Source organism: Plecotus auritus (assembly GCF_963455305.1).
Source record: "Plecotus auritus genome assembly, chromosome: 3".
Taxonomy (NCBI): domain Eukaryota; kingdom Metazoa; phylum Chordata; class Mammalia; order Chiroptera; family Vespertilionidae; genus Plecotus; species Plecotus auritus.
This window is the reverse complement of record NC_137772.1, coordinates 178,508,595-178,565,804: the sequence shown is the minus strand read 5'-3', so window position 1 is coordinate 178,565,804 and position 57,210 is coordinate 178,508,595. Positions and strand designations below refer to the sequence as shown.

Sequence of the window (57,210 nt, the reverse complement as noted above, 5' to 3'; positions counted from 1 at the left end):
TCCCTCACTCCTGCACCATGTCCCAGCTTCTGGTCTGCACTAGCCTTCCCCCAGCTACACCACTCCCCAGCCACCACCCACACTACCTCCTCCCCCTCCTGTCTTTCCAACATTCCCAGCCTTTCCAAACCCGGTCTCAAACCTCCCATCGTCCAGCCTATCCTGGCAGCCTTTGTTCAGGACTCAGACTCTGTGCTCACTGCACCGCGTGTTTCAGAGACCAGGCAGTCAGCTACAGGGGCCTGAGAGAGCCCCAGCCCCAGCCCCAGCTCTGCTCGCAGATGCCCGGTTCTGTCTGGATCCAGAGCACTGGCTGAAGAGGGGGCAAGAACGTGGGTAATGAGGCCGGCAAGCCAGGGAATGAGGCCGGCAAGCCAGGGAGAGAGGCCCCTTCCTAGCATCAGAGCAGCCCTGAATCCTGCCCCAAACCCCACTCAGGAAGTGCTGGGGCCACGGAGGAAGCTGAACATTCAAACACTTCCAGGCACCAGAGCTACTGCCCATTTCCTCCCTCCAGGGAGAACACTCTGAAAGCCCAGAAAAGGCTTCAAAGATGGGGTCCAGAACAGGAAGCGGAGAGAGATGGGGTCCAGAGCAGGAAGTGGAAGGGAAGAAAGTCTGCAGCTATGAATGAGAGAGCCGCAGGCCACTTCCTCTCCTCCACTGTCAGTCTTTCCCTCCCTACAGAGAGGCAGCTCCTACTGCTCAGAGGTCCCAGCCCAGGTCTCTGGCAGTCCCTTCCTGCTCTTGGCTGCCCCTCCTAGCGAGGCCTTGAAAGGCCTGAATCCCAGTTTAATCTTCCCTGAGGCTTCAGTTCTCCCTGGGCCTCAGGCTCCTCGGACCTTAGCCAGGGTGCTTGCAGGGGCCCTGGGAGCCAGGCAAAGCAGCCCTGACCTTAGCCTGGTTCCTCTCCCCTGACAGAGCCCCAGCTTGTGCCAGGATTCCCCCTATTTCCCTGCTAAATGCCTGGCACTCACCACAACTGAATTGAAATCTGCCTAATTATTATCAGTGATCCCTCCTCTAGGAGAATGTAAGCTCCCAGAGCGCAGGGACTGGCTCTGCTTTGCCCGAGGCTGCAGGACCTGAGTCAGGGGCCTGCACGCAGAGGCCCTCCAGAGAAGTTTCCTGAGTTAAATAGGTGAATTAATTTCCCCTCTCCTGCCCTGGGTCCTTTCACCTCCCTCATACCCCTCCCCCCATCTGTCCTTCTTCCTGGTACCTTTCTATCCTCTTCCTCCTCCTGGAAGTGCCTCAGATGTGGCCTCTAGGGTATTATTTTGGGGTCCCATGATCTGGACTGAGCATAGGTGACAGACAGCCTTATTTCTAGTCCCTTCGCTTCACCCAGTGCCTTGCAGCTGGACTACAGGAGGATCTGTATGTATTGATTAAGCCTCCACAGTTAACTTTCTCATTCAAACATCAAATCCCCAAATTCAAATCTAAAGGACAAATATATACTCATCCCTGTGCCAGGCTTTGTCCTTTAGGAAGAGTTAATGCCCTCCCCTCCTTTTCTCAGCCTTAGTATTCTCTCCCTCCCACCTCCCCGCTGTACCAGGTACAAGGCCATGTAGAGGTTAATTGCAGGCTTTGCTGCTCTCCTTCTCTCTCTTCTCCTCCTCCCCTCAGCCAATAACAACCTCAAAGTGAAAGGAAAAAGAGAGTTGGAGTAGGTACCTTGATTGGGACGTTCAGGTCAGGAGATGGAAGTCGCCAGAGAATGTTAGGAGAGGTGAGCAGGCCTGGGCCCCTCCATGCTGCCCTCCCAAATGCTACTGCAGCTGCACGAGCACATGCTTCCCCTCCCCTCACCTTGATGCCTCTCACCCTGCCTTGGATACTCAGGTACTCATCAAGCTCTTGAGCTCTGAGACCTGTTGCTTCCACTCAGCATCCTCTCAGCAACCTGCCCACTGTGTGGACTTCCTGACTGTCAGTGAGCAGGCAGAGGAAGTGGGTCTCAGCGAGAAGCCAGGTGCCGAGCAGTTTCTCTAGCCCTGAGAAGGGAAGATATCCTCTTTGAGAGTCAGAAGACAGCCACAGCCCTGGGGAGCAGCAGTGGGGAGCCAAGGTGAGCCCCTGGATCAGAGCCCTCAACTCAGGATGCCTTCCTGCAGCCAGGCAGCGGGAATGTTCATGATGGGGCCAGCGCCTCCCTGCAGTGAGCCACCTGCTCCTCCTCTCTAAGACAGTCTTTTCTGCTCTGTGGTCTGTAAGCCTGACCTCAGGAGGAAGATGAAGCTGCAGAAGGGGGCCAAGGTGGGGTGGAGACAGGGGACGCAGCTCTGTGTCAGGCACAACCTTGGGCTGCCTTAATCAGAGTTCGCAGGCTTGAACTCCACAAGAGCCAGGGATGGGCAAGGGAACCACATAGGATCTTTGGGGAGGAGCCTGTGGAACTCACCACCTAAATTCATGCACAGGAGATTTTAGCCCAACTTTGCAAAGCTGGGTCTCAAGTCACAAGGTTGGGGAAGGCTGCCCCCTAGAGCCAGGATCAAAGAATTCTTTACGGACAGCCAGCCCTTCTTTCCTTCATTCATTGCACAAATATTTATTGAATTCTACCTATTCACCTGGCATTAGACTAGATGCTGGGAATGCAGAAGTGATCAAGGCAGGAAATACGGTGACTAACCATCATGGTTTGCTGTCTAGACCGAGTGATAAAACCAGGACAGCTCTGAACAAACCAAGAGAAGTTGGTCCCCAACAGATAAAGCCACTGCCCTCATGAAGTTATATTCCAATGGAGTGGCAGGGGCGTGGATGGAAAGGATAAACAAATACATAAGGTAATTTTACATAGTATAAGTGCTATGGGAAATAAATCAGGCGAGGGATTGTACTTCACATAAGAACAGGATTGCCTCTCTAAGGAGGTAATATTTGAGCTGAGACTAGAGTGATGAGGGATTGATCTTATGAGCTCTCAGAGAAGAGCCTTCCAGGCACAAAGTACGAAGACCCCGAGGCAGGAACAAACTTGGCACATTCGAGCACAGAAAGAAGGCCAGTGTGCCAGAAGTGAAATGGGCAGGGCTGAGACTAGTTGGAGTGGGCGAGGCCCCATCATTGCACCCTAAGAGCTGGGGGAAGCTATTGGAGGGATCGCAGCAGGGCCATACCATGTTCTGTTTTTTTTTGTTTGTTTGTTTGTTTTTTAAATTTTTAATTGATTTCAGAGAGGAAGGGAGAGGGAGAGATAGTAACATCAATGATGAGAGAGAATCATTGATTGGTTGCCTCCTGCATGTCCCCCACTGGGGGTTGAGCCTGCAATCCGGGCATGTGCCCTGATTGGGAACGAGCCATGACCTCCTGGTTCATAGGTCGATGCTCAACTACTGAGCCACACTGGCTGGGCAGGTTGTTATTTTTAAAGATCACGCCAGCTGCTGGGTGAAGAATGGATTGGAGGGGAAAGAACGAGCAGAGGAAGACCAGTTAGGAGGCTGTTGCAGGGGGCAGTGGAGGTGATGATATGACAGGACTAGGGTGTTGGCAAGGGGATGGAAAGAGGATAGGGCAGACCCAGCTAATGAATTGGATGTAGGGGGTGAAGGAAAAGGAGGACTCAGTAATGACATCTAGGTTTGGGGCTGGAGCCATAGAAAACAAGGACATGCTCCAGATGACATCCTGCTGGGTGGGGATTAAGGAACAGAGAGGAGGAAGTCCTGACAAATTTTATCAACTGGAATATAGCTTAGTGAGGATAGCCTTGGCGTAGCCTTGTGGGAGAAGATATGTCTGGAATGTGCCTGCTTTGGGGGAGTGAGGAAGAAATGCCTTAGGAGGCAAGGTTCCTGCAGGTGGGAATCAGGAATCTGCCTTAATATTGGTGGGACCCAATTCTAAGTGACTTCAGAGGGATTGATAGTTCAGACAGGTTAGCCATATAGGCTATGTCTACATCACCTGAAATGGAATGAGGATGATGTATTGTGATAATAAGGTTAACTGTAACAAACAACCCTGAAATCTCAGGGGCTTAGCCCAACAATGGTGCACCTCTCACTTATGTTACAGTCTGATGAGGGGCTGCGGGATGGAAGGAGTGGCTCTGCTCCATTCATTCATTCAAGGGTCCTAAGCTGTCCTCAACATGTGGCCCCTAAAATCATCACAGAAGAGGAAGAGGGAATGGCAGATACATGGGAAATTTTTATGGGTCCAACCTGGTAATGGGACACATTGCTTCTGTTTTGATTCCATTGCTCAGAACTCCCTCCCATGGCACCCATTTAACTGCAAAGAATCTGGGAAGTGTTCAAAGTTCAAAGTTAGTATGTCACGTGCCTGAAAAAAGCTGCTAATAGTGGGCATTTGCAGTTTCTGGGGGGTGGGCAGTGGTTTCTGTCTTGGATTGGGCTGGGAGTGTGCTTTCTGAAAGTACTTCAGAAAGGAAGCTGATGTGGGAAGAATCATACGTACACCTTTCTGCTTGTAGCTTCATAATCCTTCCATTTCTTCCATTCTCATGGGCTTTCTTAAGTAAGATCTAACGCACACCTTACCACTGAAATAGCCTTATGAATGCTTTCTCTTTTACAGTTTTCTTTCCCATTCAGTCTAACCTGGATACCACAGTCTAACTAATATTCCCAAGACATGGCTTATGTCATGCTATTCCTGTTCAATAACAATAGTAAACAATTTCAACAATAGCAATAAAAATGTGTTGAGTTATACTGTGGTGAGTGCTTTAACTGTAGAATCTCAATAAACCTTAACCATTACAGCAAGCCTATGCAGCATCATCATTCTCATTAGATAGATGGAGCAATAGGGGCTCTGAGAGGACCACATGCTAATATGATAGCCACATGTGGTTATTTAAATTAAAATTAAAAACCATTGAAAATTCAGCAAGTCACATACTATCTAATAAAGAGGGGATATGCTAATTGACCATCACGCCCTCACAAAGATGGTGGTGCCCACAGCCAATAAGGAGGGAATATGCTAATTGACTGCCACACCCTCAAAGATGACAGCACTCACAGCCACAAGATGGTGGCACCCAGTTCCCTCAGCCACACCAGGGCAGCAGGCGTGCGGCACGGCCAGGCCCGCCCCGCACGCCTGCCTCCAGAGTCCCCCAGTCCCCTCAGCCACCCAGGGCCGGCCTGAGGCGCAGGCAAGCCTTGGATGGCGGCTGCCCAGCCACCCAGCCACCCAGGGCTGCCCGAGGCTCAGGTAACCAGGGCTGGCCGAGGCTTGCACTGCCAGCAGTGGCTGCAGCAGAGGTGTGATGGGGCGTCGCCATCCCCTGATCGCTGGGTCACCTCCCGCCCCTGAGGGCTCCTGGACTGTGAGAGGGGGCAGGCCAGGCTGAGAGACGCCCCCTCCAGTGTATGAATTTTCATGCACCGGGCCTCTAGTATCAAATAATAGCCATATGTGAATAATATCATTTTGGAGAGCGCAGATATAGCAAATTTTTTTCTTGGCAGAAACTTCTATTAAATTAGGGACCAAGGGCCACGAGTAAGTGGTAACCCTATCTGAGTATAAAATCCTTCAACAGTTAAGAAAAAGTTTCCACAATTAAGAAAAACTTGCAGCCTGCCCTTACCCTTCTTGTACAACCTGGGCCCAAGCTACTGTTGCATAATTATTTCCTCATTATTTTCTTGCACAATTTCATACTCCAGCCTAACAAGTTTGCTCCCTACTCTACAATACTCCTAATATGTACACTCATAATATTTTTGCTCTCCTCCTTTCTGTCGGCCCAGCTAATTAATTCCTATCTGACCTTTAAGGTTCTAATAGTTTAAGTATCTCCTGAATCAGCTTCCTTGTTTCCATTCTCACTGCCTTGACCAAACCACCTTTCAGACTCCCCACATCATTTGCCATGGCAGCTGGTCTGCTGCTACTAATCATACTTGTGGACATTCAATGAGCACCTACTATGTGCTAGGCACTCTTTTAAGCACCATGTCCTCATCACAACACTTGTAGATTTCACTGCTGTCCCCACTTTACAGGCGGGGGAAATTTCACCCCCACACTATTACTCTGGCCACATTTCTAGAACACAGAACTGTTACTCTCTTCCCTCCCCTGGCTCCACAGGGAGGGGACAGCCTTCTTAGCAGAGCACTCAACGCCCTTCATGTTCAGAACATTTCTAACTTCAAACCCAGCACTCCACCCACAGACCACAAACTACTTACAGATTCCCAACCTGACATGTTATTTCTTCCCTCTGTGTTGTCTGTATACATGCTGTTCCCACTGCCTGGAGTGTCATGCCAGCTAGCCAGTGTACTGTGGACTCTGAAGCCATCCATGGCAGTGTACTGTGGACCTTGGGGCTCACTCTCTTCTCTGACCGTCAAGCTCTGCGTCTCTCCATCAGTGGTTCCCAGAGAAGAGCTGGGTTCTCACCACATTAAAATCACTTCTCATTAAAAAAATATATACTCCCAACATTCAAATGTAATGGGCCAGGAGAGGCATCTGGGGTCTTTTTGTTTTTAAAGAAGCTCCCAGACGATTCTGAAATGAGGCAGATGGCGTTTATTCACACGGGTTTACATCGCTCATTTTGCAATTAATTAATCTTACCCTGCCTAGGTTTCATGTGCATGATTGCTATTTAATGCTTACCTTTATTCACTTGCATTCATTTATTTAACTAATGTGTATTAAGGGGCTATTATGTGCCAGGCATTCATCTAGGTGTTGGGGTGAACAAAGGTGGTACAGTCCCTGCTCACGGAGTTTATTTTCAGAAGGGTGTGGTAGTCAGAATAACGCCTCTCCCAAGATGCCCATGTCCTAATCCCCAGAACTTGTGAATATATTACTTTACATGGCAAAAGAGATTTCGTTGATGTGATTAAGTTAAGAATTTTTAAAATATTTTTTACTGATTTCAGAGAGGAAGAGAGAGGGAGAGATAGAAACATCAATGATGAGAGAGAATCATTGATGGTCACTTCCTGCATGCCCCCTACTGGGCATCGAGCCCGCAATCTGGGCATGTGCTCTGACAGGAATCCAGATGAACCCGTCCCCTCCTGGTTCATAGGTTGATGCTCAACCAATGAGCCATGCCGGTTGGGCCAGTTAAAGATTTTGATGTGGGCAAATTATTTTGGATTATCCAGATTCTTAATCACCAGGGTTCTTATAAGGGAAAAGAGGGAGGGAGCAGAGTCAGGGAGAGAGAAGATGTGACAACAGAAGCAGAGTTCAAAGGAATGCTTTGAAGATGAAGGAAGAGGGCCTTGAGTCAAGGAATGCAGGTAGCTATGGGAGCTGGAAAAGGCAAGGAAGCAGATTTTCTCCTTGAGCCTTCAGGAGGGCAGTCCTGCCACCCCTTTCATATTAGCCCAGGGAGACCCATTTTGGGTCTACAGAACTAGATTATAAATGTATGCTATTTTAAGCCATTAAATTTGTGGTAATTTGTAGTGAAAAGAAATGAATACAAGAAATACTGGCTACTTATTCTGTGCAGGTATGTGATGGGCCTCCCCAACTTGATTCTAAGTGCCCTGAGGGCTCTGTGTTAGGTCGGGTTTTCCCTTTCATCTGAGTCCTGTTAGAGAGTAGAAATTTTTGAGCATGCTTCCTCCTAGTTGACTTAGCCTTGAATCCCAGCTGCACCTCACAAAATAGCCTTGCAAGATAGAACACTCTCAGCTTTCTGAAGAACAGGATGACCCTGTAAATAACATGATCATCAATAACCTGGCCCTGACGTTACTTAAGAAAAACTGTTTTGTCTTAAATTGCTTGCTCTGCAAAAACAAGATGTGGTTAATGTACTTAAAAGCGGTCCTGCACAGAGGGTCGGGGCTGCTCTCTGGACTCCCTGCGTGGAGAAAGGCAGAGCAGTCGCCGGCCGGCTAATAAAGGCTCCCTAAATTTTAATTTGGTCTGGACTCCAGTGGTTGTTCACTCGCGTTCGCTCCACAACAATTCCGAGGGTGGAGGTGATGTTTGGTAGGGATTGGGGAGGGGGGGAGGCTTGTAGAGATGAAAGGAAAAGGGAGCAGTGAGTGATAGAAGGTGATGGTGGCAGGGATTCTCAAGCTTCAGTGTGAAGTACCGTCTGAAGAAAGTCTGGGAGGGAACTGGGCAGGGCGGAAGGAATCATATTCACTGTGTACTTTCATGTTTCTTAACTTATGTTTCCATTTTTAACGAGACATTTAAATTTCAAATTTTAAAAGAGAATGTGCCGCCTATCCAGAGGTTAAACTTTTAAAGCAGCCACGGCAGCTGGCTTCTATAAACATGTATTGCTAGGCCCCGCCAATGCCCAAGTACCCTGATACAGTGGGTCTGAGGGCAAGCCCGGGACCTGCCGTTTTAACAGGTAACCCTCTGACGATCAGAAAGCCCAGCAACCTCAGGACCTCAGGTGCCAAACTCTGCGGGTCTGCGGCTCCGGCGGCCTCCGGCCAGGGAGGGCGCTGTGCCGGCGGCGGCGCGGGGGAGGGGAGAAGGGGGCGGGCCTGGGCGGAGCTCGGGGCGGCCGGCGGCTCCGGCTCGGGCTCCGGCTCCCGGCCCTGCACCTGTGACTCTCCGCAGGCTGTGCTCGCCCTCGCGCCCAGCGCCCGCAGCCCATGGCCCCGTCTCGCAGGCAGCTCGGCCTCCGCGCCGCCTACTCCGGCCTCAGCTCCGTGGCCGGCTTCTCCATCTTCATCGTTTGGACGGTGGTGTACAGCCAGCCGTGGACGGCGGCTATGGGGGGACTCGCAGGTACCCCGGGGCTCAGGGGGTGTTGGGGCCGGGTTGTGGGGCGAGGGGAGGCGCTCTGCTCCCGAGGCTCCTCGCGGGTGGCACCTCCCGGGGGAGCGGGTGGGGTGTTTACCCAAAACATCCTTTAGCATCGCAGGCCTCTCCCGGCCCAAGCATTCTCCGAGCCCTGGCGCTACCCCGGGTGCCGACGTCCCGCTGCTGGGGCTGGCACCAGCCTGCCTGCCAGGCGCCGCCGCCTGGGTTAGCTCGCGACCCCTCCGCCCGCCCACTGCCTATGACAGCCTCCTCCCTGCGCCCCGCTTCGCTCGCCACCGCTTCACAGGGCTATCCCTGGGCTAAGTGTGAAGACCCTCCAAACACACCTGTTCGGGCGGGGGCGGGGGCGGGGGCGGGGGGGGGGGGCTCCCGCTCCTGAAGCGCCTCTTCCTTGGGGGCTGGGTGAGGGCAGAGAGGGGTAAGTGGAAAGGAGGGCTGGGGTTCCCGGGGAAGCCCACCTGCCTCTTTCTAGTGTGGACCCCACCCAGCGGAGTCCTTGGTGGAGAGCAGCACCCTGGGGATGTGAGGGAAACTGGACATTCTGTTTCCGCCACGCCGGTGTCTCTTTGCCACCCTTGTGCTGTGACTCCTCCACCAATATCTGCTAACCCGCCCTTTCAGTGCCTCTAGGAGGGAAGCGGAGACAAGTACTAAAGTGAGAACGTCAGCACCCTGGTGAAAGCCTGGTGCTGCACCCGTTGTGCACCCTTTGGGCATGCCATTAACCTCTCTGCGTTGTAAAACTGGTGTGAAAACGAAACATATTTTTTTCTACTTGCCAGACACTGTTAAGCAATCTGCTTCCATTGTCTAGTTTAATCCTTATGTTAGTCCTGTGAAGTAGGGATTATTATTGTGCCTGCTTAAACTGAGGCTTAGAGTAAATAAATAGCTTGCCTGGGGTTCCACAGCTACATGAAATAGTACGTGTGGGAAAAGACCTTTGGAAAAAAACGCATGTAAGGATAATGCTTTTACATGTGATGTACTTATTCCATTAACTAAAATCCTCTGCCCAAAGAGACCTTAATGGTCTAATGACAGATAACTAGATTTGCTCATTGCCCCTGAGCTTACTGAGAGCCATCCCTGGGCAGAAAAGGAGCGGGATGTGAACGTTCTGCCTTATAAGAGGGCATACATAGCCACAGCCTAGGCAGTGCCAACCAGAGCACTAGGGGGTCACCAAGGAAGGGTGGTGGGTGCCTTGGCTGGGCTGCTCTCCTGCCTGCCTGGATGCCCCACCACCTGTGGCTTTCTGTTCTCCCTGTGGGCGGCCAGACTACCTCTGTTCACCTGTTCATCTGCAGACCCTGACTCCTCCCTCCACCTGGAACCCTCACCGTCTACCCTGTTTCTCCTGGTTCTCTTCTTGCAGTTTTCCCCGTTTCTTGTCAGCCCTCTGCTTTCCCCTCAGAAAGGTGGTGTCTTCAGGCCAGGCGCTGTGGTTGTACTGATAAGACCTGAGATGGGGGCTGGTTGGGGGTGAGGAGGGAGGGCCATCCCTGGGCGTCTGGCCTGGTGCAGTGAGCCCAGGCTGTGTGACCTTGGGCCCATCAATGCCTCCTGGGCCTCAATTTCCTCATCTGTAAGGAGTGGGAGGAGATGCCAGTGAAGGAGATGATCTCAGAGACACCCCTACCCCCCCACACCCCTACCCACCCTCCCACCCCACCCCCTACCCGCTTTTCAGGCCTGAAATGTTACAGTTTGTGTTCTCTCTCATTCATCTCACAGCTGCCTGTTGGAGGGCCATGAACTACCTTATGCTCCAGGGAGTCTTGGGGCTTCCCTCTGACCCCAACTCTGCCCTCTCTCCCTCCCTGCAGGCTTCCTTCTGAGGCAGGCCAGCTGTGGAGTTGGGCACCAGGGCAGCGATCAGCGGGAGCAGGGTCCTGGTGCCTCCCTGACAGTCTGGCCTTGGACAACCAGGAGGTGGCCATGGAAGAGCCAAAGCTGCCTGGCAGTGGTGTGGTGGGGCGAAGGAGGGCTTGCCTGGCCAGGGCTACCCACGTGCCCTCTCCACCCTGAGTGGGTTCTGAGAGTCTGTAGCCAGACTTCTTCCTCTTTTTGGGGTGATGCATCAGCGAATTTACTGACTTGTGAGCACCCCACTTCTGACTTGGCATTTTCTAGCTCAGAAACAGCCAAGTCACCAGAGGGCAGCCCTCGTGTGTTCCTTCTTCCTGGGTACCAGGCAGTGGCCAGTGGAGTGTTGGTTTCTGGGACAGGGTGAGCCTGGGGCCCCTGGGGCCAGTGGGAAGAGCGTTCATGGGTAGAGACCTGCTCTCTCCCATCCTGGTGGTGCCTGGGAAGAAGCTTGGAGGAAAAGCAGTTGCAGAAGAAAGTTTTGCGGTGGGAACCTTGGGGAAACACGCACACTCTTACTCTATATCCTGCAGACAAGGAAAGAGGAAAAGAATAGAAAAGTTGCCCCAGGAGTCCAAATGGCTCTGTGTTCTTCCCATGGGAGCTGTGAGTGAGAGGAGCTCTGGGCCTTGCTTTTCCCTGAGAGCAGCAGGGTCTCTGTTCCTGGAAGCAGGTCGGGTGGAGTGAGGGGTGAGGTCTGGCACGGACATGGGTGTGGGTGGGCCTGGGGACCTGTCCATTCTGCCTGGATTGTGCAGACCAGGCTCCTGGCGCCCACAGTATCCTAGGAAAGGGAGCAGGGCTGAGGGACAGTTGCCTCCTGCCTGAGGGGCCAGTGTGGGCTCCTGCACCTTCACCTTTGGGTGAGAGAGGTCCTTCTTCCACAGAAAGTGGTGAGAGCCGGGGTAGGTGAGACTAAGCCTGCTTCCAGACTTGGCTTGTGTTTATCTGGAGGTGAGCCCTGTGTGCAGGGGAAGTGAGAGGTGGGGAAGGTTGTGCCTGCTAATTAACAAAGACCTGGGACCTGGAACACCCAAGATAGCCATCTGCCTTTTCCTCCTGCTCAGCCCTTTTTGGTATGTGGGTATATGTGGGGGTGGGTGTTTTGGGGGCACCAGTGGACTAAGAGATGGCATTTCCATAGGCCCGTATTTCAGCATTAGAAATTGCTGAGTCACAGAGGAATTTCTCTGACCTTTTTTTTCTCCTGGGCTAGCTTCCAGAATCTTTGAGTGGCAGAGGATCTTAGAGCTCAGCTACCCCAGCCACTCCATGGCATATTAAGGAGACAGAGGGTAATGGGGCTGGCCCAGACAGGTGCCATTCTGACTGTTCCTCAAACACACTCAGTGACAATAAGCCTCCTTCCTGGGCCCTTTAAGAAATGATTGGCTCTCCAAATGAACACTTAGGAAGCATGTGAGAAGGTAGGGAAAGACTCAGGGAAGGGTGGCTGGCGCACAACCCAGATCACGTAAGATGTGAGCTGAAGCCATGGGGTTGCTATTCTGTTCACCTCTGGCCTGCTCCCACTTCCTGCCTCGGCCATGGAGAGATGCTTGTTCGGGCTCATCCTGATCTCAGAGGTGGAAGGACCCATGTTCCAGGCCCCCCACTCCTCTTGGAAGGTTGGGGTGGGCAGGGGTAGAGCTAGGAGAGTGTGAGTGAAATAGGGTAGGAGGGGAAGCTGCAGGATTGGCAGGGCTGCACCTCACTAGGGTGGAACTGGAGTCTCCCAAGTTTCCATGCTGGCGGGACCTTTGGGCTTAACCCTCTTTAGATGTGAAACACTAAGGCTCTGAGAGGTCATGAGGGAGTGACATGGAGTATGGCCCCAGGCTTCCTGGCTGGCAGTCTCATGGTTTTCGTCCCTTGCCAGGCTGCCTGAACTGTGACAACTTCTGGGTTGGTGACCAGAGCATAGCTCTGTGATGATGCTCCCCTCTGCCTTTTGTTTTCCCTAACTTAAAAAACATTTTTATGAAATATTTTGGGCAACTGAAAAAGGGTAGATAATTTAACACTCTTCCACTTACCACCCAGCCTAAGAATTAAGATATCGTAGATTCAGTCAAAGCACTCTTCCCACCCCCACCTCCTTATCAACTTCCTTTTCTTCTCTTTCTTGCCACAGATAACCAACCACTTTCCCCAACCAGATGTCCATCCTTCCTGTGCATGTGCGCACAGGTCTCCTGACTCCTACGACCCCGGCCTGTGTGGCCACACCTGCCAGGCTTGCAGCTGGCTCTGCCTCTTTCCTCATTCCTTGCAGGGACCCTGCAGGCCTGCTCCGGACCCTTGCCAATGGAATTGATATTTGTTCCACTCTTTAGGCCGTGCGGCAGGCACGGCCTGGCACAGAGGGCACTCGTTGTATTGGCTGAGCAGCAGCTGTCACTGTAGGGGAAATGCCCAGCCTGGCCCAGGGGGTGGACCAGGAAAGGCTGAGGGCATCAGGCCTGCCCTTTGCAGCAAACTGGAGGAGTGCCGGAGTATGGCCATGAGCAAGGTCTTGAAAGCCCTGCGGGCTGGGTGGAGGAACCTCAGCGTGGGAGGACTGCTTCCCACCTCCGTGGCCCCTTTACACTCTTGAAAAGTAGTGAAACCCCAGGAAAGTTTTGTTTGTGTGGGTTATATCTACATGTACCATATTACAAATTAAAACTGAGAACGTTTTTAAGCATTTAAAATATTAAAAATAACATTGCATTAACACAAGTAATATTAGTGTGTGTGAGAAAATAGTCATGTTTTCCAAAACAAAGCAAAAAAATTAGGGAGAATGGTATGGTTTTATCTTTTTGCCGATCTCTTGACTGTGTGACTGAGGAGAAGACAGATTCCCTTATCTGCTCTTGCAATGAGGCCCTCGTGATATCACGGGCCCTATAGCCTCCAAAAACTCCATTCCAGAGTCACGAGACTGTAAAGACCAACACTATCTTTGTATTTCAGCATTTCCTAACCCAGAAATAGGTCTGGGTCCTAAAGATCCCTGAAGGTCCCGGGGTCACTGGCTGGAGGCTGAGCGGAGAGGGTGATGGCAGAGTCTGTCCCTCTGACCAAGTCTGTCCCACAGGTGTGCTGGCACTGTGGGTCCTGGTGACGCACATAATGTACATGCAGGATTACTGGAGGACCTGGCTCAAGGGGCTGCGTGGCTTCTTCTTCGTGGGCGTCCTCTTCTCAGCTGTCTCCATTGCCACCTTCTGCAACTTCCTTGTGCTGGCCATCACCAGACACCAGAGTGAGGGCCGGTGCTGGGGGGTGGAGGGAGTGCTTACATCCAAGGGACTGGGCAGATCACTTAACCTCCTGTGTCTCAGTTTTCTCACTATTAGTGGGTTGAATGAGAGTACCCATCCCCTGGGGTTGGGAGGGTTCAGTGAAATGTGTGGGAAGTGCTGAGCACAAAGCACACTGCTGGTTAATTGCAGTACCATGTAGTAGGATGGGAGTGCCCCCTGGTGGCTGCAACCAGCAAGAAGCTAAAGGCCCTTGTCCCTGACCCTAGGGAATCTGCTGTTCAGGCAGGTTCAAGTGGGTTGGAAGTGGCCGAGGGTAAAAGTGACAAAAGCAGAAGCCCTGACCTTCCCTCATCCCACTGCCTGCAAACCCTGAAGGCTGGTTCAGCCTCCGTTGGAGGTTGGAGAGGGTGGCCCCAGCCTTGTGGGATGGGGCTGGGAAAGAGGGCAAGGCCCTCTAGAGTCACATCGGGCTCCTCTTCCTTGCAGGCCTCACAGACCCCCACAGCTACTACCTGTCCTGCGTTTGGAGCTTCATTGCCTTCAAGTGGGCCTTCCTGCTCAGCCTCTATGCCCACCGCTACCGGGCTGACTTTGCCGACATCAGCATCCTCAGCGATTTCTGATGCAGGGGTGAGATCTCTGCACCCTGGGTCCTCAGGACCTGGACTCAGCTTCTGAGACATCAGGTGGGACTGTCCCACCCCTGGGGGATCCCAGCACTGTGGCAGAAAATACACAACAGGAAGACTTTGGTCTCCCAAGATGCTGTCCCATCCCCTTTGGGGGAAACCTGGGGTGGTGGAAAGGGGTCCTGCTCTGTTGCTCCTCATTAGCCTGGCTGGAGGGAAGCTTTTCAAATAGATCTATTTTCTTAGCACTCAGTGAGGAATCCTTGTAAGGGCCAAGGCAACAGTTGAGGAGCAGAGAGGCCTTGACCCATGCCTGGGGGCAGGTGATTTGGTCCCTGCTGCCCCAGGAACTTTCCCTCAGACCAGGGTGGAAACCTGGGAAGGGAAGGTCAAGTAAGGGGTCTCTAGTAGAGACCTCACCCCAAACCCCAGCATCCCATCCTGTTGTTCCCCCAAGGTCTTGGGCAGAGAATTCAATGTCCCTGTTCCACCCAGAGCTGGCCTCCTGAGTATGCCGATCTTGTCCCACCCATAGTGGTTATGGGTGGGCCCCTAGATCCAGGACTCCCCAAATGAGGCCTGACTAAGAATCTTGGGGAAGGTGCTCCTGCCCCCAGAAGGGCTTGAGTAGGTGTAGGCTAGAAGGACCCCAGATCTGTGCCTACACACCTGCAGTCCTGCATTTCCACTCAGCCTTCTCACACCTGCCCCTGGTTACACCCAGATCACCCCCTGCTATGAGATGTCCCCCCAACTCCTGCCCCTCACCTAGAGCTTGTATCTCTTTATCTCCCTTGTGAAGGATAAAGCTTCTCTCTGCCCATACACTGGCCCAAGGGCTCCTGACTCGGGAGGGAAGAGGCTACTGGGACGTATGTCTTTTTATGTTAGGTTGCCATTTTGCACGGTCTACCCCTTTCCCACTTCAGCTCTTTGCCTTATCTGTGTTACTGTCACTTTAGCAGAAATACAGCGACTGTTTGTATCAGACAGCCTCTGGGTGTTTCTTGGGGGGATTGTGAGAGCAGCGGGTGCGAGGGCTGGTGGTGCTGGGTCTCTAGTTATCTCGTAATGCCATTTCCTTAGCTCACAATGTGCCCTGGCGGGCAGGGGAGGGGCTGGTGTCTCAGGGGCTGGAGACCCTCTCCCGTGAGTCCCCCTACCGGCTTGGCTTTCCTCCTCTGGCTCTCAGCACCCCCTGGCCAGGGTGAGGATGCCCATGGACACAGCCTCAGCCAGGACGGATGGGATTTAGTATCTGTCACCCAAGAGGCAGGACAGATGGGAAGCGGATAGAGCCACTTGCCTTCATACTCTCCCAGGCTGTGAGGGCTTGGGGCCAGGTCTGAGGTAATGAGGCTCTACTCCCGTGGGCTAGACAAGCCTGGCCCACTCAGAGCTACAGAGACAGGCGCTGGCAGCCCTGGCACCGTCATCTCGGCATGCGCTGAGCTTGTCCGGGCCTGTGGCCTCACCTGTTCTCTCTTTGAGGCTCAGTATACACTTAAGAAGTCCTGGTGCATTAGAGCAGGAACCATAAACAGGGCCTATTTCTGGAGCCTTTAGCTGGTAAACAGAGGCCCCTAGAGGTGACATGACACACCTGACCTCCCAGCTGGGACTGGAACCAGGTAAGTCTGATTCACAACTCTTTGGGGATGCCTTAGTGAGCAGGTTCTGAACAGCTATATACCGCCCCCCTCCCCCCACCCCACAGTGGGCCCTCTGTCTATGGACTCAGCCCAAAGCTGCCACCTCCTTATTACCCCAGGTGGGGCAGGCGGGGCAGCTATAGTGTGTTCAGAATGGATTCTTCCTGCAGGGCAGCTCCACAAGGGGCAAGGAGCTGGAGGGGGGCTGGTCCTTTCTCCACAGCCAACAGATGCACACTGAGCTGTGGAGCTGTGTGCCCACTGCACACCCCACCCCCTGTCATGTGCACCTTTAAAGCAAATAAAACATTTATTTTTCAGATTTTTTTCCATTTTTTTTCTCTTTTTTACAAAAACATGCATACATACACAGGGTCTGGAAGTCCTAGGGAAGACATGTACGCACACACACACTCACGCACACACACTCGCACACATGCGCACACACATACTGTCCTTCTTGGCCCCAGAAGCCTTGACTTTGCCAGTCTGCCTCCCCTCCCCCATGTCTTGCATCTACTCTCCCACCCCCTTCCCCCTCAGCCAAGCTAGTCCTATGTGGGGCAGGAGTCAGCTGGGGTGGGAGAGACCCCAGAAAGAGAACACTCCTGGAGGGGGCAGTGACCGAGGGATCCCTGGGGGTCACACTGTGCTTCTGAGGGGAGATGAGGGTTTGGCACCATTGGATCAGGAAGCACGGAACTCCAAGAGCACCCATCTCCTCCACCAGGGCACTGAGATGGTCGGTACCAGAGGGGAGCCTACCGATGACTGCTATTGAGGGAGCTTTGTCTCACTGCCCGACGGTGGTGTGGGGGTTGGGGTGACTTCCATAGTCATTTGAGTAAACAGGCAAGAGGAGGGACTCCCCCTGCACTCAGGGATATGGGACCCCTTGGCTCCTCCTATCCATCCCCCTCCCCCCCACTCCAGCCCTCAGAGCCTAGGAAGGGTTACCCTGGCTGAGGCCAAGTTCACATTTCTGTGTGGAGCCTGGGGCTGTGTGCAAAGTCCAGGGTCTACAGCGCCAAGAATAGTGGTTATGGGTGGGCCTGACTGAGCCAGTCCTCCATGCAGTCCTGAGGAATGGGGGCCCAGCAGGGCCTGGACCCCACATGGGCAGACTCTGTTTTTAGGAGAGCCCTACATGGGGTTGGCCGGCTACCCTGCCTGCCTCCTCAGGGTCCTCTTTGGTCCCTATCCTAGACCCAGGGGCCTTTTCAGTCTCCTTGGAGTGACTGTCAAGGGACTGTTCTCTGGCCACAGCTACCTGCCCAGAGGACCTCTGAAAACCCCAGGAGCAGGTACTATTGCCAGAGGTCAGAAGAGAACCAGGTCAGAAGGGCAGGATGGGCCAGCAGAACCATTCCAAAGCCTTAGAGATTCATAGGTTCTTCCTCCTCCACCAGCTGCTCTGAGGGCCTGGGGGAGGATAAGCATGGGGTTGCTGGGGGGCCAGGGGCTACAGAAAGGGCCTCAGCCCACCTTCCCAAGAAGGCTGGGCTGGCTGGGCTGGAATCTGGGATCCTCAGGTTGGAAGGGCTCAAGGGGTGGAGAGGCTGTCGGCCGGGGGTCGGTATTACCTCTCTTCAGCCAGGATGCCAACTGAGAGGGATGCCAGTGCAGTCACTGCCTCCACTTCTTCTGTGTCGGCTCCTGGCACCCTGAGCACCCAGGATTCTGGACAGGAGGCCAGGCGCTGCATGCAGCCCCAGTATTTACCTGGGACAAGAAGCCTAGTCAGAGAGGGTTGGGGAAAACAAGTCCTTCAGCCTGCCTCCCCACACATCCTAGACCGGTACTGAGACCGAATATCTCAGGCCAGGGTCCAAGAGTAGCGGCTGTGTCCTCAATCTGGGGTCAGTTCTCTCACCTGCCTCTACCCTCAAGATACAACCTTCCTCGACTTGCCCCCACAGCCCTGACAAGGTGAGTAGAGCAGATTCAGCATGGCTATGAGGTGGCCTCATAGGTGCCCAGGCCATTCTCCCCGCTTTGGCTGAAAGGTCGCCTCTAGCCTATTCCCATAGGTACAGGGTTCCTAAGAGCATCAGCCCCAAGCAATGGTCAGCCCAGAAGACAGGAAAGGAGCAGATGGTCAGTCCAGCAATGGTCAGCCCAGGACCCAGTACGGGGAGAGCTGTCATCACGGGGTGGCCATCGGCTAGCCACTCACCCTCCCTGGGCTCCCACATGGACATGCCCACCCTGCCTACTGTTGTGAGCAGTCGGGTCCAGGGAACACGCCCAGAGCCTGGCCCAGAGCGAGGGCTCTGTACAAAGTGCCAGCGACATCTTTATGTTACCTACATGCCCTTACTGTGCCCGGGTGCAAGGAAACAGAACATTCCTTTTTGTATCCCTAGCATAGATCATGAGTTTTTACACAAAATGTTCCATAGACACCGAGTTGAAATGGAGATTTTAAAGTGCTTTCCAAATGTGGGATTATCATCTTAAGACCCAGCCCCCAAAACGGGCAGAGCTTCTGAGGCCCTTGTGGCCGGGACTGAGGGTTGCAGTGGGAACCAGCACTGTTAACAAACAAGCCTGAGTGTAGCTGTTCACTGGCCCTGGCCTGGGGCTGTGGCTGGAGATCAGAGCTCAGTCCTGCCTTGAGGAGGCAGGCCACTGTCTGGTGGTCCCTGCGGGGTCCATGGGGAGGTTCTGAGGGTATCTACACTTGGGGTGTTGCCCCACCAAGGGTAACTTATAGGAAGCCTATTCCTGACCAGCCCCAAGGTTCCTGGCAGTGGAAGCTCTGGTGACTGGGAACAGCACCCCTGAGGTTCTCCCAAGGCTGGGGTCAGCGGGTGTCCTCTCCACACTCACTGTGCACCCGGATCACAGCTTCCAGAGAACGGATGGCGTTGAGGTTGGGTTTCTGTTTCCAGCCTTTTTCTGCAAGGGGATCGACCTACGGAAGAAAACAGTACATCAAGCACCAGTCTTGGGGACCCATAGCCCAGGTCCCCCCACGCCAAGGGCCCTGGCTTTCTGGTTTCTGGGCACAGATAGGCATGTGCCTCTGGCTCCACACCTTACCTGGGGAAGAGGCATCCACTCTGTCCCCCTTATTCCAGGCCTAGCCATCCCTGCCCTATCTGTGAGCCCTCAGGGACGCGCCCCATTTGTATGCTCTTCGGGGCAGTCCTGCGAGTGCCAGGCTCCTGTTCCCACAGAGGCATGGATGGGGGCGAGCAGCTCACCTTATTGCCCAGAAGAGCAGCCACACAGGCCTCAGAGGCGTCGCAGATGGCTGTGAGGTCATGGCCGCCCTCCAAGGCCAGCACTACTGCACCTCCAGCCAAGCTCATCAGCTGCTGCGTCATGTACCCAAAACCTAGATATGTGAGGAAAGGGGAGGAAAGGGAGGGAGAGGGGTGGAGAAGAGGTGGACCCTCTCCACCTATTATGTCCCTGCTTGCTTCTTCCCTTATAAATAACTAGAGGCTCAGTGCACGACTTTTGTGTACTGGGGGGGGGGGGGGAGGGGAGGGGTCCCTCAGTCCAGACTGCACTGGTGGACATCCCCCGAGAGGTCCTTAGCGCTGCCTTGGAGGCGGGAGAGGCTCCCATCACTGCCTCTGCGCTCGCCAGCTGTGAGCCCAGCTTCTGGCTGAGCAGCGCTCTCCTGTGAAGCACACTGACCACCAGGGGGCAGCTCCTGTGTTGAGCATCTGCCCCTGGTGGTTAGTGTGCGTCATAGCAACCGGTCGATCCACAGTTTGGTGGATTTGCATATTAGGGCTTTATTATACAGGATGATGCAGATGCAACACTCTCTACCATCCCAAGCGCTTTCACATGGAGTCCCATGTAAAACTTATGAGTATGCCTCACTCAGGGCTCAGAGAGGTTAAGGTCCTTGCACAAGGGTTCACAGCTAGTAAAAGGCAGGGCTAGGACTTGAACCGGGGGCACTGACTCCAGCGACATCCTTTTCAACTGAGCCTCACCATCTTTTCTTTCTGTCCTGCAGGCCCCATGGCCCAGCAGGCTGAGGGGCTCTCTCAATTCTGAGAACACTGCTCCTCTTACCCTCCCTCAAAAGAAGCTGCAAGCCCAGCCTGGGAATGACACACTTGGGGGGCGGGGGGGGAGTCCTATGGCGGAGCTTCCTGTGTCCCCAGGGTGTGACTTAGTCAAGCTTTCCATGGTGAATGGAGCTGGTCGTGAGAAAGGGCTCTGGGCTATGCTAGGCTAGGAGAACCCAGGGAATCCCAGGGCCAGCTGCCATACCCCAGTCCTCACACTCATGATCCTGGCCGGACACAGCTGCCTTCCCCTCCCAGCCCAGCCCTCATTCCCCTAGGCTGGACCCTTCTTACATTTTGCGGAAACATGGTAGCCACCCAGTGGGGCTGGGTGACCCTCGGCAGCATCAAACCCAGCCGACACCAAGACCAGGTCCGGAGAGAACTCTCGGGCAATGGGCATCACGACTATCCTGTGAGGGTGCGAGAAGGAGGGCTCACCACACTGTAGCCTTGCCGGGCGGAGGTCAAGGGCCCCCACTGGTGCCAGCCCTCTCCACCACCTTTACTGTGGGGCAGCCTGCTATTAGGACTCCAAGATACCCAATCTCCCAGAAGGATTAATGAATCCCTCTGACTTCCTTTTGTTTTTTTAATCCTCACCCAAGAATATTTTTTCCATTGATTCTTAGTGAGTGGGAGGGAGAGGGAGGAAGAAATATCGACATGAGAGACACATCAATTGGTTGCCTCTCCCCCTCCGCCCCCCCTACCCCCCACACACACACACCGCTTGAGCCCCGACAGGGGCCGAGGTCAAACCTGCCGAGTTATGTGCCCTTGACCAAGAATTGAACCTGCAACCCTTTGGTCAGTGGGCCAACACTCTAACCACTGAGCAAAACTGGCCAGGGCCCCTCTGACTTCTTTGACCTTAGCTTCTGCACAGGAATGTGCCATTACCCTGACAGAGCCTAAGGGCTCAGCCACCAAGTGTGCTTAACTGGTACAAGGCAGGAAGGAGCCAAGATGGGGTACCAGAGGGGATGAAAGAGTATGTGTGTGTATCTATAGAGTGCAGTGGTCAGAGCCACAAAAAAGGTACAGGTCACTGAACCTCAGGGATTAGAAATACTCGGTACTCAGTTGCTACCACACCTCGCCACTCACCACCCAAGAGCTGACCAGGGTGCCTAGACTCTGAGATCCTGGGCTTCCCAGATGTACTCTCTCCTCCTCAGCCCCTGCCAACCCCCATAGCTGCCTCCTACATCCCTGACCTACCTCTAGGGTCCATTTTGGTGTCTTCCAAAGCCCTGGGCTATGGGCAGGGCTTCTACAGAATTAGCTCCCATGGAAAATGTCTCCAGGAAAGTATTTGGAGACCTACTTCCAGATTTCTTTTTCCCAAATGGAGTGGTGGAGCCCCAGAAAGAAATATATAAGGGCTCTTGAACAGAGCCCAAAGCTGCTCTTCTAGAATGGCTTTTCCTAAGCAACTCCCCCAATATGGACATCATCTGCTTTCCCTCTTGCTCTGCAATTTCAGTTTCTCACCTTCTGCACAAAGCCCACCTCCTCCAGGCAGCTTTCTTGGACTGAATGCTCTGCTCACTCCACCTGCCTGTCTCCCAGCACTCAATTCAACATTGGCTCTTGGTAACAAGTGACTTTATAAAGTGCCCTTTGCCTATTTCATTCTATTTCCTGTCTTGCAATTGGAACTGGAGGCTACTAGAAGCCAGTATAACAGCGCCGTGGCTTTTGTTTGCCGTGGTTCTGGGGCTGGCTTATAATGTCTGGTAATTGAATGAGGACAGGCTGACAAACCAACTGATTGCCTCCAACCTGGTGCTGCTGGGAAAAAGGGCAGGAAAGGGTGGCCTTGATGCACTAGGCCTCAGAGCACTTACCTGAAAGCAGCCAGGTACTCAGGATCCCCCATTGGGGGGTCCAGACCTCCGGCCCAGGCCACGTTAACGTTGAAGCCCTCACCGCTGCCAGCTCCCACCTGGAAAACAGGACGCAAGAGAGACATGACGAGAGCAGAGTCCCAGGAGAGGAATCCCAGATGTTAGCTCTGCAAGACAAGCTCATATACCCTTCTCACTTTCAGATGGAGAAACTGAGGATCAGAGAGGCTAAACAATCTATCCAGGATCACACAGCTAGTTGGAACAGAGGCAGAGTAAGGATCACGAGAGAGAGAGTCAATGGGGCTGGAAGAGGTAGACCCGACACGTGGTTACCTCCTCCACAGCCCCACTGCCTGGGAAGAAGTTGCCATCGTCATGGCGATGCAGGGAGATGTAGAGCACACTGGGGTCCTCGTAGAAGGTGTGCTGGGTGCCATTGCCATGATGAACATCCTGTGGGAGATGGGCAGTGGATTAGGGAAGGTATGAAAGCAGAGAGAAGGAGACTGGAGCAGGTTGGAAGGGTTTTGAGGTTAGTGACCAGTTTGAGGGTCAGGACCCTAGACAGGGGGCGAGGAAACTGGAGACCCTAGAGCCAAACTGTTGAGTGGCCCCAAGTAATAAATCCATGGGCCCTCTCTGAGCCTCAGTCTCTCCATGTATGCAGAGATGTGTACATAACATGCTGAATGGGGGTGGCTATAATGAGAGCCTGAAGGGGAGGAAGCAGGCCTGGCCGTGAGAGAGTGTGTGGGAGTGGATTAGTGGAAGAAAGGGAAGAGTCCAGGATTACACATCAGAAAATCTCACTGCAGTGTCTTGTCCAAGGTCATGGAATGATGCGGGTGATGAGAAACAAGCCCAAGTACCGAGGGGCAGGTACGCAAGGCCCATCGCCATCCATCCTAGGGAAAGCAGTGGCTCTGCAGTCAGTAACTCACGGCCATGCATGGGTGCACGTATGGAAAGCTCCCCTGTCCTCAGCTTCTGTACAGGCTTGTCCCATTCACAGGTGTCAATGCAGAGTGGGGTAGCTTATACTTAGATGCACGTACGCTAGCACTAAGCAACTGGTCTCAAATCTGGCTCAGGACAGACTAGGTGTGTGGCTGTATGCAAGTTACTTAACCTCTCTCTGCTCACTTCCTTTGTCTGAAAACCAGGTTACAGTCAGGAGTAAATACGTCACATGTGAAATCCATCAGTGTTTGGATGTGATTAGTGGAATGTTAGCGTTATCTGCTGTTACTATTATTGTCACTACCTATAGGGGAAATGCAGAAATTAGAGCTGCAGAAAGAAGCCAACAGAGGCCAAAAGACAGCACTCAAATGGTTCCTTCCTCCCATTGTGGGAGTCTTATGGATGAAGGCCTTCCCATACACCATCTTCTCCCACATTTTATACAAGGGGGAAGCTGAGGCTCAGGAGGCCAATGCCGAACTAGGACATGAAACCACATTTCCTGACGCCAGGCTCAGGACCCTTTCCACAGGGCTCCGGGTCTGAAGGGGCTAGGCACCAGGACATACCCAGTCCACAATGAGGATCCGGCCGGCCTTGCCCTGTTGTTGCAGCTGCCGGCAAGCGATGGCCACAGAGTTGAAGAAGCAGAAGCCCCTGGGAGGAGGAAAGGGAAGTCCTGACAGCCCATCCTTCCTGTGCCTCCACCTGTCCGGCCTCCCCTCTCTACCCGCTCCTGGCCTGGTCCAGCCCCAAAAGGCTCACCCCACCTAGGCCTTCCCCAGACCTTACATGGCTGTGGAACGGTCCGCATGGTGTCCTGGGGGCCGAACCACAGCAAAACCATTCTGGAAATGGAAAGAATGCTTATCAACCGAAGGGCCAGCCCTCTGACCCCATCTCCATAAACATGCCCCAGCCCCAGCTCCTCCCAGGGCCAGGATGGGTCTGAAGTGCCCGGTACTCAGCCTCAGGCTTGGCATCCTCTGCGTTCAGGCTGGATGTGAACAGAGAAACCCCCGCCCGGTGTGTCCTGGCTGTTAGCATTTCGTAATAACAGCTGTTTGTTGGGCCAAAACTACGTGCCTGGCACTGTGCTAAGCTCTTTATAAACACTGGATTTCATCCTCATAACATCTCCATGAGGTAAGTATTATTATTAGCTCTAGCTTACAGACAGGAGAAATCTGAAGTTTAGGTGGGTTAAGCAATTTGTGCAAAGTTGCCTGGTTGTACATGGTGGAGCCAGAATTCTAAACCCAGTTCTGTGCCCTTAACTGCAAAGACCCACCAAAGGGCTTTGACACTGAGGACACTGTGACCACCTTGGGCTGAGCTCCTAAACAATGGGGTGGGGGGGACCTCAGGACAAGCCCCTGTAAGGTGTCCAGCCCAGGTACCAACCCAGTCTATAAAACTTCAGCATTGCAGGGGGGTGTGTGTCGGGGGGCGGGCGGGGAGCCCGGCCGGTGTGACTCAGTGGTTGAGCATCAACCTATAAATCAGGAGGTCATGGGGCACATGCCTGGGTTGCAGGCTCGATCCCCAGTAGGGGGCATGCAGGAGGCAGTCGGTCGATGTTTCATTGATGTTTCTATATCTCTATCCCTCTCCCTTCCTCCCCCTCTAAAAACCAATTAACAAAAAACTTCATCACTGCAAAGAAACGATCTGCCAATGCACGGAGGTCCAGAGACGCCTGCAACTCGCCCACAGTCACACGTTGGGTCCATGTTAAATGATCCTGGGTGGTCATGACCTGTGTCCTTTAGAGTCTGAAGGTCCAGGGTCACAGTGCTGGACTCTCCACCAAGTAACATGAAACTACGGTTCAAATCTCATTTTGGTCCCCAGAGCTCTTGATTCCCCTTCCAAAACCCTGTGGTGCTATCCAAGAGAAATGAGATGTTGGGGCTCTGGGTCTGGCCCCGCTGCCGCCCCATTCTGCTACCTCCTTCCGTGGCTTGCCCACCTTCGACCCAGATATCCTACCTTCAGCTCGCGGGAAGCCACTTTGAAGGCCAGATCGGTTACGCTGCCGGCAGCCCAGCGGGCTGCATTGGAGGAGTGCAGCTCGTTCCAGATGGTGTCAGTATCCACCTGTGGGGGCCAGAGTCAGGGCCCGCATCATCCAAGGCTTCCCCCAGGAGCCAGGGCCCATGGGTGGTGCCCACCCCATGGCCAGGACCCCAGGGGCAGGGAGCTGGGCAGACAGTGCTGCCTCCCCAGTGCCCCACCGCCCCAAGGCAAGGCCTCCTGTATCCCCCAGTCCCAGCATGACGTCTCCTTCCCAGCTTCGGTCCACATCACCAGCCCATATCTGGCCAGCACTCCACTGGCAGCATGGCGCCTGCCTCCCCGGTCAGAGGAGGGGGCATGGCGTTACCTGGGCGGGACTTGGGGTTTGGGCCTGGAGGGGGTTTTAAGCCCCAGCTGGCTCTGCTCAGGCCCTGCGGGACGTCGGAGCTTGAGGGGCCGTCTGCACCACTGTCTTCCACTCAGGGCCCCTAGCCCAGGCTGGGAGGCCCCCCAAACCCAGTCCCTGGGCCTCAAGGCTAGGGAGGGGCCGGGGGGCATGATGGGGAGATGGGGAGGGCGAGGCGGACCAAGAGAGGCGAGGAAGGCAGAGAGAGTCTCAAGAGGCTGGAGAAAGAGAGAGAGACAGAGAGAGAGGGAGAGGAGGGAGGAGAAAACAGAAGCAAAAACAGTTGGAAAAATCAGAAAGTGGCAAGAAATGGGAAGTTGTGAATAGGGCGCTGACTGGCTCCCAACAGTCCCCCCAGCTACAGCTCCCATTTCCCTCCAGAACCAGGCCTCCATCCCCTGCCTCCACACACCTGGCCGGGCAACCGCTGCAGGGACCTTTTAGGCAAGGTGGGCACTGCTAGGGAGGCAGGAAGCCCTCCACGCAGTGTGAGGAGGAGGGAGGAAAGTGGGGAGTGGGAGGGAAGTGCCCGAGTCCCCAAGGACACTGGAGGCACCCCACAGTCCCAGCCTAGGCAGCCCCGACTCTGCCTGGGGGCTCACTCAGTAAGTGGCCACTCCCGACCCCTGGGGTCTTATGAAGGGAGATGAACTTGGACTGCGCTCTGAGCCTCACTCGACATTTACCAAGCACCTTCTAAGTGTGAGGCACAGGCTCCACACTTAGGAGATACTGGTGGGCTGAGGACACACCTGTCCATAAGGCGCTTCTAGCCAGCAGAGGGGCATTATGGGAAAGTCCCTGGCCCATCGGGACTGGCAGAACCACAAGAACAAGCAGGCAGGGTGGGGCCTGGGGGAACGGAAAGGAGGCCTGAGAGCCCGTGGCAATGCCTGCTCAAGAACCCCGGGCACACTTACCCCAACCCCACCACAGGGCAGCATCACAAATATCCGCTGTGCCAGGAGCCCTGTGGAGAGAGGCCAGGGGTGTGGGAGCTGAACCCTCGCAGCCTCTGGCCTGGCCAGGACACAGGGAGGCCCTGGAAAGAGGGCCAGGGTGGGTGCACAGGCGAGGGGATGGGCAGCAGAGGGGCCAGGGGAGGTGTGGGGATGTCAAGGATGCTGGGGGGACAGGCTGGCAGAGCTGGGACCGGAGAGATTTGGGATGGGTAGGCGAGATGAGCCGGCGGAGGTACGAGGGTCCCAGACACCACTGGGACCTACCTGCCAGCTTCCCGTTGTCCAGTTTGAGGCGGCTGAGTGGGTTGGTGCCGTAGAGGTGCACGTGCCGCTCGGAGTGCACCGACTGTAGCTCCTCCAGGGAGGCCTTCCGGCCTCGGAGACACTGAGGAAGGGCCCACGGAGCTCCTGAGGTCCTGCTTGCCCCTTCTCTGCCATTACCACCACCCGCCTACTCCTTCCTCTCATGCTGGCTCTAGGCCCTCGGCCCCTTCCCTTCCATTACTCTTACTTCCCCGATTCCACAGCCCCCACCCACCTCCTCACCTCACACTGGCCTCGGAGCCCCCGCTCCTGCAGCCGGGACCAGATGCTCTGGATGCGGCCCGCATGCTCTGGGTGCCTGCTGTTGTCTCCACAGGAGCACTGGTGCTTCAGCATGACCGAGTCATACACCAGCCCTGGGGGGAGCAGGGGTCAGAGCCAGGACCCCAGGGAGTCCCCAGTGCCCCCCCCCACATGGAACCAGGCTTGGCACACACCCCCCACACCCCATCCTACACCTTGGCCCTTCCCACGAATTCACACCCCCAGGTGCTCACCCAGGCAGCCTCACCACCTCACATGCACACCAACACAGCCCCACCTTCCCGACACACGGATCCTTCTCACATGGCCACTACCTTTCCACGACATCAAGAACTCAGAGCCTAACAAAGGGAGGCCTGATGTTGGGGTCTCACACTGGATGCATTGACTCAAATAGGAGGAGTCAGAGGAGAAAGAATTCCACAGAAACTCCAAAACTGGGAGCTGGGAAGCCCAGAGTGATAAGGGGCCATGTGACAAGACAAATGCTGTTTTGGGGAGGGTCTGTTTCAGCTTGATCAGCGAACACCTAGGAAGGCCCTGTGCACTGCCAGTGGGACAGTCCCTTTCAACAAGTCTAGGATGTCAGGGTCTTCAGAATTCTCACACCACTGGACCCAGGGATGCCACTCCCTGACACTGACCCTTGGAAAACAGTCCCAAGGATGGATGAAGGTTTAGGCACAAAGAAATTCAAATGAGGAAAAATGAGTAACCGTCTAACTGCCCAACCAGTAAGAAATCTCCTGTATAATAAAAGCCTAAGTGACCTTGGGGCGGAACGACTAGAACAACCAGTCGCTATGATATGTACTGACCACCAGGGGGCAGCTGCTCAATGCAGGAGCTGCCCTCTGGTGGTCAGTGCCCTCCCATAGTGGGGAGTGCTGCTCAGCCTGAAGCCAGGCTCACGGCTGGCCAGCACAGCAGCTCTAAGGAGCAGAGAACCCAGAGGGGTAAGGAGCAGTGAGCAGGCGGGCGGTAAGGAGCGAGGGGTCCCGGACTGCGAGAGGGCACAGGCCAGGCTGAGGGACCCCCTGTGCACTGGGCCTCTAGTCTTTAAATAAAAATAAAGTACTCTGATGGAACACTATAAAAACCTCAGTTCTGAAGATTTAATTTTATCACAAAGTGTTCGTAATATGTTAACTGAGTAAAGCGGGGTACTGTGTCTGTGGTACATACGGTGTTTGTTGTGTGTGTACAGACGGCCAGGACAAAGACAGAACAGAGCAGTGTTTAAGAGTGGCTACCTCTAGGTGGTGGGATACTGATTGGTGATTTTTATGCTTCTTCTGCATTTTTCAAAACTTCTAAAATGCTTTTTTTAAAAAATAAAGTATTATTTATTGATTTCAGGGAAGAAGGGAAAGGGAGAGAGAGATAGAAACATCGATGATGAGAGAGAACCATTGATTAGCTGCCTCCTGCACGCCCCCCACTGGGGACCAAGCCAGCAACTCAGGCATGTGCCCTGATCAGGAATCAAAATGTGACCTTCTGGTTCATAGGTTGATGCTCAACCACTGAGCCACGCCGGCCGGGAAAAGCTTCTAAAATGCTTTTGAGCTCTTTCTCCAAGCAGAGCGAAAACAATAGATGACATTTTTGAAAGGCCTGAACTAGTTGTCAGGAGCTCCTGACAATTCTTAGCCCCGTCTGCCAGCTTGCTATTTGACCACAAGCTTGTCGCCTTAGATTTCCTGAGCCTGGTCTTCTCGTGTGTAAAACGAGAACCACCACCTATTCCCCTGCTTCACAGATGATGTGTGGGTCTCACGAGACCAAGAAAGTACGCTGTGGCCTCGTCCTGAGAGGTACTGTGACGCAGACATGGACCCGTGCCTGAGCCTCTGTGTGTCCCAAGCCCTTCCTTCTGCCCCACTCTAATCCAGGAGTTACCTGTGGTGAAGGGCAGGGTCCTGGTGGGGGCCTCAGAGCTGGGCAGGACACGGGCCTGGTTGGGGGGCTCTGGCGTTGGCAGTGAGGCAGGTGCAGCTGGGGATGACTGAGTCCTAGACAGGAGCCGGTGACCGCCCTGGGCCGGGGAGAGCAGCACAGAGTCCCCAGTGCCTATCCGTGGCAGCCGTCCGGCCAGTCGCTGCTGCTCCCAGAGGAACACCTGCGGGACACAGGGGCCTCAGTCTCCAGGTTCTCAGGATCCTGCTCCCTGTGCTTCTGCCCATCTTGGAAACCTCCCAACAGGCCCCTTTTCCGGCGTGATTCCAGGGGTGATGCCTCTAGTCTTGCCTCCCAGCCAGGCTCCAGCCTTTGACTCTAAGCTCCCTACTCCCACTAGCCTCCAAAGGTCTGCACCTCAGACTGACCAGCCCATTCCCCCGAGCTCCCTGGGCCCTCGGGACTCCAAAGCCAGAAGCCAGGTGAGGGGTCGCAGGGACAAGGACCGTGCACCTGCCCGAGGACATGGGGACCTGTGTGAGCCACTGTTACCACAACTGATGGGCCCACTCATATTGATGAAGGAAATCCTAACTCCTGGTACCTCGGAATGTGGCCTTAATTGGAGACAGGGTCTTTACAGAGGTAACCAAGGTAACATGAAGTCATTAGAGTGACCTTAAGCCATGACTCTTGTCCTTATACAGAGGAGGAATGGGGCTACAGACATGGACGGAAGGAAGACAGTGTGAAGACACAGGAAGAAGACAGCGTCTACGAGCTGAGGAGAGAACTGGAGCAGCTCCTTCCCTCACATCTCTCAGAAGGAACCAATCCTGCCAACACTTTGATTTCAGGCTTTTAGCCTTCAGAACGGGGGCAATGCATTTCTGTTGCTTCAGCTGCCCAGTGTGTAGTACTTGTGACAGCAGCCCTAGCAAATGCTGACCCCGTGGCTTGACTCACACGGTGAGAGTGCCTGGTTAGTGCGCTTGAGCCTAGCTCTGCCCCACTTCCTGCCCTAGGCACCTTCCTGGAAACAGTACAACTGGTTCCGGGGAGAAGTACTAGGGGAGGCATGTGTATGGCTCCATCAAAGGCTAGTCCCACTGCTGGACAAGGGACATACTTCACCCAGAGCCTGGCACGCTGCTGGAGTGCATGTGTAAGTGAAAGTGTGCCTGCATGCATATATGTACCATGTGCGCCTGTGTGTGTGTGTGGATCTGGCGGACAACCACGGGTCTCAGAGCTGTTCCCCGCACTGATATCCTATCTCCCTCCCTTCTGTCTATTCCAGGCCCCCGCATTAACTTACTACACCTCTGAGGGCGCTTGGGCACTGCCATACCTGCTGGTGCTGCTGGAGAACAGGGCCTCTGGCTTCATGCTGCCCCGAGCTCGACCCCCTGCATGCCAGGCTGTCATCCCCCGGGGGCCCCACTCCCCCACCATCCGTCTCCAGGTCCTCAGCCGAGGGTATCTGCCGTAGTCGGGGCTTCTCACTCGGCTTGGCTGACCTCTGGGGAGGGAAGATGCCCGCTGAGAAGCCATGCTGGAGTGTGGAGTGTGGGGTGGGATGTGGTGGGCTAGGTGGCCATTTATTTGGCTGGGATGCCACTGGCCAAGTGGCTCTCGGCCCTCCAGATCCCTGCCCTTCCAAATCCTCCCTTCTTCTTTCAGCCCCCGTGGGCCCAGTGAAGCAACCCCTTCCACCTCCCCTACCCAGTTCCCCTCACCTTGATCAGCTGGACGTGAGGGTTGAGCCGCTCCAGGCGGGGCTGCAGGGGGCCCAGTGATGGGGGGGCGGTGGCGCTTGGGGGCAAAGGCTCTGAGCGGGTCCGGCTCAGGGGCCAATGGAGGCCTGACCCAGAGAGCCGCTCGGTGGTCAGTAAGGACTGGGCAAAGTGGAAGGGCAGGGGCCCAAACCCGGGCACTGGAAAGAACGTGGGGGGGTGGCATAAGGGGGGAACCATGGGGAAGAATGGAAAGAAGCAAGGGCATGGGTGGGGGGCAGGACTCAGCAGGGAGATGCACAGAAAGATGGGGCAGTGGAGGGGGTTGGCCCTTACCAGGGTGCAGGGATCCAGCCCCTCCCCTGGGGAAGCAGCAGGACTCACCAGTCAGCAGGGGGGTGTGAGAGACTGAGGGATCCAGGAGGAGAATGGGCTGCAGACGAGAGGGCATGGTGCCCCCAGCCTCGGACTCAGGGCCATGGGGCAAGAAGAGGGGAGCATGGGGGCTCCCTAGGACTGGCCCCCGAGGGCCCAGAGTTGGATGGGTCCTGCGGTCACCATCAGCCTGGGGGAGAGGCGGGGAGGAGTCACAGGGGAGCATGTTCCAGCAGAGAGAACAGTGAAGGCGATGGGTGAGGCAGAAGGGAATAAAGGAAGCTGGGGAACTTGGCATGTGGGAGGGCGCCACAGCCACTCACCCTGGCAGGGGCGGGTAGCCCCAGTGTGATTGCGGGCAGCAAGGACACTGTCGGCAAGGCGAATGGGGCCAGAGAGGTCTCCTGCCTCCGCAGCCGCTGGCCCAAGAGCGTCTGCCATAGGGAGCAGGGCAGGGGTCACTGGTCCCAGACCTCCACCCCTGGGCACGCCTTCCCCAGAACACCCAGCCCCAGCAGCCCAGCAGCCCCAGGGCCCCTGCTGAGAGGAAAACTGAGCCTCAGAACTGCCCCTGAGAGTCCACCCAGCAGGGCCTTACCTCAGAGCCCAGGATGGGGTTGGGGCCGTGCTCGCTGTCATTGGGAGAGCTGCACCCTGACGCAGGTGTGCTGCTACTACTGGGGGAGGAGTCTGGGGAGCAGGGGGGCGGGGAACGGGGGAGAGGGAGGCACAGTCAGAGGCCCGGCAGTAGCCAGTAGCCAAGAGGGCCACCTCTGCTTCCTGCTTTCTTCCCAGAAGGGCAGGAAGAAGGCAGGCCACCATTAGTCACCAGGGCCTTTGCACGCTTTTTTAAGGCACCTCTCTGGGCAGCTTAGCCAACAGAGCAGAGACTGGCTTTCAGCCCCAACTCACCCCTGGCAAGTGTGTAGGGCACACCCTGTACCTGCACACCCACGGTAACCCTGAGGAAGGGACCCATCTTGGTGGGACCTCACCCAAAAGGACAAGATCAGTCACCCCTGCCTGCGCCCGGGCCCCGCTGCTGGCCCTCACCTCCGAGGGTCTCGGCAGGCCGCCGCCGGAGGCTGGGAGGGGCGCTCTCCTTTCTGAGCAGCGGATTCTTCCTCCGCTCCAGGGACTTCTTGGGCTTGTAGCGCAGCTTCAGGTTGGGCTCAGAGACTATGGGAGCACCAGCATTACTTGGCCCCACACCCACCTTCCTCCCCTCTGCCCATTAGCCCTCCCTCCCACTCATCCCATGTTCAAGGCCTTCCCCCTAACTCCCAGAAGGGTCCCTGCGTGCCTGTCCCACTCACCGGTCTTACGCAGAGGGTGGTGTTCTGGGGGGTCACTGGGCAGGCTGGGAACAGGAGGCAGGAAGCTGCTGAGCATGGAGCGGGCAGCTCCTTCTGTCTCCAAGGGCTCGAGAGTCCTGTGGGGTGAGTGCCAAGGCTGCTTCAGAGGGATGGGGGTGCCCAGAGGCCTGGCAGCAACCTCATTCCACAGAGGCCCCTTCCTCAGCATGGCCACCGGACTGGCCAGGGGAGGTGGCAGCCAGCAGGGTGGGCAGTGTGGGACTGGCAGGAACAGGGGCCATCTCCAGGTGGCAGCATCGGGCCACCCACCCTACCAGCAGCCAGGGTCCCAGACACATTGGGGACCGTCTCCCTTGAGAGGAACCTGCTCTAGGAACCAGGATATTTTTGTGCTTAGGGGAGACACAAACAAGAGAAGGGACTTGTGTGGAAGAAGAAAGCCAGTGTGGGTGGGTGTGTGCACAAAGATGGAAGCCTCAGGTGGGGGGGGGGGTGTGGGTGGGGAGGTAACTAAAGAAGAGAGGAGGGCAGGTGTCAGTTGGGAGAGGGGACTGGGCAGGAATTACTAAGGGAGGTGAGGCATAAGGATCAGGTGATCAGCAGCTGGGAAAGGGTAAATGAGTGCTCATCGGTGGACTTATAGGGAGGCGAGGGCATGGCAGGGACAGGAGGGAACAGGTGGGAGGGGTCGTTACCTGTAGGGAATGCTGGGGCTACTGGGATGGACTGTCCTCTCTAAGGCTGCCTGCTGTTTCTTCAGAATCACCTCTGCCAACTTCTGCTTGACTACACTGCTGGCCACAGCGCCTGCGGGGGTGTGGGGGGCAGCCATGAGTAGGGCTGGAGTGGGTGGACAGGTGGCCTGCCTGCACATTTTCTGCCCCTTGCCTTTCCACACCCCTAGTATAGTACAAGGTGACCCAGGATTCCTCAGGCAAGAGCCAAGCTCGAGGCCCCACCTCAGACCCTCCCCCCCCCCCCCCCAATTTCTACCCCACCTACTAGTACATTTACAGACAGAACCCAGCAAGCAGAGGCAGACCTGAGCTGGTGTCACTACCACCCCAGCCCTTCTGTGCCCAGGTGGGTGGGCCATGGACACAGGCGGGAGGCCTCCATCCTTACTTCGCTTGCTCTTGTCCTTATTGAGAAGCTGCCGCAGCTCTTGCTCCTGCTGCCCCATCGGCAACTCGGGCATCGGCGTGTCCATGGAGAGCTGTGGGCAGGGCTGGCCGCCCAGGAAGGGGCAAGGAGTTAAGGACTGAGATAGGGTCTGGGGGGTGGCTGAAGGGAGAGAGGGGGCTTGGGAGCTGAGCTCCTATCTTTACCCTCATGGGCTCCACTGAGCGATGCTGCTGCAGGCCTGCCAGGAAGAGGTGGTGGTGCAGGTGCTGGGGGTGCTGCAGGGCCAGCAGCGCGGGCTCCAGTGGGGGCTCCACCGGGGGCCGCTGGCCCACCCGCAGGTCCATAGGCTGGGGCTGAGGGCCTGGCGTGTCTGCGTGGGGCCTGGGGCAGCCTGAGGACACACAGAAAGGAAGCAGTCAGCTGAAAAGTCTGTATGCAGGGGCAGGCTACAGCCTCATGGCCTCCTTCAAGGCTCACTCGACTCAGAATGAAACATACTTTAGGGGCCTGTTCCTCACTCCATCCTCACCGTGGTCCTAGAACAGGGGTGGGCAAACTTTTTGACTTGAGGGCCACAATGGGTTCTTAAACTGGACCGGAGGGCCGGAACAAAAGCATGGATGGAGTGTTTGTGTGAACTAATATAAATTCAAAGTAAACATCATTACATAAAAGGGTACGGTCTTTTTTTTTTTTATTTCAATAGTTTTATTCATTTCAAACATTTTAACAAGAAGAATGTAAACACTAATTATTATAATTTGAAACTTCAAAAAATGGAGGAATCATAGCACAATAACATACCTTATATTGAAGATGGCAAAGGCAAAATAAAATTGCCTAACGAAGGAAAGGTACAAAAGCCTTTCAAATTAAACTTAAATATAATAAAATAATTTAAAACTAAAACTAATAGAAAAGAACAAAATGTGTAAACAGTAAATTAAACATTTTCTTTAGTGCAACTTCCAAATTATGCCCGGGACGTAGACATAGATGGCAATGTAGACTGGGTTGAAAGGTTTTTGGTCTTTAAAACATCAACTTCAGTGGGAACAGTGTTGTTGGTCTCCTTTTTAGCTAATGCTCTGATACTGTGCTCTCCAGGGGCGTGTCTCCCTACATCACCACGATAATGTGTCTACACATTCCCAGGGTGATGTCGGGGGACGCGTCCGCGGGCATTACAAGGAGCCTCTGGAAGATTGAGAGGTTGTTCCTTCTACTGAATGGGCGGATATAAACCCGCCCACTCAGAAGGAGCTGCAGCCATGTTTTCCGACGTTGCCATGTTAACACTGCTGCTGGTGAAGGAGCGGAGGGGAGAGCAAGAGAACCCTCCGCTCTTTCGGCTCCGCAGGCCGGATAGAACAGCCAAACGGGCCGGATCCGGCCCGCGGGCCGTAGTTTGCCCACGGCTGTCCTAGAAGGTAGGTACTTTCAACTCCATTTCACCTATGAGTAAGGAGGTGATCTCAACTGTCCATGGTTAGTCTATCGCTTGTGGGGTTCGAATTGAGCCTCTGACTCTGAGCATACTGCTTTCCCACTAAAAGACGGGAGGCTGGGATTGTGGGGATCTAGAAACAGCTGAGAGCCTTTTGGTGGTACATTCTGGGCCTTGCCCTCTCCTTCCCTTCTGCCCACCTGGAATGAGGATTTGACCCAGTTGCCCCCAATGAGCTGTGCTCAAAGACAGAGATGAGACAGGTACACAGCCCCCCTTTATTCAGTCTCCAACCCCAAAGGGCCTCAAAGGCCCTCTCAGTCATCACCCTCCCTACTCTACCGCAGGCCATAGGATAAAGAAGCGATGCCTCGCCCAGGCCAGTTTTCTCAGTGGTTAGAGCGTTGGCCTGTGGACCGAAGGAAGGGTCGCGGGTTCAATTCCAGTTAAGGGCATGTACCTTGGTTGCACGTTCCCCAGCCCCAGTAAAGGCCCAGGTATGAGGCAGCCAATCACTGTGTCTCTCTCACATCGATGTTTTTCTCTCTCTTTTCTCTCTCCCTCCTCCCTTCCGCTCTATCTAGAAATCAATGGAGAAAATATCTTCAGGTGAGGATTAAAAAAAAAAAAAAAAGCGGTGCCTCCAACCTGCAGCCAAGCCCTGGCCACCACCCAAGGGCTGCACAGCCCGTGTGCCCATGGAGCCTGCTCTCAGGTGCCCTCACGCCAGCTCTGGGCCAGCATTGGTGAGGAGGCGACTCAGGTGCCTCTTCTCGAGTGTCCTCTGCACCCACGCCAGGAGCACCCTGCCAAGGCTGTGGGTGCAGGGGCTATTTATAACTAGCTGCCGGACCAGGTTCTCCACCAGCACAGCCAGCTGAGCCAGGTTGGGCTGAGCAGCCAGAGATGCTCCCGGAGAAGTGAAGGCAGATAGGGGTGGGAGCAGGTGCCCTCAGAGCACAGAGCACTGAAACCTTTCTGGAGAGGCCTGCTTCGGCTCCTCCAGTGCTGAGCAATCCCCATCAGGGCAGCCCCAGGCTGTCCTCGACGCCTGAAGCTGTGGGGGACTGAAGGCACTGTGGCAAAGCACCAGCCGGGGAGTCAGGAAATACGGCCTCCAGGCCCAGCTCAACCATTACTAGTCACTGTCCTAGCCTCTGTAGCACATGTGCACATGTGGCTACAAAACCTTCTCACCTCATCTCCACCATAGGCCCTGGGAGGTGGTTGTTACTATTCTCTTATCCCAAATAAGGAAAAGGAGGCTCAGGTAAAGGCCACCCAGCTCCGAGCAGACTGAGGGCATGGGTTCTGGTCCTGCCGAGGCCAGTGTTCCAGCTCCGCTTTCCCAGTGACTCTCAGCAAGTTGCCTCCCCTGGTGAGTGTTTCTCACTGGGCACAGAGGAGGGGCCTACAGTAGGCTGAGGCTAAGGGGCACCTGCTCTAACATCCTCTCACCATGAAATGGACAGAGAGAGGAGCAGAGCAGGTGTCAGAAGACCAGAAAGGATGGCTGTGCACCCAGATGCAGCCCGTAACTGGCAATGCACAGCTTTGATTCCCAGACCCCTTGTTCATACATCCATCCAGGGAATCCAGGTCATTCTGGTTGAGTATGGGCCTCCAATGCCAACACACTCCTGCCCCAGGAAGGGTCTCAGTTCGTCCTCATCTGGTGTCCTGGCTTCCTGGGGTGACTCGCCTGATGATGCAAGAGGGCTTGCACCTGGTGGCTTCAGCCACACATGGACCGTGAGCAGCCCCATCCCTCACTCACAGCACCTCTAGGGTCCAGAGCAGAAGTCGTCTGGAAATGGCTCTGCCTAAAACCCTGGGAACGGCTTGCGGGGTGATTCAGCATGTGGAGGTCTGAACCGTCTGGTGCTAACCCTGCTTCTTTCACCTTTTCTCCTACATCTGAACATAAATCCTTCATCTCAGCCATCGGCTCCCATCCTGTCAAAAGCCCATGTGCCTTTTGTCCTCTGAGTTTTGCATACAATGTCCCCCTCCTGGTGCTGTCCTCACTCTTCAATTATACTTTTCTAGGTCCTACCCTTTTTTCCAAGCCCAGCTAGAATCTTCCCTCTTCCCTGGACCCAGCCCGGTGCCACATGGATTTCAATGACGTTCCCAGTTCTGTGCCCACAAGCACTGCATGGTCTGAGTTAAGCCCCAATGGCAGGGACTTGGTTTTGTTTATTGCTCCCTATCCCAGAACCTAGAACAGTGCCTAGGACGTGATAGGCACCCAATAAACACTGGCTGAATCAATGAATACATCTCTGTATCACCCCAAAATGCATAAGAAGGTGCCCCTGGCACAAAGACGGGGTTAATTTTTCTTTAATTTCTGTATTTAATTTTTAGAAAATTACACATCTATGAAGACTAAATAGTAATAGATGGTGAATTTAATGTTTCTTGAATGAATGGATCAACACATTAACCAGATGTCCCCTCATTTGGCACTGGTCACATAATGCAGTCTATTATTTTTCTTGCTTTGTGTCCTATCTCCCCAACCTACCTGTAAGCTTTTGGACAGCCAGGACGGATGCAAAGAGGACACCTGGCCTTCATTTCTCCCTGCCATGTGTAACTATTCGGCGTCAGGTATGTACCTAGTAGGTCCTCAGTGGATCCTGGCCGAAGTAAGGGAGCCCTTACCCAGCCTCAGCCCCAGCCCACAGGCATGTCCTAAACAGAGCAGCAGCAGGAAGCCCACTCCCCTCCTTGCTCAGCGCAGCCTAATAGCAGGCAAGGGAGATGAGAGAGGCAGGAAGAGGGGCACCTCTCCTCCTACCTGAGCAGCACAAGGCATCCTCCATCCTGCAAGAGCTGCCATGCCACCTTAGAAGGGGCGTGAGGACAGAATGAGCCAACAACCAAGAACATGAGCCTGACGTGAGGCAGGGGCCTGAGTATAAATATGAGCTTCCTACTTGCCTTCCTGTTTCACTGCATCCTGCCTTTCCTCTTCCTGTCATGCTTCCTAGCACTGGGGCTGGCCTGGATCCAGAATGGCCTCTTTATCTCCACTCCTCACCCTTTCCCCATGCAACCCCAATTCACCCTCTCCCCCAGAACCCCAACCTCCTGACTCTGTGGCAGATCAGCCAGCTCCCCTACCCAACCACTACTCAGCTACTCGCCCGTCTCATGTCCTTTCCACCCTCAGCTCCCACTTCCCACCCAGTCTCCCTCAGGACTGATGCTTACCTGTGCCAGGGGGACTGGGGCAGTGGGCACCCGGGGTCACCTGGGTCCCATCTGTAGAGAGAAGAGAAATGGAGTGAAGGGGCTGCAGGAAGGGGGCAAGGAAGAGGGAGGGAAAATGTCCAAGCCAGGCAGGCCCCTGTCTCTCCAGGGGGCCTCCCTCCAGCTTGAGCCCTCCACAACCTGGCACCTCCAACTAGGGCTCACCAAAAAGAGAAGACTCCATCCCATTCCTTTCCTCAAATCCCCATGCCTGATGACAGCGATCCTCAGCTCCCTCTTCCTCATCCAATCTACTAAGCGACTCAGTATCTCACCCTGTGGGAGCTCAGGCCACAGCAGGAACCCAGGGAGGCCCTGGTTCACCCAACAATGCCCTCAGCCCTCCCAATGTGCTCAGATACAATCTTCCCTGGGCCCAGGCTCGTGTAGCCCCAAGGGAAAGAAGAGGGCTGGGAGGTGAGGTGGGGCTGGAGGTGGGACAGCAGGGCTGGTGAGACCTGTTGAAGATGCCAAGAGGGAGGAGGAGGAGGAGGAGGAGGAGGAGGAGGAGGAGGAGGAGGAGGAGGCGGCGGCTTGGAAAAGGGGACTCAGAGGCTTCACAGTGGGGGAGGGACTAGGTCATGGTCTAGAGGTCAAGTCAGGCCTGGTGGGTGCTGTAAAGTGATGGGTCTGGAATGCACAGCCCAGGGACCCCATAGTAGGTACCCCTTTTCCTCCTCCTGCTCCAGCCTGCGCCCTTCAGCCAGTCCCACCCCCCCTCCCCAAGAAAGAACTGCTCACCCTTTTTCTTGAGTAAGTTGTAACAGAAGTGCTTCCTTCTGGAAATGGCCACCTGCCCCAGCCTCCTAAGCCCAGCTCAGACCCATCCCATTCAGAACCCATGAAACGCACGGTAGGGCCAGAGCTGGTGAGCAGCAAAGAGGCCCTGAGGAGTATAGAGACTGTGGGGTGGGGGGAAGACAATGTGAGTCCAGAGGCCACCTGTCCAAAGTGGACACTTTCCCTCCTGCTGTCCCAGCTCAGGGTCGAGGAGACAGGCGGCCAGGAGATTGGAAAGCTGGGAGGAGGCGTCTGGTGGACACACAGGAGCCCTCCTTAGGCACAAGGAATATTTTCTGGAGGACAACTGGTGAGTGCTGCTCTTTGGGTTGTGTCGAAGGGGCAGCCACAGTTCCTCTTCCAAAGCTGAAAAGGAGAACTCCCTGCAGGCAGGCGCTGGGGGAGGGGGCAACTCCAGGCACAGAGAGACTCCCACCAACTGGCTTCCGTCACCAGGGCCCCGAGCTTTGAATGGCAATGTTTGGGAGGGAAATACCACTCCACCTATTCAAATTCTGCCCATCTTTTGAAGTTCAGTCTAAGCCCATGTCCTCCTGAAGCTCATCATGACCTCTCCTGGCTCCCCAGAGCAGCCATTCTGTGTCTACCACCTGGACATTCCATTAATTATGGTCTCTGGGTGTCGTTTGTAAGCCATGCCCATCTGCACCTAACACCTTGCTGGGCACACGGCGGACACTGGTGAATGGAACATAATGGCTCTCTCCTGGCCCCTTGCCTGGGACAGGGCATGAACATTTCTCAAGGCCTGTGAGCCCCAAGGAACACTAGTGTGGAAGGCAGCCTCTCCACCCCAGGACATGGAAACCCCTATCGCAGGTTCTCTTAGGACCTCCTCTTTCTTTTGCAGGATCTGGTCCCCCAAGACAGGTTTCTGAACCAGGCTCCGGGGTACCCTCTCAGAGGCCATGTCAGGCCTGGAGTCCCTGCCTCTGGGGAATTCTCTCCTACCTCTGTGGGTCCCTGCCTGAGGCCTTCACTCTCTGGAACAGAACCCGGTTCTCTGCGCTTCACTCCCCTGGTAACTACGGATTCTGGACACCCTGCACTTTATGGATAGGAGAAAAATTAATGGCCCTGAACTCTGTAGTGTATGCTGCCTGGCCCCAAAGGGATGTTCTGTGATGCTGATTGATGGTCTAAATTCTGTTCAGAAAAAGTGTGTGTGTGTGTGTGTGTGTGTGTGTGTGTGTGTGTTGCCAACAGGGGCTGCTTCCAAAAGCAATTCCTGGAAAAAAGTTCTGCTTCTCTCCTAACTCCCTGGCTCCGTGCTGACAACCTCTGAGTTCAGAAGAGCCCAGAACAATAGAGAAAAGATCCCGGGAACAGCTTTCCTGTGTCCCAGAGGGAGGAAAGGTATTAAACGGGACACAGTCAGTGGTTGAACAGAAACCAGAAAGTGAACATCCTGCATCCCAGGCTTGGGGATAATGCAGGGGACCCCTCTTCTCCTTGGCCCCTCTCAGAGCACTGTTACCACTAATTTTGGGTCTAACTATAACAACATCAGGAGTGAATGGACCTGAGGGACCGAGAATGCTTCATAGGGCTGGATCCTTCTCCACACATCTCCTGGCCAGGGTGGGGACCTCTCCTTTTTGGAATCATGGCTGCCCCCCATTTCTACCATCTTGGGAAGCAGCTGTAGTCAGGCTGAAGAGGCAGTTTACTCAGCACTAAGGCACTGGGCCTACCGAGTCACCTCCCCAAACCAGAACACCAGCTCTCATCCAGAACCAAAGAGCTCCAGAAATCCTGCTCCAGTGGTCCACCCCGGCCCTCAGCAACCTCCAGAGCAGACACAAAGACCACTCTTCTATCCTTGGGCACCTGCCCGAGCTGCTCTGCCCTCCTACCTTGTTGCCTTGGGCCCTTACCTGCCCCGCAGAAACCTGAGCCTGCCTGATCACCTGCTCCCCAGGTATGGCAGGCCCCTGGTCAGGGACAGGGCTTCCCGAGGAGCACTGCCACCCAGAAGCCTCCTCCCAACACCTACAAAATCTTTCTTAAGCGGTTCCACATGCCTGGTCTCCTGACCAGCTAAGGAGGTCCAGGCCCCAGGAGCCAGAGGAGAGCAGGCAGCAGCAGCAGGCCAAGTGCCAGGTCAGGGCTGACCCCTGCCCGCCCCACGCTGCAGCTCTGACACAGGCAGGACAAAGCTTGACTCCTTATCTGGCTGGCAGAGAAGAGGAAAGCTGCGGGGTGAAATGGCTTCAGGAAGATCCCCAAATAAACAAACACAAGAAACAACAGCATGGTTGCCAGACCTCTCTGACATAGAGACGGCTGAGCACGGAGAAGCTCTTCTTGAAGGCACTCAGGTCACAGAGTCTGAGAACTTTAGGAACTGTGGGCTTTAGAGACTGTTCATGCTAACACAGAGGAGGGAAGACAGAGGGAAAGGGGCTAGGTCACGGTCACCTGGCAGGTGATCAGACTAATGTCAGGGAAAACCCAAAAAGTCGATCCCAGACACATGTACTAAGGACCTCCATGTGAGGTCACTCATCTGGGGGTTGAAGAGATGGAAATAGAAATGAAATCTGGTTCTCACTTTCAAGGAGTTTAAAATAAAGCACACTTTTTTTAAATTAAAAAAAAAATGCTACTTAGAGATACTAACAAATTTTCAAGGAGCCTCAAGAAGCATAAAAAAGTTTCTCACTCATCCAACTCCCTTGAACATCCCTAGAATCGACCCTTTTTGACAGTTTCTTGAGTCTCCCTTCCAGAAATTCTCTTACTAATTTTCTTGGCACGAAACTGCCTATTGCTCAGATTTACCCAGAACCCAGGGAGTGGAAGCTGCCTGGAAACTCCTGCCACGTGAAGTCATGGAACTGAGGGTCCTCAGAGTAGAGGACATTGGCTTTGAAGTCAGATGGGCCTGGCTTCAAACTGACTCCCTCAGTGACCAGCAGGGAGAGCCAGGGACACAATGTCACCTGGTCAAGCCTCAGCTGCCCCCGTAACGAGCGGATAAGAATATCTGCGTGGGAGCAGTCATCTGAGATTAACTGTGCTGAGCGGGAAGCACCTAGCATGTGGTCGGTGCTGCCTTAATGGCTGTGATCAATAATACTGCTTACTCCTGAACTTGCCTGAGGCCTCTCTGGCACAAGCATTTCATCCTCCTCTCCTCTACCACAGTCCATTTTCTCCCAGACGCAGTCCCCAGCTCCATCGTTTATCCCATGCCTCTCCCAACCAGTCTCATCGCTTTCTCTTCCATCTGAACTTTTGTAAACTAACACTTGACTGTATGCCAGGAGTTGCTCTAAGTGCCTTACATGTGCTAATTCATCTAACCCTCATGATAAACCAACAAGATGGCTACTGTTTTTATTGCCATTACATAGATCAGTAGGCTGAGGCCCAGCAGTGTTGTCTGAAGTCACGTAACTTGGATGTGGCTGAGCCGGGACTTGAGCCAGGCAATTGGGCTCCAGAATCCAAGTTCTCAACCAATACACCCAACTGCTCCCCAACACTTTTTCTCCCCACAGGCCAGCAAGGGGAGAGCAAAGGCAGGACTTAGCTGGGCACAGGGAAAGTCGCATAGCCCCCAGAGATCCCTACCAGCAGTACACCCCACCCCTACTGCGGGCTGGAGGGGAGAAGCTGCCTGTTTCATCTCTGGGCCCAGTGAAGACAATCCTGAAGAATCACTTCTAGAAAGCAGCTAACTGTTGTCTTCCCAGATTCCACGCAATGACTTCAAACTGCGTGTGGGCACATGGGGCTGGCAACCGGTGGGGGGGTCTTGGAGGAACATCCGCTTCACTTCCCCTGCTCTCCAGTGCTCTGCCATATCCCTTCTCTAGAGGCTCCCAGGTCCCTCGAGGCTCTTCACCAGCATCCCAAAGCAAGGTCCACAGTGCAGGCAGAGGGGCCAGCTGCCCACGGGGGCAGAGGCTGCGCTCCCAGGTGAGTTGCCTGGGACGTGGGGCTGCCACGACAAAGGCCTCCTGTCAGTCTAAGGCGAGGGGACTGGAGCTCTGCAGGCTCAGCAGCTGTGCACCAGCAGGAGGCTGGATGTGAGAGCCGCAAAGCTGGCCCTCCAGCCTTCACAGCAAGCCTGCCCCTTTCCCCGCGCTGGGGCCGGGTGGCAGCTATTTTTAGCTCTTGACACCTGGGTATTTTGCAGCCGCAGGATGTCCGGTTTGGAGTCTCTTTCTGGGAATCCCGCAAGCGGCTGTTGTAAACAGCCCCACGCAGCGGTGGCCAAGCTGGGAGCCTCGCCCCCCCTCTTTCTGCTGTTTGAGATGAATCAAACAGGAAGCCGACGTAACCATGGCAGCGGCAGCTTGAGCTCTCCAGGGGTGGGAAAAGCGCCCTCCCTGGCTCCTTGCCCAGCCCCAGGTCCTCTTCCACTCCATGCCTCTCATGGATGGAGACCCCTGAACCCTAAGGCAGGGAGAACTGGGCGTTCTGAATGTGGGCAGCCGTCGGTTCTCGGGACTAGCGCTCTCTGGAGAGCCTCACAGTCCCTTAGCAAAGAAACACGGGGTTTCCTCCAAGCCCTGCCGGCCTCGGGGGGCCTCTGGGACCCACCACTCAGTCATCCCAGCCTGCTCTTTGTGAAGGTGTGAGGGCAAGAGCAGAGCTACTTGCTCAGGGAGGCAGCATCCACTTCCTGTCACCCACAGCCTTCTTGCAGCAGGGGAGGCCTGCCCTGCCACTTAGGGAATTCCTGAGCAGGCTCCCCTAGTCCCAGCCCCTCGGTCCAGACTGCCCCACTTTCTCAGGCCCTGAAGCACTCAAAAATAAAAGTTCCCACTTACTCTCACTCCTTGCTCCAGTAGCTCCAATCCCTAAGACAGGAAGTTCACCCAAATGTCTAACCACCATCATTCCTATCTTAAGCAAAACATCCCGAACAGTCAAGATGGGAGCCCCATCTGTAACATGAGAAGAGTTGAGGTTCTGTCAGCTTCTGCTTTTGTCTCTTCCCCTCTCCCACCTCCTGGTGCTCCACTTAAAGCAGCTACTCCCTCTTAGCAGACAGTCCTAGCAATCTTTCTCAAGGTCCAGCGCTTGCTCCAACAGGAGGGCTTCCCGCGCTCTCTTTCTCTCTCTCTGAGGCCACACGCCTGGGGCTGCCTCTCAGGGCCTCTCCGTCCCCCCTCAGAGGTCTCATAGTCATTCATTTGCCCTCCTCAGCTCTGGGCCCTCCATGGCCAGACCCTGCCTCCCTGTGTGTGTACCCCACTCCTGCTTGCCCGCCCATCTGCCTCTCCCTGCTGCACGTGAGCCAGGAGATGGGCCTTCCTCAGCTCCTCTCCCCTATGCCAACCAAGAGGCCACTCAGCCATTCCCGAGACTGCCAGGGAAAAGTTTAAGTTATGTTAATAATTATCATATTATAATTAACATTAGTAATGATCAACAACCATGTATTAAATATTCACTGTGTGCTGGTTACTGTACTAGGCATCTCTCTTTTACTGTCTTGTTTGGTCCTCAAAACCCTATGAAGGTAGATACTATTATCACCCTCATTTTACAAAGAAGGAAACTGAGGCTCGGGGAAATTAGGAAAATCGCTGAGGTCACACAGATGGCAAGAAGGGCTTCTGGGACTCCAGAACCTAAGCTCATAATCACTACACTAGTGTGCACAACTAGTTCCACCCACCTCCACTGAGGGGCCACAGGGCACAGCTGGGGCCCGGCCTCTGAAGGCCTGGGGGTGATTCCCAGTGCCAACATGTTCCCACAGTGTGCTGGTCTTCCATCCGGAAACATCCACAACAACAAAAATGAAAACAGAATAATCTCTGCATGTGTCCCTCACATGTTTTTGGTCTCCAGGAGGCACTCCCCAACTCCATCTTCACTCCCTTTTTCATCCTATATTTTTCCTGCTTTTTCAATGTATATGTTACCATTTTGTTTCCTGTGCACTGCCTCCAACAGGGTTTAACTAATCAAACAAACCTCCCAGGGCTGCAGGGGAGGATCTCAAGCTGTGTGGAAGCACTCTGGAAACTGTTGGGCCTATCTATATAAATGCAGGTTGCATAACCACAGCAAGTCACCCTTCATAGTGAGCAAACTCCCTTAGGAAGAGATGCTGTCCCAGGCGCTCCCTTTCTCTCTCTCTCTCTCTCTCTCTCTCTCCTCTCTCTCTCTCTCTCTGAGGCCACACACACACACACTGCACCCGTGGGCTGGTAGAAGGGATGGAGCACCCACTAGTGTAGAAGGGAGCACCCACCTTCATGGCAAGCTCCTGGGGACTAAGAACACAGCCAAAGGGCTATTGACACCCTTGCACCTGGGTTAGGGGAAGGCAGAGGCCACTGAGGGGATCCTGGCTTGCTCCATGGCCTGGGAGCATCATGGGTATGAATCTGTGAATGGCAACAAGCTATTGATGAATGCTGGCATTAACAGGGAAGCCACATTAATATTAATGACAGTAAATACCCTGGAGATTGCCATCCCACTTTAGGCCTTGGTAGCTCCCTTATTTTGCCTGTTATTTTTGGAAGATGGCCAGTGTTTAGAGCAGATTCTCCAGGTGACATGATTCCCTTTTGTGGCCACGGCTGCCCTTAAGACTTGGGCAGCTGGATTTTTCCAGATCACAAATCCAGCCAGGGTGCTTACACAGCCTTCAGGGAATGCAATAGCCAGATGCCTGGTCCTGGGTACTGATTTGGACAAACCAGATGTGAACGATTTCTGGCCAACTGGGAATTCGATGAAATGAAAAGTGACCTTAGTGGAAGGTGGAGAGCACTGCCTGGGGGAACAGCACACACAATGTAATCTCATTTAGGTAAAAGGTATGGTGTATAAAGGCCTGTCAGGAAACGGGAAGGTGTGCACAGAGGTATCGTGGCAGTGATCTCCAACAGCTGGGATTGCGGCGTTTGTGTTTTTTTTTTTTAGTTTTTAATTTTTGTTTGTGTTGTCTGATTACCTGCAATGCACAGAAACTGCTTCTATAATAATAAAAACAGAATACACACACACACACACACACACACACACACACACAAATATAAACTGACACAGCCAATGGGTTGCAGAGTCAAGACCCAACCTCTGGTTCCCAGAGACCCACACCACTGGGCTTTCATTGACTCCATTTGAATTCTTGCACCTCAAGTCTTTTGAGGTTCTGAGTGATCTACAACCCAGCGTCCTCTGCCTCTCCTAAATCACACAGAGGACCTAGCACAGGGCTGGGCACACAGTCAGGACTTACTCAATGAATGCCTGCAGGCTGAATAATGGTCATTTACTGAGAGAAATGCCTTCTGCCTCTTCCAGGGCGCTGTGCTGGGAATACTCACTGCTGACATCACTGACCTTCCATCCCTACTCTGCCTCATGTTCCTCTTAAGAGCTGCCAGGGAGAGGCTAACCGAAAGGTCACCCCAGCAGATGCTGGCGAGGTGCTCCACATCGGGGCCATGGGGGTGGTCCCGTCCCAGGCCCTCTCCAATGCTAGCTGGACTCGAGACCCTCAGGTCCCGGCGTCCAACCTCGCTGGGGAAGGCTGGGGGCAGTGAAGTGAGAGAGGAGTTCACCCTGTGACTTCTGGCTCCAGACGCCTGCTGCTCCAGGCCCTTATGGGTGGAGGAATCTGGAACAGAGAATTTGGCCTGATTTTTTCCTGTGAACTGGGGCTGGGCCCAGTTTCTGTTCTTAGCGTCTTCAGCATTCCCTATCCCTGACCTTCAAAAATATGAAAATAACAATAATAATAATGACGAATATTCTGTGTACACTGACTTCATACTGGGCACGGTGTGAACATTACTTACTTTAATCTTTATAGCATCTCCATGAGGCTGAAACTACTATTATTTTCATGTTACCGATGGAGAAACTTGAGGCACAGAGAACCATGTACCCAAGGTTACACTTAGCTGTTCGCAGGAGAAAGGGCTCTGCAAACGTCATCCAGGCCTCCCCCTGTGTCCTTACAGGAAGGCCCTCCCGCCAAGCTCTGCAATGGGCACAGCAGACCTAGGTGATAATGAACTTCTGTCCGATGCTGTAGAATCCACCAAGTGCTTACATATGCATGTGAGAAAATCCCCACTTGAAAGACTAGGAAACCAAGACTTAGAGCCCTTGGCAACCTTGCCCAAGGTCTCTCAGCCATTCGGCTGGGTTTCAAACCCAGGGCTTTGGCCTCAGAACGACACACTTCTTCCCCTATATGTCATAATCCCCCTGGCCCAGTTCTCAAGACAGCCCTGAAGGCCAGGAGGGAGCTGCATATCCTCCCGAACCTGGGATGAAGCCTGCGCTCAACCCCTGAGCCAGGGTCGCGGTGCCAGCACCTCCTCAGCAGCTCCACGGTGACTCACTCCTGGGACCCAGGGGAAACAGCCCTGCGCTGTGGGCAAACACGGCTTGCCACCGCCCCGCCTCCAGCTCCCCGCCTCCACATTTGCTAACTGAAACCCGGCTGCTGCTATTTTTAACCCTCCAGCTCCCCCTTGCCTGGGGCTCCCCGCCTTCACCCCACCCCCACCCCCTGACCCAACTGGGTGCCACCAGCCTTTCATTCTGAGAGCAGTTCCACAACCTGAACGCCCCAGAGGGCGCAGCGGATGCCCAAGAAGGTTTGTGGGGCAAGCAAAACAAGCCAGTTTCAGCCCAGTCCCCAAATTCCCCCACCCAGGGCTCTTTCCGACCCTGTGGCTCCCAGCCTGCCCTGCTTCTCCCTGCCATCCTGGGAGCTGGGGGAGGGAGGAATGGGGTAACTACAGAGCCAGAGCTGGGCTCCTGGAAATGGGCTCTGCAGGGAGCTGAGCGGGACTCCTGAAAGGGAAGAGGGTACCCCTCCTTCTCTCCAAGGCTCAAGCTGGGCCCTGAAGGCCCAAAGTCTCAAAGCACCAGGGTTTCCAATCCCTGCAGGCAACTGAAGGAAAAAAGGAAGTGGCTGGAGACAGGGCGGGGATGGTGAGGTTAGCCCAGGGCCCTCCTCATTAGGAGAAGTCCCCTCCCCACCTTGCTGTGGAGGTAGTGGAGTGGCTAGGGTTGAGCCTGGCACAGGAGTCCAGGGGGTTTCTGCACTGAGCAGCCTAAAGGAGGCCCAGGGTGGAATGCCAGCCGAGGCGGGACAGGCGGGCCTCTTCTCTTAGATGAAGGCTCCTCTAATTCTCAGCTCTCTAGAGAGGGCTTCATCTTTCTGCAGCCTGCAGCTCCGGGTGCCCTACCAGAAGAGGTTGGAGGTGAAAGGGCCCGAAGGCTGCTGCCCGAGGGGGGCATTGCCTTCTAGCTGATGACTCCCCCTGGGCTGAGAGTTTTCAGCCAGCTTGGGGAGCAGATTCCAAGGGCCCAAGAGGCTCTGCAGGCCCTGCCAAAGGTATCTTCTGCGCCCTCTCTTGGCCCTGTCCTCTACAGTATCTGCCCCAACCCTTCTTTAGGGTTCTGTCCTATTTTCCAGGGTCTAGGTCCTCTCTCAGCCTGGACCCCCTCCCTCTCTCCTCAGTGATTTTTGAGCCAGGTAAATAAATTCCAGTGGCCACAGAGGCAGCCAGGCTAGACCCAGAGGGGAGGGACTTGGCACAGGAGTTCCAGGGTGGGGAGATGGGGAGGAAGGAAATGAGGTGGGAGGAAGGTGAGGCAGGAGGGTCAGGAATGGGGCGGCGCTTGAGAGCTCCTGGAGAGAGGCTGCTACCTTCCCAACATCCAACATGCCCACAGGGCCTGGACTCGCCTATGAAGGAGCGGCTGCTCTCCCAAGCCACGGAGTGGCCTCAATGCGGACCCTGTCCAGCTCTCCATCTTCCTCTTCTCCTTGGCCAATCTCTGGGGGCTGCTTGAGGAACAGAGACCCTACTGTATCCCATGCCAGGCAAGAGGCTGGCAATTCAGATCCCCCACCTGGATCCAGGCAGTTTCCAAGCATGCTCAGAAGGCTCTGAGGGCTCACTGCTAGTCTGGGGAGGTGAGAGAAGGCGTCAATGTCACCTTCTCAGGCAGGCCTCCCCTGGCCACCCTTTCTAAGGAAGTCCCACCTTGTTATTCTCTATTACTGCACCCAGTTCATTTCCTTCTTAGAGCTTATCACAATGTGTAACTAGATATATATACTCATTTCTTTACTTGCTTACTTGTTCTGTCTGTCTCCTCTACTAGAGTGGAAGTTCCCTGAGGTCAGATGCTCTGCTTATGTGTTCACTGCATATCTGTGCCTGGCACATGGCAAGGCTCAGTAAGCATCCAGTGAATGGATGAATAGCTGAATGACTGGCTCAGTAAATAGGGCCTCCTGGTTGCCAACATTACCCTTAGGATTGACGCTCAATAGTTCCAGGATTTCCCCAGGGAGATGAAAGCAGGATGTAACCAGAGAGCAAGATTAGGAAGCCTGGGACCCTGAGGGAAAGGTCAAGGCCCAGTTAGTGTGTGCATCAGCCTCACCTAGTCGCCTCCATCACGCTGAGTGTGGACAGGGGCATACCTGCATACATAGAGCATGCATAGCTAAGCCCAGACCAGTCTTCATAGGCTTGAGTTCTTCCTCTCAATAGCCCTTGTGTCCCTGGACAAACTGCACACCTTCTAAAAGTCTCAGTTTCTTCAAAAGAAAAAATGAAGAGGTCCTCATGTCCTCAAACGCAGCTTTGCACCAGAATTGCTAAAATCCAGATTCCCAGGCCCCTCCCTTGCAGATTCTGAATCTGTCTGGATGGGGCCTGAGGATCTTTCTTTTTAATACACTCCCACGTGACTCCCAAACAAATGGTCCAGAAACTGAGACTTGAGGACCACGAGTGAGATGGTGCTTTCCAGCCAACATCTGGACTTCTATTAAGAAGCCATTTCTGCACAGGTATACAGCCCCCCCAAACATGAACATATTCCCCACACAGAGCCATAAACTGCAAAGGTATACACTACACAGATGACATACATCTGTATTACACGTGTACATACTCCCAAAAGACCCAACACAAAGCCACTACGTGGATCACAAACTGTCACAGAACCACACCTGCAAACATAGCCTGGGGCACACACACAGGCCCCCACTACACACCCAGTGTGCACACACATCCATCACATGTTGACCCACACTAACGAGTCGCTATCCTGAATTTATTTTGCCTCTGGGAACTGGTCCAGGACCAAAGAAGCTATGCTCCGCTGATGAAAACACCCCTCCCGCCTCCGCCACCTCCACCCTTATCCCCTGCCCCAGGCAGCATGCTGTCCACCTCCCCCTTGTAGGGGGGATGCTGAAGGAGGGCAGCCCCCAGAGATGGGATGAGTGCAGGTACAGAGCCCGCCCCAAAGTCCAGCAGCCCTTCTCTTCCCCTTTCCCTCACTCCAAAGAGATGCAAAAGGGCCTCTACCCAGTCATCCCTCAGTGCTCTGCCCACTTGCCTAGATTCCCAGGCCCTGATCCTAGCAGCCAAAAGGGTTAAGGAGGTGGCCAGATTTAGGGACTCCTCCTAATACTCAGGCCTCTAAGGAAAGGGCTGTCTGGGGGCACCTTCCTGAAGCCCAAAGGCCTGGGTCCCCCAGGGAAGGTTACCACAGAAACAGGGGGAAATATCACAGGGAAACACAATACCCGGCAGGGTCACCTGGTGACCAGGCTTCCTGCTGTGTTGCCCACCACCCCCCTCATCTCAGCAGCCTCACAGCCTCCTTCTCCAGCCTCAGCCTGGGCCTCCTCACCAGTGCTCTCCATCCTGCCTTCCCTGGGTTGGGGGACACAGCCTTTGCAACAAGTCTGCCCCCTCTGTGGTTCCAAACAACAACATCAGGGATGGCCCGGAGCTGAGCCCCCCACTCCTAATCCTACCAACGCCCCCACCACAGGAAATCAAAGCTTCCTGCACCAGAGGAAGTACCCCATCTAGTGAACAAATCCAACACACACAAACGCAGTCCTGGAGCCTCAGGGAGGACACATGCCCTCCCCCCAGCTCCCAGGTCCATGATAGGCCCCAGTCTCAGTCTGGGCTGAAGGCAGACCAGGGCCAAGCTCTGAGGGGCAGGCATGGATAGGACCTGAGCCAGGCCAGGGAGAAGGCCAGGAGAATGGGCACCAGCAGGGTTAGGTCTGCTTCCTGCTCCACCCAGCCCGCCATTCCCTACTGTGTGACCCTGGGCCTTGCATTAGCTCATCTTCTCTCAGGCCCCTGCCAACTTCTAAATTACCAGCTCGTAATGAAAAAGAGGTGGAGGTTACACAGGCTTTTTCCTCCCGGGTCCTTGGGCAAGCATGCCCACAGCCAAGAGAGGGTCCCCCACTCCATCACACATGAGCTCACTCCCATTATCAGGATTAAGGAAGGGACGCAGGAAGGAAAAGTTCCAACTCTCATTCCCAGAAGCCACCAAGGATGAAAGCTGGTGTTTGTTATCCCTGAAGGTAGTGGTGGTGGTGGTGGTGGGGGGGGGGTCATAATAGCCCTCACACTAAACATTGATCCCTCTTTATAGTTAACCTCTCCTCCTTTGTGTTCTGGGAAGTGCACCTGAAATTTTCTCCCCGTTTTATTGATGGGGAAACTGAACTTCAGTATCAGAGCAGAGTGACCATTTTAGATTCTTGGGAGGGTCAGTGCAAGACCTGAATGCAACTTCCCAGCCTCACAATGCCAGCCCAAGACCTGGTGGCCAAAGAGACACCCACCCATGGGCTCAAGCTAACAAACACAGAGGCCTCAGGAGAACACTTCCCCAGACCATTCCAGATGTAACACCAGCGGCAGCTCTGAGCCTGGCCCTGCTAGGTTCCAGGAGCATCAGGGGACTAAAGGCAAGGGAGGAGTCCCAACAGGTCCAGGACCTGGTTCCAGTCTTGGTTCACTGTGCGTAACACAGCACGTCTGCTTTGTGCCTTAGTTCCCCTCAGAAGTGACTGCAGAAAAGAGGAAAATTACTTATTAATTGAGGTGGGTAGAAGGAACAGAGAGCAGAGAAGAATGAGATGCTATAAGCTATGAGGAGCTATGAGATGGCTTGCAGATGCTTAAACGGGAGCCTGGGATGTCTAAGAGGGCTGGTGTGAAGAGAGAAGTGTGTGTGGCAACCTAAGCCGCTTCATGGAAGGGTCCTGTTGGGGAGAAATGGGCTGCCAAGGTGCCCCATTAGGGGGTGGGAAACTGAGTCACAGTCTCCCTTCTTTCAGCCCAGTGCCTGGGAAGGAGTCTTAAAGAAGACCCCTGGGTCCAGGTGCAAGTCCCGAAGGAGCAGGCTGAACAGTCCAGAGGTTGAGTCCACAGCAGGGCCACTAAAATCCAATGCCCCATTCTCACCCTAGAATTTGGCAGGTCAAGCTGGGCCTCAAGCAGATGTTGAACTGGTGTGTGGAGAGGAATGGGCAGCAGCAACACAGCCAGTGTCCAGATGCAGGGGGAGGCCTCTGGGTATGCAGGACAGCCAACAGGCACTAGGGAATGGCCTAGACTTGGTGGGAGGAGCAGCAGTGGCTGGAGAGGTCAGATCCAAATGTGCAGATCCGAATGGGCAGCCAGAGGGAAGAAAAAAGGGGTTGGGGGAGCTGGGTGGCCTGCAGGCCCCAGAGAGCTCTCTCTCAGCGCACAGGTCTAGAAACTCCCGGTGTCAGAGCCCAGCCCAGCTTCCAGATCTGCAGCCTGCTCTCACACTTCCCTGCACCAGCAGACCCCAGGCCTGGGCGTGCGCACATCCTGTCCCCAACACTCAGGACACCGCCTGCAGTTCTACCTCTGTCAGCCCCTCGGCAGCGCACTTGGGCACAGGTGTCTCTTCACCCTAATGGGTGAGCAGGGTGCGGGGCGGTGCTCAGAGAAACCTCCCAGTCCCGGACCCTTTATCCAGGGGATCACTTTGCCCCAGCCTAGGGGTCGGGGTAAGGCCCTGCGGGATCCGCGAGATGGGATGTCCAGCACCACCGGTCCGGCGACAACTCAGTGGGTCCTGCCCTTTGCCCTCGCGCTTCCAAACCTTCCGTTCCGGAGCACCGCCCCCTCCCGGGGCCGCGGTAGCCGTCCCTCCTTCCCCGGTCCCCGGTCCGTCCTCCCCAGGAATGGGGGTGAAGGGACCCCGGGCCTGAGCATCGGCGGCCCGGGGCCTCCAACTCCCTCCCTCGGGCCTGTCGCTGCCCCGGGGCGGGCGGATGTGGGCGCCCAGCGGGAGGCCCGAGCCCTCCGGCCCCGGAACCAGCCCCGGCCAGGAGCCTGCCCGAGCCCGGCGGAGCCGGGTGGGGCGGGCGCGGCCGGGGGGCGCACGCGGGACCGGGCCGCGGAGCGTCCGGAGCCCAAACCGGAGCCCGAGTCCGAGCCCAAGCCCGATCCGGGCGGACGGAGCTGAGGAACCGCGCAGGGCGGGGCGGGCGGGGCTGGGGGCGGCTGCCCGGTACTCACCAGCGCGGGGACTGTGCATCCAGGGGCCGCGGCCCTCAGAGCGGGGGGCTCATGGCGGGGCTGGGGGCTGGGGCGCTGGCCTCACATCCCCCCAGTCGCCGGAGGCTGCAGAGCGACTGAGAGACGGCAAGAGGAAGGGAGGGGGCCGGGAGGGGGAGGGCCCTGGCAGCCTGGCCGGCCGGGTAGGATGACAATGGAAGGAAATGCTTTATCTGAGGCTGAGAGCGGGGCCAAGGGGGAGGGGAGGGAGGGGGCCGGCGCGCGCGGCCCTGGGACACACCACCCGGCAGACGTGCCCCGCGCGGCGGCGGACACACCGCGCGGCCGGGGAGGAGCGCAGGACGCGGGACGCGGCCCCTATCCGCGCGCGGTCGCCGCTCTGCCCGCCGCCCAGCCCGAGGCGCGGCGCACCGACCCGCGCACAATTCCCGGAAACTCGGCTACCTGAGCGCCCACAGCCTTGCGTGCACAACACAGACACACTTCCATGTTTACACAGGGCCAGAGTCGTTTACGCAGACACACTTCAGGGAAGGACCTCCGCGCGCACAAGCACAGACAAGTACAGCCCACGAGCAAACAGTCACACTTAGGGACACGCGTGGAGTCTCAAGTCCTCTGAGAATCCTGGGCACCCCCCCCCCCGCACGACTTGCCTGAGGAAAGTTCCAGGATCTGATTTGAATCACTGCCCAGCCCTCCCCCTTTACCACCCCCCACCCAACGACGGCAGAGGGGAACTGAAGGGTCCAGCCTGTTCCTATTAAAAGAAAAAGGGGATGGGGGCGGTGCGGATTTTGAAAGTTTTCTTTTTTTAAAGAAATTTCTCAAGGGATTTCCTTCCCTCCTCTCCTCTTCCTCTCTTCCTCCCATTCCTCTCCCCCCACAACCCTCCCTCTTTCTTTCCCCCTCCCGGTCCCTATGAGTCAAACTTCAGCAATGTGCCCAGTGTCTCCCAGTGCATTACAGCGGATCACAGAAATGTTCCAGTCTGTGAGTCGGAATGCAGCCGCCTCCAGCCCTCCCTCAGCTAATAAACTCAGCTCCTGCCTGCTTTTCGCAGCAGCCCTCCCTGACCCCTCCACCCTTTTAGCCGAAGGAGGTCAGATTCAGGGGTCAGAGGCTGAGGACCTCACCACTCTGCTTCCCAGCCTAGTCTATCAGCCCTGTCGCCTCTGGCAATCTGCTGGGTTAGAGACACAGTGGCTCCTGGGAAGGGGAGAGGTCCACAACCTGATCCACCAGGCTCTCGGTTCCCGGGAGGCATCACCACTGGAAGGCAGGGCGCAACCTCCATCTGACCCCAATCTTCCCTTATTCCTAGGAACCCCAAGAGTCTCAGGATTCTACAGAAGGAGAAATTGAGGCTGAGCCAGAGGCAGAGTCATGTCAGACGGAGAAACAGGAGTCCACAGTGTCCTAAGAGGGCCTGGCCATATCGAGGTCCAACTTCTGGCCATAGACTCCTAGTTCCCACAAGCACAGCTCCAGCCTCACCACTTGTTGCTAACTGGGATTTTTAGCAGCCGACGTGTCTTCAGTCCCTGTGGGTGTCCCAGCACTCAGTCAGCAGGCAGTGAGTGCATTTGTTAACTTATCCTCACAAAGTCCTTTCCTGGCCTCCAAGCCCCACTGCTGCCTGGCACATACTACACAATCTCTCTCTCTCTTTTGCTGATGTTCTGCCCAGTGCCTCCTGGTACTTAGTTCTCAACAATGTTAGTTGTTATGATTACTATTATTATTTCAGCCAAAGTGGGCTGCTGGGCTGCTTCCCATTGTGTTCTCATTCTTTCCCAATCCCTCACCTTGGCTCATCATGTTCCCTCCAAAAATGAATGTCCTCACAGTCCTTTCTCCTCCTGTTGAAATCTTTCCAATCCTCAAGTCTATACCAACTTCTCCAGGAGCCATTTCCTGATTCCCATAGCCAGAGGGATCTTTCCTTCCATTAAAGGACCCCACCCCACGTTGTCAATCTTTTCTCTTTACATTGACCTTTATCCTCCTAGTCTGTCTACTTGTCTCAACTCTCCTTCAAGAGTGGACATCCCTGAACCCAGCTACTACCTTAGTCATGACTGCATTTCTTGTAGTGTCTTGCTAAGTGCCTTACACGGAATTCAAGCTCCCTGTAGTTATTTGCTGAATTGGGGCAGATATTCATGGCCTTCAAGGACCATACCCCAGCTGGACACCTCCAACGCTCCCTTTTTTACTCATGACTCCCCATGCTGACTCTGCAAGACACATGTTCTTCCACCTCAGGTCTGATCTTCCCAGACCTTACTTCCAAACGAGATCACTCTCCTTCCAGGTGCCTCTTCTGTGCCCATAGCCTCCAGAAAAATTGCTTGGTTACTTCAGACACTCAGTCTTTTCCCTGTGCTTCTCTCCTTTAGCCCCCGCCTCCCCCCGGCCCCCAATGCCCTCTCTTAATCCCCTCAGGACTCCTGTCGTTATTCCTGGACTGAAATCAGGCCTTTGAATACTCATTTCTACCATGTACATCAATCATGTATTTATTTGTGAGCCTTTTCTTTTTTACATAATCACTGAGCTCTGAGAGATCTGAGCAAAAACGGTCTCTCCTGCCCTAGCTGGTTTGGTTCAACGGATAGAGCTTTGACCTGTGGACTGAAGGGTCCCGGGTTCGATTCCGGTCAAGGGCACATACCCGGGTTGCAGCCTCAATCCCCAGTAGGGCATGTGCAGGAGGCAGCAGATCAATGATTCTCTGTCATCATTGATGTTTCTATCTCTCTCTCTCCCTCTCCCTCCTTCTCTGAGATCAATAAAAATACATTTAAAAAAGGGGGTCTCTTCCCCTGCCTGTACCCAGCACCTGACTTCCTCCACACACCAGGACTCACTGCCTCCAAAGTATAGACAGAGAGAAAGATAGCTTGTGAGACCTGCATCTGGGAAGATGGACTGTGCCCTTCCCTCCCTTCCCAGGTTTACTTACCATTTCACACACCCTACTTCCCATGACCGAGTCTTAAGCCAGTTTTTAAGTCACATGTCCCTTGCTGGGATATGTTAGAGTGCCTCCAAGAACCCTAAGAGACATGAGGCAGAAAAGTACAGGCTACCTCTCTCTCCTCTACCCTGGTTACCATGGGAATTTTTTTTTTAAAGGCTCTTGAGCCCAGGCTTCTCACAGACTGCTCAGCTAAGCACCTAGCAGAAGAGATGAGCTCCATGGGACCGGCCTTGTCTCCCCTGAGTCTTCCTGGAATCTCTGCCCAGTACAAGCCTGAGGGGCTCCTCTTCTGCTCCTCTTTGTGGTCTGGGCCTACTTGACTTTTTCTTTCTCCTTTTCCTCTTCTTCCCATACTTAGCTTTTTCTTTTCTTTTTTTTCTGACTATTTACCATGTAACAGTCCTATACTACCCCCTTGGCAAACATCAGATCATTTATTCTTTTTTGTTTTGTTTTTTTGTTTTTTGTTTTTTAATATATATATTTTTTATTTCAGAGAGGAAGGAAGAGGGAGAGAGAGATAGAAACATCAATAATGAGAGAGAGCCCTAGCCGGTTGGCTCAGTGGATAGAGCATCGGCCTGCGGACTGAAGGGTCCCGGGTTTGATTCCAGTCAAGGGCATGTACCTTGGTTGCGGGCACATCCCCAGTAGGGGGTGTACAGGAGGCAGCTGATCGATCTTTCTCTCTCATGGATGTTTCTGACTCTCTATCCCTCTCTCTTCCTCTCTGTAAAAAATTAATAAAATATATTAAAAAAATAAATGAGAGAGAATCATAGATCAGCTGCCTCCTGCACACCCTACACTAGGGTCAAGCCCAAAACCCGAGCTTACAACCTGGGCATGTGCCCTGACCGGGAATTGAACCGTGACCTCTTGGTTCATAGGTTGATGCTCAACCACTGAGCCACACTGGCT

The 57,210-nt window shown here is 54.6% G+C and overlaps 2 protein-coding genes across 6 annotated transcripts; one reads left to right on the top strand and one right to left on the bottom strand.

Annotated features, from left to right (window-relative positions):
• The first annotated feature begins 8,479 nt into the window (after positions 1 to 8,479).
• Positions 8,480 to 15,509, top strand: SLC48A1 (solute carrier family 48 member 1). Its single transcript, XM_080659032.1, has 3 exons — positions 8,480 to 8,736; positions 13,724 to 13,891; positions 14,379 to 15,509. Exons 1-3 carry the CDS (start codon positions 8,601 to 8,603, stop codon positions 14,513 to 14,515), a joined length of 441 nt encoding a protein of 146 aa, XP_080515158.1. The 5' UTR covers positions 8,480 to 8,600; the 3' UTR covers positions 14,516 to 15,509.
• A 955-nt stretch (positions 15,510 to 16,464) lies between these two features.
• HDAC7 (histone deacetylase 7) lies at positions 16,465 to 53,766 on the bottom strand. Of its 5 annotated transcripts, XM_080659029.1 has the most exons (27): positions 53,304 to 53,647; positions 52,215 to 52,388; positions 38,125 to 38,175; positions 33,659 to 33,846; positions 33,456 to 33,558; positions 33,026 to 33,137; positions 32,331 to 32,446; positions 32,068 to 32,193; positions 31,613 to 31,704; positions 31,338 to 31,448; positions 31,024 to 31,204; positions 30,643 to 30,839; positions 30,255 to 30,425; positions 28,907 to 29,126; positions 26,963 to 27,096; positions 26,681 to 26,801; positions 26,375 to 26,424; positions 25,022 to 25,129; positions 23,822 to 23,877; positions 23,599 to 23,686; positions 22,400 to 22,519; positions 22,064 to 22,161; positions 20,505 to 20,623; positions 19,383 to 19,516; positions 19,006 to 19,090; positions 17,757 to 17,895; positions 16,465 to 17,595 (listed from the first exon to the last, which is right to left on the bottom strand). In XM_080659029.1, exons 4-27 carry the CDS (start codon positions 33,797 to 33,799, stop codon positions 17,550 to 17,552), a joined length of 2,868 nt encoding a protein of 955 aa, XP_080515155.1. In that variant the 5' UTR covers positions 33,800 to 33,846; positions 38,125 to 38,175; positions 52,215 to 52,388; positions 53,304 to 53,647; the 3' UTR covers positions 16,465 to 17,549. The 5 variants fall into 5 exon arrangements, with proteins under 5 accessions (XP_080515155.1, XP_080515156.1, XP_080515153.1 ...); XM_080659030.1 differs by lacking the exons at positions 52,215 to 52,388; positions 53,304 to 53,647 and adding an exon at positions 53,748 to 53,766; XM_080659027.1 differs by lacking the exon at positions 52,215 to 52,388.
• Between the last annotated feature and the right edge of the window lie 3,444 nt (positions 53,767 to 57,210).

Coding starts and splice junctions, on each gene's coding strand:
- HDAC7 (XM_080659027.1), bottom strand. Junction 30,426..30,642: donor CTCACGTCCAGCTGATCAAG/GTGAGGGGAACT, acceptor TTCCCTCCCCAG/AGGTCAGCCAAGCCGAGTGA. Junction 26,802..26,962: donor GGCTCCGAGGCCAGTGTGAG/GTGAGGAGGTGG, acceptor GCCCTTCCTCAG/TGTCTCCGAGGCCGGAAGGC.
- SLC48A1 (XM_080659032.1), top strand. CDS start 8,601: ATGGCCCCGTCTCGCAGGCAGCTCGGCCTCCGCGCCGCCTACTCCGGC. Junction 8,737..13,723: donor GGCTATGGGGGGACTCGCAG/GTACCCCGGGGC, acceptor TCTGTCCCACAG/GTGTGCTGGCACTGTGGGTC. Junction 13,892..14,378: donor GGCCATCACCAGACACCAGA/GTGAGGGCCGGT, acceptor TCTTCCTTGCAG/GCCTCACAGACCCCCACAGC.